Raw genomic sequence first — 64,626 nt, 5'->3', positions numbered from 1 at the left:
AGTGTCTCATGAATTTTCTGGCAAGCACCCCTACCAGAAGGGGAAGAGCTGCCAGCACCTGTACTAGCACTTGATCTGGGACACATGGATGCAGACAGGCCTCACTTCAGAGGTCTGGACCATGAAAGCCATGAAAGACCAGATCTGATATCTTCATACTCCCAAGACAAAAAAAAAAAAAAAAAAACCCACAAAAAAAAACAAACAACCAAAAACAAACCACACAAAAACCCCCCAACTCCCCAAAAAAGCTAAACAGAAAAAATACCCAAAGCCCTCTGCCAGAAATGGGATTTCGGAAGTGTGTCACAGACCAGTGACAGCACCTGAGAAGGAGCAAGGCAAGAGTTTTGCAACCTAAGCCAGCTCCACTTTCACCTCAGCAGCCAAATACAATGGCATTATAACACAAGCATGGTGTCATCTTGTTGTTTCACAACTGACATGGATGGGATGGTCCTTAATAGTCATAAAAGGAAGCTTCCTTGTACCAAGAGGACGTGAGTTGCCTTGCCTGTGGGTAATGGGGTGACATTGGAAGCTGTCATAGCCCCCAGGAGAAAGAGGCAGAGATTAGGGTGGGGTGGAGATGGGAAGAGGAGATGCCCTGATTCACAGTTATCAATTGGTAAGCAAAGCAACAGCAGATGGTTGTGGATAGAGGAGCATAAAGAAGCCATGAGGCAATGTTAGTCATTGTGATTAAGCCCCAAGAGTGTCTACATTGGCAGTTCTTTAGTTTACTTGTTTGTAGACACAAATGACAGGAACTTAGAGGAGATGTGAAAAGGGATGATAACAGATGATTGTGGATGTCCTCAGCGGGCTCCTCCCTGGCAAGGACGGTCCTACAGGTACAGCCCAACAATGGCTGTCTGAGCAACTGTGAAGGGAAGGCTGGCACAGGCCTCCATGCCTCGCACGTCACTTGGAACAGGGAAACTCGGGAACTGCTGAAGAGCTGTGAAGGCACGGGAAGTCAAGGCAAATGAGAGGAAGCCAAAAAGCCAAGCATGAGGAGGATGACCAGTCCAGCATCGTTTTGAGGGGTTTCTTCAAAGCTTTCCTGTGAAGGATGGAGGAAAGGGCATGGGCCAGTATGAGATGTCAGGTGTCTGGATGAGACAGGACTGCACATCAGCAGCACAGGACAAGGTTGTGGGGATGGAATGACAGCTAGGCAGCCAGGGTGGAAGGACCAGGTGCCTGGTAGCCCTGAGTGCAGGCCATGTGGGGAGACCAAAATCCCCCACAATCAATGGGGATTGTGGGCAAGAACAGGCTGGGGTTAGCATTGCTGAGCTTGAGCTTTTGGGAGCCGTCCATAAAGAAACAACACAGAAACAAAATTAAATTTTAATTTGGACTAGAGAACATGGATGTAAAGGTGAGACACAGGTTGATTTGTGTTCAGCATAAAGGTAGTGGTTGGACTTTTGTTGGCAGATGAGGCTGGGGACCTCAGAGAGGCCCTGTTCTACCCTCTGAAAGAGGCAAGAGAATTGTTGAGGAAGGAAAGCAGCAACCTGAAGGATAGCAGGTTTACTTAATCTCCACAACCATATTTCCACCTGAGGTGCTCTGAAGGGCCTATGCTGAGAGAGAGAAGGAGAAACTAAGAGTGGGATCTGTGGCTCCGTATTTTGTGGATCTTTCCCTCTATTTCAGGGCAGTCAGGAGCAGCCCTGCAGCAGACACATCCTGAAAAGAACAGCAGCTAACCATCACCTTCAGCAGTCCTACACCTGCTTGGTGAAACTACCAGCCCCCTTGCAGGGTAGCACACGCATAGAGCTTTGCAGGATGGGGCTTGGAACAGGATGTAGTGGGATACATGTTAGGATACATCACACTGAGCTATCCCATTTCCAGCATGGATCTCACAGTCCTGCCAGACAGAAAGCAGCATAACTAGGTAGAGCTTCCCAGAAGGGAAATTACAGTCCAAATACGTTTTCTGTATAGGAAATCCAAAAGAAGAAGGAAAAAAAAGAAGCCCTTATCTATATTTATAAGATGAAGCTTTTCTTACACGAATAAACCTCTTAACACATTTTTCTGGGCACTGAGGTTATATATTTAATAGATTTTTCTGGTATCACTTGAAAGTAGATCACCACCATGCAATGACGCCTGCTGCACTCTTTTTCTGGCATCCTCACTAGCTCCCTTCACCCATGCCCCCAGTAACTAGAGCACCGTGTGTTATTCTCACCAGACTGAGAGAGAGGATTTTTCCTTTGCTTAGGAACTTCTCCTACAGAACTGCTCGGTCAACACCCTTTTTTTGGCCCTCCATGCTTTCTTCTTTCCAACTTAACGAAGAATAGAGGAGGCACTCTCCAGAAGAGGAAGGAAAGCACATACCCAACTGAAATCCTCCTCCTAGCTCTTCATTAGCATCCTGGGGGTGCAGACCATGGATAGCAGAAACACGCACAGGCCTCCAGTCAGCCTCTCTGCAAATGAGAACCTGGCCTCTTATGCCGTGGGCAGTGTGGCTAGTACCTGTATTGAACCTTTATAGAAGTTTATAGAGCAATGAAAAAAGAAGCAGCTGCCTTATCAGCATTCCCAGGTTCCTTTGACTACCTCCTTATGCAGAGAATAGCTCTGAAGGCCTGAGGAGCCTCTCCTGTGCATTGCTTTGGTGTCCTGGTGCCCTGGAGAGCTGCAGCACAAGCTTCCTTTCGAGCCAGGCGCTATAAATTAGTGATGGACATATTAAAGTACACAAACCAGTCCTTAAGAACTAAACCCTGCAGGGCTGTCTCACCCCTCAGCCAAAGCTACTTTGGTTTCCTTCTTCCTAGTGCCTGCAGTTCTGCACTGCAATGCAAAGAGCACAGCTCTTCTGCCATGGCAGAAAATGTTGATGGGAGCGATGTTAGCTGTAGGCAACCAAAAAGAGAGTGCATCCATCGTGTTCAGGGCCAGCTCTGTGGAGTAAGTGTTTTGTAACCAGTACACCCCTGCTTTCCACTTTTCAGACTTGGCATTTGGACTTTTGTCTAACCTCTTTCCCCTTCTTGCTACGTGATGGGCAGAAGTTTCATTTTGTTGCTTTATTGTCTCTCAGCTCCTTATTAAATACAAGAAGTTAAAACCACTGCCTTTACAGCCATCCCTCAAGAGGGAAGAAGTGAGTTACTGTGGTGTTGCTCCTGTGTTCCTGACCTAGGAGAAGAAAAATTGTGGGACTCTTCTGTTGTAATCACTAGATGCCTCTGCAGAAAATAAATATCTTGAACTGATTCTTGAGCTGTAGCTCTCTGTAGTCTTCTCGCTGTTTCCTCCATTCACTTCCCACTCTTTAGGACAAAATAACTGCCTCTTCATCTAAAGAGATTTAGCTATTCACTTCTGTGCATGGACAGAAAAAAACTATTTCTTCCCCCGCAACAATGCAGCTAACTCTGGGGTAGAGCTTGACAACTATTTCACAGCACAGAAGGAGTGGCAGGGAAAATGCAGTTGTTTTTGCCTGCAGAGATGGAACAGTGGATTGGAATGGCAAAAACTGCAATTTAACTGGAACCTTGAGAAATCCTTCACAGTTTTCATAACCTAGCCCAAAGAAAAAAAAAAAAAAAAGAGCTGCCTGTAAAGGCTGAATCTCCAAAGCAGAGGCTGATTCAAAGGGAAGGGCTCTGTTCAGTGAAGTGCAACACTACCTACCAGAGCACCCACATATTCCTTAGAAGTCCTTTCATCTACCTAGTGAGTAAGCCCATTTCTGCTTACTTGTGAAAATGGGCAATCTCAGGGGCAGGAGCACCAGGGTTGTAGGTGAAATAGGAAAGGTGTGGGTCACTGCTCCTTCACAGGACCCAGATGCACCTCACACAGCAGCCATCTCGTCTTACCTGATTAGAGGGTGTGATACTCATGTGAGAACTGATCACAAGCACTTTTTCTCCGGGTATCATATCTAACATATGCATTAACCAACATTTCCCCTTCCCCCCTCCCACCATTTCCCTGCCCAAACCTGCTCCAAAAAAATGAAAGCTTCAGCAGAACTGGATCTCCACCAGAGCTGGTTCAGGGACTGCGCCTCACTGAGGGCACAGTAAGGTGAAAGTGCCGAGGAATCACAGAGATAAGCTCAATATAATTATGTGCTCAAGACATTACAGATAATTTGGGGTTTCTGAGCTTCTGACTATGCAAAAACAAATCATCTCTACACTGTTAAGAGTGGAAGGTCAGAAGACGGGAGAGGTAGGCAAGTTAAGCAAAAATCAGCCTTCAGTGGGACCTCATATATCAATGTCATTCACATATAAAGTAGTAAACAGAGTAGATGTTCTATGCATATCCTCAAGGAGAAATCCAGCTAACAGCCCTGTGTCATCCCTGTCTGCCAGCCTCCTTCTCTGCTCCTTTCAGTAGGAGGCACACCAGGAATTACACACACAAACATCCCTGCATGATGCTGTGAGTCAGAAGGGGAGATATTCTCAATTTCTCAAAACACCAGGAATCCCAGCCCCTCTGAGTGCTGGATGTCCTTGCTCTTGCTGATAATATCTCTGTGGTCCCAGCCTCCTCCAGAGGCCTCCAGGAGCAGGGTTTGGCTGGAAGTATTTGGCAGCAAGGTCCCTGAGCAAAAGAGGGTGGATCAGAAGTGAGAGAGTGACTGTTGCATTATGCAGCATCCAGTCACAACAAGGGAGTTAGTTAGATTTTGATCTGCTTGCTGAAGTTTGCTATTTCTACTCTGGTACCTCGTGGTCAGCTTGGTGCCAACATCTGTATAACATCAAACATTTGCATCCATATGGAGGATGTATAATTAAAGCTTTCTGCAGACAACTGTGAAAACTTCCTCATATTCTCCCTAAATTGCATTGCAACCCCCAGATGAGGGCTGGGAGCCAAAATGTAAAAAGTCTGGCATAAATATTTAACTAACTTCAGATACGTATTCTTCAACTATTAGCTAATTATTTTGTGCCAGCCGTAAATGGCATCTGGTTCGTTAGCACAGGACACACAAGGATGCTGCAGGTTGGGCACATAAGTGGGAAATGAAACGCGACTTCATGCTAATTAATATTAATGAATGGATGGAGAACCAACATCTCTTTGAAAATATGATCTCAACAGGAGCCCAAGTGTGATTCATTATGATTATTGCTGGGGTGACAGCCATTACCAATCTCAGAAAAGCCTCTGTTTCATGTAGCATCTCTTGGGGAAGGACTTAATTGGCTTCCAGAAGAAGTGAGGATGAGCAGGGGAGGTGGTTTCAGACCAACCTGAAGGTATGTGTTTTATTACTGCCCTGGAATAGGAATAATATTAACCATTCCTTTAGTGTGTGTGCTGTGGTTACCTTTCTTTGGTTGGTTTGCTGAGGTAAGAGCTGTAGCCTGCTGTCAAAATCCTGCCATATTTACTCCCATCCCTAAAAATTAAGTCCTTTCTTTCATCTCTCAGTCCCTCTCCCACCAAACTCAGTCCTTTATCCTCTAGACACCACCCACTTTGCTGCTCTTCCAGACTGCCTTGGCAACCAGCTAGCTCAGCTCTGAAGCCTTGTACCTGAAGTGTGTTTTGCCTGGGAAGGAGGAAGTTTGTTCTCTTATTCCACACACCACGTCTCGGGGATGCACTCACCATGATGCCAAGAAAAAGCCTGGATGGTTACCAGGGCAGTTTTCTTCCTTAGCTAATACACAGCCATGTGATGGGAATTGCCAAACATTTCTGGTCTCTTCTTTCAAGCCTATGTGGGTTGCTCTCCATTCCTGAAGCACACTCAGTTCTCACCTGGGAATGTTTGCCCTCATATGGAGATCTTGGACAATTATCAGTTGGTAGCCAGTGGCTTTGCTTAGCTGTCGTGTTTGTACACCACACGGAGCACCTGTGCTGATAGATCTGCCGCTTTAAGTAGGGCTCAAAAGGAAATGCGGGACTCTCTTCCTTTGTTTAAGCCTGTTCAATCGAGGAAAAGGTCTCCAAGTTGGTTTCTGCCCTTGAAGCAGCTCTTGAACTTCCATTATTATATACATTTAGGAAGTATGTTGGGTTTTTGGATCGCATCAATCTTTCTGCTACCTAGGAATTACCACTCATCCCATTATTCGCCAACTGTTTCTCTGCTGTGTTCTCTATTTCTCAGTCAATTTTCTACTAACAGCTGACTAGTCCACCAGCTAATTTCCCTCTGGTCTTGAACAAACATCAGCAAAAATCAGCTGAAGCTGAAAGCCTAGTGCAGCTTTACACTATAATTTTCCTGAATCAGGCAAGTACAAAGACGCAGTAGGACCAAACACAGATCTCCAGAAAGGGTAGGAGACCACCACATCGGAATCATTGCTGCAATTCCCACTTGTGCAGCTTTAACACTGCCACTCCTGCATTATCTTCACCACTCCCTTAAGTCTTTGTAGAATCAGTCATGTCACTGATGACTAACAGATGAAGAGAGGACAATTGGTGTGCAGCTCGTGCTATGGGCTTATGACAGGAATTGGAAACTGGATCAAGAAATTCTTCCCCAAGATAGTTCATCATGTCTTGTGATTTCATGTAAACCCCTTATATTTCCTCCCATCTTGCTTAAGACTGGATGGGAAATTGGGTTAACAAAAATGTAAGGAATCTCTCAATGCAGCAGAGACTGCTTCAGAGCCAAGTTTCCCAGGGGAAATAAATGATGAACAAAAACAAACAACAGCACAGCTCAAATGATTCCTCCCCTCACCACAGTCCTGAGATTTCATAATTGCTCCCTTCATGGCCATTTTGGTTTGTAATATGCAGAGTAAAGATTTCCATTATAGCTGTGTTTACTTAATCACTATAATTTTTTTAAGTGAAGTTCAGGCTGTTGAAAGCACCAGGCTGCCAGCCCCAAGCCAATTAGCCATCAGCTAGTTGCACTAGAAGCTGTTCTGCTGTGATCCTGAGCAAAGGGTTTGCTCCCCAGCAGTCTTGTCATTCTCAGACGGATCACCCACCTCTGGGAGTGAGAAGGATATTTAGCATGTTACACCCTTTGCCTTATCAGGCAAAAAAAGGGAGGTTTTTTGTGTTTGTGTGCAAAAAAATCAGTCTCTTGGAATGGGATGATCATGTGGACATTTGGGACTAGTCTGACATCCATCAGAGAGAAGCTAGAGCATGGACAAATGCAGAATTCATTTCAGAAAGCAGCAGGGCATTGACTACATCTGCAGCATAGTTTTTCCAGTGAGGTTACATTGAATATTCTGATCGTGCATGGCACAATATCCCAGCATGAATATTTAATCATGCAGGGCAAATACAAGTAAACTGAAACTCTAAGTGATGACAACTTTCAGATGACCTAGGCCCAGACTAGAATTTGTGATTTCAGATGGGAAGGTTCCCCCTCCCATTCCTGTCCTCCCAAGACATTGATCTCCTTTCACGGGAGCTGGGAAACACCTTAGCCTTTATAAAAGCACAGAGGGCTTCAGCCAAATGAGACAAACACATGGAAACAGTCAGGACCTGCAGCTGCTGGAATGGAGGCACTTCCCTAGCCAGCATGTATGAGATTTGCTGTCATCTGAAGCAGTCAGCAACACCAACATTTTCTTGGCACTCTCATGGTTTCCAGTGCCCCAAATCAAAACCAGGCACAAAACCAAACCAGATTTCCATTGCCATTGTCAAGCTGGATTGGCCTGAGCTGCTGGGCAAAGCCACCCCACTCAGTGTGCTTGTAAGGCTTTGGAAATAAAAGATCCAGCTTCTGAAACAAAACTCAGGAGTGCAGTAGATGCTCTTCCTTGGCCCTAGTGGATCTCCAGCAGAGATCTCAGATTATTCTAGTAGGTGCTCCTGTAGGTGCTCCATCCTCACCTGCCACACCTCCTAAAGTCTTCCCAGACGACAAAGATCAGAGAAAAAAAAAAGAAGTGGATGCACACAGAATCATAGAATCAGGGTTGGAAAAACCCCCCAAGATCATAAAGTCCAGCCTTTGACCGATCAACACCTAAAGCACCTAGACTCAACTACACCATGGCACTAAGTGGCATGTCCAGTCATTTCTTGTACACTTCTAGGGATGGTAACTTTCCCATCTTCCCAGGCAGCCCATTCCAATGGTTAACCACTGTTTCCATTAATAAATTCTTCCTGATGTCCAACCTGAACCTCCTCTGGCACAGCTTGAGGCCATGTCCTCTTGTCCTGTCACTTGTGGTCTGGGAGAAGAGGACAAACCCCACCTGGCTACAACCTCCTTTCAGGCAGTAGAGAGTGAAAATGTCACCCCTGAGCCACCTCCTCTCCAGGCTGAACACCCCCAGATCACTCAGCCGCTCCTTAGACTTGTCCTCCAGATCCTTCCACAGCTCCATCACTCTTCTCTGGACTCACTCCAACACTTCAATGTTTTTCTTGAAGTGAGGGGCTCACTGGTTTTGGGAGAGACCACAGATCAGCTCTATCAGGTGCACAGATCCCATAGAAACAACAGAAAGGAGAAAGTTCAGTTCTCCTGGCCAGAAGTTACCACAGCACTGGGACTCAGTGCATGATCAGACCAAAAATATACATATTATAAAGAAATAAGTTAACAAGCTTACTCCTTTCTGTAGTTAGAAGGTCAAATTTCTCTAGTCCCATGTTTAAAATCACTGTAACTCATTTCCTACTTTCTGCTGATAGGAATATAATTCAGTCACTTCAGCAAAGTTGTCAGGCACTGGTGAATGGTCCTTGCACTGATAGCTCCAAGCATTATCCCCATTTCATAGTGGGAGAGATCCAGAAAGTTCAGTATCACCTCTCTTTGCAGAAGCAAATCCACATGAAGTGAAGCTATCATAGCAAATTTTAGTACACATGTTTGCATCACGGAGAGGGATACAGGAGAAATTTCACTGTACAGGCAACAGGCAGAAATTAAAAGAGCACCAAGTGGCCAGGTGGTGAGGGAACTCACTTCTGATTTACAATTGCAATGATTGGGATGAATAGGGAGAGGCTGTGATTAAAGACATGTCTGAAAATAACAGTAATGATTTCCACTTGTATGCCTTTGATCAGGCAATCTCACAGTATTGTATAAATGAAACCTCCCAATATCTCTGTGAGCTTGGAAAGCCTTCTACTGACACAAGCATGTCAGAAATAAATACCAGCTGAATGATGTTAGACAGGTGATGGCTTAGATATTTCATCCTCTCTCGGAAGAAGAGCTTCTAGAGATGGAATTTGTCCCAATGATAAAAGAGGAATAGATCCTCTGTATGAGCTGTATTGGACTACATGCATAAATTACGGTGCAAAATGATCAGTCGGCCCATTCAGTTCTCATTTCTGCAGGTGAAAATGCCAGTAAGGGAACTAATCACCTGTCTGTGAGGATTATTTTAAAAGATGGAGACATTGCCCATCAAGAACACCACTGGGAGTCATCAGCTCTGTTCAAACAGGCTGCTGGTAACCACCAGGAGGTAAGAACTGTACTTCCAGTCTCTGTGTCCGGAGGATTAATTGGAGTTAGCCATCTGGAGTGGAAAAAATGTATATTCGTTACCATGCCCTTGTGCACTACATTCCCCAGCACAAAATTGTGCAGGACCATCACATCCAGCCATAAGCCTGATGTGGTGTGTCCTGGACACATCACCCCACCTGGCTCCCTGTAAACCAGGAAGCATCTAGACAGCTTTTCCAGCTAAATCCCATCCAAGGGCAGGAAACATCACTGAATATTTCCCTCTCAATAGCAGAGTGGACCCAAAACTGAACAGAACGTGTAGTTTTCCATGGTCAGGCAATTTTCTGATGTTTGGAAAGATTGACATAGTTACGTTTGGTCTTGATGGGGTGTTGAGAGGGTTAAATATGGCTCAGCACTTACTGCACTTATAATGATGTTCATCCTCCTGCCATCCAGAAAAAAACCAAAATATACTCTGATATTCAGATCTGGCTATTTTAGTTTGCACTCTTCTCTGTTATTCAGTGAATATGAAATTACTTTTCACCAGTTCAGAAGATATTTGTATAGTATTTTTCAAGGATAAGTTGTAGAGCCAGACACCCCAAATTCCCTGTTATGGTTGATAACCATAATTCCTGGCCTTCCTCAAGAGCCAGTAATAAGCTGCCTGCATTAATCCTATTTAGATGTTTGATTTGGCTATATCTGTCAGCAGACAGATTATATAAATACAAGATTTGAAGGAAAAAAATCCTCATGTTGCGTATAACTAAGAGCAGTTTTACCTTGGTCAGGAGAAGGAAAACATTACCCAGCTATTCAAATGCCAGAGATGATCTCCAGGTGGCCAGAGGAACCTCCCTCCAAAAGATAAGGCAGTCCTTAACCGCCACCCTTAAAAACTGAGAATTTAAATATGTTTTGTGAGGAAAGATGAAATCTGCCTGAACTCCCCAAAAGCCTTCACAAAGGAGACCAGGTCTAAAGCCAGTGTGTTGTTCTGCCCTCACTGCTGCTGTCCCCTGCCCTGGGGACACTCTCCTCCGAAGAGGCACAACGACACAGATAAAGCCCAAAGCTGTTCTCACTCACATGCCACCAGCTGCAGTTTTTAGCATTCACACACGAAACAGTTCAAGCCCCAGGTCCCCCAACCCTGCCTGGCACGTCGTTGTCACCTTCCTTGACTTGTTTCACTACAAGGAACCCCAGGAACACATGGACTTGCTTTTGGAGGGGTGTTTATCAGCTATATTAAAGCCCCAAGCAGGTCAGACGTGAGCCAGGTGGTTTAGGCAGCAGGTGAGCCTCTGCCTGGAGCTCTGCTCTTGGTGGCCTTTGGGAGAGGAGGGCTGGTGGGTGCATAACCCTGTCCCCCAGGGACAGGGAGGGACAGAGAAGATGGTGGCACTGGCCACAGGTAGGGCTGTTTGAAGAAGCAGGTGTTGGTTTGGCCACAGCAGTGGAAGTGCTGAGACATTGCAGAGCCCAGAGCACGGTCAGGGCTGCAAGGACCAGGCTGAGCCACGAGGGGAGAGAGGGATGGGCCACATAGCCCTAAACCCACTGCCACCCTGCATCTGCAGAAGAAGGACATGCAGGCAGGCCCAGAATTTTGGGGGCTGTGTGGGCTGGCTGGACACGGCACCCCTGTGCACACAGAAGGAATGAGCTCAGAGCAAGCTGCTCCCTGCTCAACTGAAGCAAGGGCTCTCCACCAACAGCAGCAAGGTATCAGCTGTGTGAGCCCTCCAGCCACCCAGCCCAGAGCATCCAAACACCCTTGAGTTCTTCTCTGCCAGCCTCCCTCCCTGCCCAGCTTCCCACGCTCCTGCTTGAGCCTAGCCAGGGTTTGTTAGAAAGAGTAAGGTCGTGCAGGTATTGCTCTGTCTGCCTGTTCCCCTAACTGGTGCTCTGTTAAGTGGATCCTGCTGTGTTTAACAGCCTCCCCCACCCCCCTGTAACCTACTTACATATTTTCTGTGAGTCTGCTGGCCTGGTGATCTTGGACTAGCACAGCCTCTGGCAGCTGCTCCAGGAACGGTGATATGGCTCCTGTAATTAAAACAGGGTGGGAAAAGGCAATTTCTCTGCTTACTCAAAGGAAAAAAAATATGGGGATCGGGGCAAGGATACCCTTAGCTGCTGACATGAGGGATAACAACACAAGGCTTGAAGATAAGTTGCCTCAAAGCTCCTTTTTGGTTGTTAATACAGAGTTTCACCAGAAGCCATCAGGCCCTGTGCTATCAGCAGATCACTCAAGTAACATTAACAATTATGGTCACATGTGGAAAAAGTGTGGTCACATTTGATTTCTTCTGGCCTTCTTCCTTCTCCTTCTCTTCCCTGGAATAACTCACCAAGGCACACCAAGTAGAGACCTCAATTACACGCGTCATTGGCACCCCCAGTTCTGCAACCAGCAGAAGCAGTACTCCTTAGAAACATCATTAAGCACAAAACTCAGTTGAGTTTGTCCAGTCAATTCATTATCTGTGATTTTTATATCTATGTGTATACGAATATGTACGTGGTACTACCAACCCTCTGCACTTCTTCTAGTGTACAACCACGCCTGATCCTGGTGTATTTCAAGTGGAAACTTCTCAAGGCAGATACTCCTGGGTAGCACATGCACACAAGAAAGGGGCTGTGAGCTGAAATTTCAGTCCAGGCTGATGCTGACAGCTGGGCCAATGTGAGGGAAATATGTTCCTTATAACCTGGCAGTGGGGAAGACAGTTCTATGCCAGGGGCTGAATCAGTGAGAGGCATCGTTAATACATCTGATACAGCCTCCGTGGGAGTGCTATAGGGTAATTCAGGTTGTGGGTGTCAGAAATAGTGCATTAGTTATGGGGAGGTGGGGGTTGTAATCAGAAAAAAAGTACAGGATTTTTTCTGCAGGTTGTTATGAAATCACTTAAGAGAGCATGTTGCAAGTCATTCTGCTGAGAAACAGAGCATCCAAAAGAGAAACTGCTGTAGGATGCTGAGGAACCCATACACTCAGTAATTTGGAGACTGGTGCAATGGAAGTTTAACAACTGACTGAGATGGAAGCAGAGGCTGGAGAATAAGGATTATGGAGTCCTTCTCCTCAGCAGAGCTCTCTGTTTTCAAATCAGCTTGCAAGCACTGCATGAGTAGTGTCACAAACGCTGGGTGGCTGAAGCCACAGCCCTCTATAAAGAGAGACCCTGTATTAGCATAAAATAAGGGGATTCTGGAGACCTGCACTGAAACATCACAAGCTGGATGTGATGTTCAGTGATGCCCTTCAGCAATCTATTTTCACTCTTCAACTCACCTGAAAAGATAGGGACATAAATAATGGACTGTAAGGAAAGGAGGGGTGGCTTCTTGAGACTTCCCTTTGCAGGGAGAGTGTTCCTCAGTTTGGGCACTGAATGAAAGAAATCTGGATCTGGTGGGCAGGATGGTGTTAAGGTTGCAGGCAGATGCTGGTGGAGCCTTCTGCTGTTTCCTCTCTCCCTAACATTGTTTCCAGAGACAGTAATTGGACATTTAACTTTTATGTTGGTGCAGTAAACTAACCTTGCTGTTAACTCTGTCTGGTAATAAAATATGGTCTCTCTATAAAGAAGATTTTCAAGACCATTTTTTTTTTACATGGCTTGGAGATTTTTTTTTTCAGAAAGAGTAAAGCGTTTTCAAAGTCTTTCCCAGCCACAGCTAATTGTGTCATTACCAAGAGCTGGGACACAAGTTTCACATTTTCCCCACAGGGGTTGTGGCCCAGTAACACTCTCTGCTTCACCATGAGAAAGGAATTTCCATTCAGTGTGTAGCAGGAGAGGCAGGATCATGGATTCTCATGCTGAGAATAATCTGTTCACAGAAAGGGGCTGTAAAGGATCCTCCAGGCTGGTGGAGCTGAAGGTACTGTAAGTGCTGGAACAGGCTGGCCCCTATACGTTAGTCCAATGGGCCATGAGGCTCGGCAGGAAATTTGGCCATTATTTCTTCTGACAGGGATGGAGGTAGCATGAGGCCCTAGACACTGAGTTACCCATCCTGCCACAATAATTCTTCCCTGAATGTCATCATTCCTGAGACCATTTAGCATTTCGGTGGTTGCTCTGATCTACTCTAGGCTAACACTTGCTCAATAAACTATAATAAACCTATTAGATAGGTTTGCTGGAGTGTACTGCCAGACTGGGACAGAGTCATTTTTCACTGCATTCAGTTACACCCAAAGTAATGGACCAACAGGAATTAATGTTGATGTGATGGAGTGGTGCAGTCTGAAAACGACCTTTTCCTTTTATCCTCACACTCTTTTTTAAAAGCCCTTCTTCTGTGGGGCAGAGCAGGTCTGTGTGCCACTGCAGAGGGGTCTCCTCCCCACATGTAGCATGTGGCTGCTGTCATCTAGGTCTAGGGAACCATGCTCTGGCAGTCTATAAATTATGGGCAAAAGAGATTTTTTCTCCTCAGTATCTGAGGGCTTTTAGTATCTACAGCATACCCTTTTCTTTATTAATTAATGTTATGTTTAAAACATAAGTAGGTTCTTATTTCTGCTCAGTACTTATTATAATGCCTCGTCAGCCCTTCAGTGCCTTTCCTTTCCCATCAGCCTCGGAGCTGGGTTCAACCCCTGATGTGTCACCCTAGTCAGAACTGTGGTTTGCAACACCAGCACCTGTAACACAAGGGTGGGGGTAACTCACAACCTGGAAAGGGAAGCCCTGCATTTACCTGCAGGAGTACAGATGAGGAGTGCCAGGCCATGCCCCCTTACCTGGTCCCATGGCTGCTGCAGGGCCCCTGTCCCAGGCTGGGAGGTGCCCACCCAAGCCGTCCCCACTGGGGTGCTCCACAGCCTGTCCCTGTGTCTGCAGCAGGTGGCCTGGGCCACGCTGTGCTCCCTGGCGAGGCTGGCACCTGCAGCAGGGGGATAAACAAGGGCATATTTGGTTTTAGCATGCGAACTAGCTGAGGTGATGTCCACAGGCAATCTTTTACTCCAATCTTGGTGTTACAGCTCTGTTAGGATTAATGCAATTACTGCACTTTTTGCTAAAAGCAAAAAAAAAAAAAAGCACGGAGAGAAACCCTTCCATGAGAGCTCATTCTCTGGGAAGTGGTCGGGCGCAGCGCACCCAGGCAAGCCGCCAGTCTCAGCTGGGCAGGACGCTGTCGCCAGACTGGGCTGGCGTTTAACCACCAGCCCAAGACATTTGTGTCTCATCACTGCCCTTTTCCAGTGAGGCAGGGCGTGTGTGGGATGGAGAAGGTGCCACATGGGCGATGCCCCATCTCCCCTTGGTGCGGAGAGACCCCTCATTAGCGAGGAGGAGACGCGGGCAGACAGCGGGCAGGAGCTCGCCTTCCTCTCTTAGAACACGGCTATATTTAGAGGCAAATTGCAAACAAAGTGACGGTGAGCTGCTGCTGCTGCTGCTGCTGCCCATAAATTATCCAGCTGCGTGGGATGCGAATGGGCTCACCGACACCTCCCGCCGCTCCTCCGCCAGTGGGGGCAGGAGAGGCACCCGGAGGGAGGAGATGTTGCCTTCCCAATACTTGCAAGGTTCCCCCCACACTGCTCCTGGCCCCCATCTCACCCCCACTGCCTCTCCCCAGCCAGCAGGAACGCCACTTCCACAGATGGTTGCCATGGGTTACACCGGCACCGTAGATAGTCCCTTCCGAAATAGCAGCGCTAATTGAAAACAGGGGCTCCGCGCTGTCACGTCAAGGTCTGCTCCAGCAGGCTCACGGTGCCTGGGGCAAGGCACAGCTGGAGCTCACTCACCAGCACCACTGGGACCTGTGGGCCCCAAAACCTCCCCACGGCTCGGGTGGCCTCACAGCATCCGCGCAGCTGCTGTGCTGGGCACCAGGGCTGCTTGCTCACAACTTGGCTCAACAGAGAGGCCCATCCTAGTGCAAAGCCTGGGAAATAGTGCCAAAAGATGGGGAAGATGATGGAGCGACAGTGACCCTTGGCAGGCAGCAGCCCCACTGCACAGGATGCACGAGTTGCAATATCCAAAATACAGAGGTGAAGGCCACCCAGTGGGTGACCCATGTGGTCAGCAGCAGAGTTGGGAGTACATCCCAGCTCTCCTGGGCAAGGCTCTGTACTCGTGTTCCCTCTGGTGAAACAGTGCTTTCAAGATGAATTTAGTGGGGCTTTTCCAGATGCTTTGCCACACCGACAGAAAGCCAGTGGGATGACTGCAGCATGAGGGGATGGTAATTGGAGAGGCGGGGTACTGAGGAGGTGCGTGGTGGGGCCCTTCAGAGATCAGTGGCAGGCCTCGTTGTAACCTATTCCTTTTTAAAGATGATTAGAGCACGATCAATAGGCTTGCAAAACTTAGATAGCATAACCTGCTGCCACCAATTAAGCGAGGTATTTCGGTCCTGCAGAGGACTCAACACGTAGCACAGACTGTCAGTACAGTTACAGCTTCTGCAGGCAAGAAGGAAAGCTGGGCTCCTGCCCGGGGGAGACTGCTTCAGTGCCATTCCCCATCCCACCCTCAGGGACTTCCTGGCTCTTTTTCAGGCTATCTTTCCCCTGCACTGCCCGGGGCTGCTCTGAAAATGAACTCACCTCTGCTTGGGAGACACGGGGTACAGTGGGGGCGAGCACAGGAGGGTCTGTGCAGTGCTGTTCTTGCAGCCTGAGCGTTAGCAGTGCTGTTTCTGCGTTGTTACACATCTGATCTGTTCAACTCCTACACCAGCAGTGTTTCACCCAGGGCTGCACCACTTTGCATACAGATAAGACTCTCATAAGATTGCCTCTCAGGTGGCAGAGAGCCCGTTCAGCATATCTCTCCTTTTGTGATCCCTTCCAAAGGTTCAGCTCTGCCTTCCTTGATGCCAAAACAAACGATGTCACCTCCCACTGGTTCAGTCCAAAGCACCTCTGGGTTTGGTCATCAGTGCTGCAGGCTTCTCCAAGGTCTTGTCAGGGTTTCTTGGTGTTTTATGCGAGCTTAGAGGGACATTTGTGAAACTCTGCTGCCAAAATCAGGGCCTCAAGGCTACCTTGCATCCCTTCTTGCCACATACCTAAAATCCGAAAGTATAAAGGAGGTAACCTCAGTATTTTTAATTTATCAATCATTTTGCTGTTGCACAATCTTGTTGGGAGATTGGTGTCCTTCCAGCACCACTCCTTTCATTTAATTACCCCAACTCTGCAGGCTCCACATTGCCCTTACTCCATAGACTCCTTACAAGATTTGCAAGAAGTTCTGCTTCAAAACATGAAAAAAACTCCACCAACAAAAAAGTGCTGCTCAAATTACTCCTGTGCAATCTTAACCAGTCTCTTAGCTCCTGAAGGGTTTGTTTTGCCCTCCACTTGCCCAGACAAACTTTGGAGGTCAACACTGTTCACATTACAGAAACCCATCAACAGACAGAAAGGTATAGCACAAACGGGTTATGTTATCAGATTTGTTCTGCATAAGGCAACAATGACATCAGGAATGTGACATCATCTGTGACATCTGGAAGGCATCAGGGTGTCTGCAGTGCAGAGGGAAGTATCTTGGCAGCACTGCAGGGGAATTAACACTGATGGCAGTGTGATCAGAACAGGCGACAGCGTGCCGGCTCCTAGAGGCATAGTGTGAGGCACTGGAGGTTGACCAGTCTGTATCACACAGGCTCCTAAATACCATCCCACATGCTAAACCGTCAAAAAAGTATTATGCAGCTAGGAAAGCTCAGAGGAGGCTTGACTTAGCAAAAACTGAAAGAGTTTTAGATGTCTTTCCTGGCCAAGCGTCAGCTAAAAAAAAAAAAAAAAAAAAAAATCCTCTTCTATCAGTATCCTAGGAGGTATAATGACCACAGTGGGAGAGTAATTGCATCCAGGAACCAAAAGGAGAATTGATAAGTGGAGCAAGATGAAATTGAGGTTAAAAAAAAAAAAAAAAAAAAAAAAAAGAAAAAAAAAAGGGTAAAGATTTTCCTAACATGAGAATCTGTTGAACCAGAGAAGAAGGAAGCTCCCCTGGCTGAGCCATTTAAGAATAGACTAGAGAATATGGCCTACATTGCTCTCTAGAGCAGAGCAGAGAGTACACACCAAGACACAGGTCTTTTTCTTTAGTCACAAGCCCATGGGGATTGCAGCCTTTTACCTTGCTTTTCACAGCCACCAAAGAGCCAACACTGATTTCCGTGTCTACCTAGCTCAAGTCTGGCAGGACATGTGCAAATTTTAGGGAAAGTAGCCAAATCTTACAGCACAGCCTCACCAATTGCTCCCCAGAGCAATCATCTCTTGCTCTCAAAGGCACAGGCTGCAGTGGGGAGCTGAGAGCAGCATGGCCGCGGCCTCGTGGCTGGCTGGCTGTGCGAGCACGTCTCATTAACAGGGATTCATCAGCACCGTTGTTAATAATGCAGGAGCTGTCTGTCTCTGGGGGAGTTCCTCAGCAAAAACCGCACTGCTTCTGTATTTCAGACACAGCCTCTGCTGGTGTGATGGGCTGCCACGCTGACAAAGCATTTTGGTTATTTGTTATTCTCAGGAGGCATCTCGGTGCTGAGCAGTGGCCGAGCCAAGTGGTGCATCCAGAGCAGAGGAGAGCACAGCCATTCCTGTGCCTGTCTGGGACCCTGCCTTGTCTCAGCATCAGCAGGGACCAGTATGATTGCTGATGAGAGTGCTCTGGTCCCGAGGTCATCTTTGGAGAAGGCAGGATAGGAGGTCAGCCTGTCCTGGCATTATCCTCTGTCCAGTCACTTCACTGTAGGGAGAGGGGATTAGCACACAGTGGTCCTGCTATCTCCAATCTCCTGCCCTTTTAGGATGAACTCCCTGAAGGCTTCATCGTGGCCTTCACATCTCTGTCAGCACAGGAGTAACTGCAGCTGGGGTCAGACTCACATGAAATCACTTCATCCTTCCAGTATTGCAGCCCCTATAATGGATGGAGCAGATGTTGTAATTCCCCGTTAAAGTCACTCGCAAGCATTATTTTGTCAATGCCCACCCGTGTGTGGCAGCACGTGGGATAAGGGATAATTTCATGATGCATCACGGGGATGCAGTACCATGCTGTCTCTAGGGACGGGCTGCCCACTGCCAGCCTGTGAGCTCTGGAGTCTCCTGATAGAAGAGGTGCCCTTTAACATTCACCCTGAGAAAAAGCCTAATAAGAAGAGACTTCAAGTGAGTGACCTTGCAAAACAGCCTTTAACATCCCCCCCCCCCCCCAACCCTAAGAGAAACTCCCCCCAAACTGGCCTTTGGCAGCTGTTCTCCAGCCAGGCATCTTTGGGCACGCATAGAAGTAGCAATCTCAAAGAAGTAACAGCCAGGGCCTGTACAGAGGTGTTCTCCAGGAAAGCGTGAACCTCCAGCCAGGACAGCATGCCCATCAAAAGCAAATGATTGAGGTGAGATCAAACCCACCAGCATCCCATGGGAGGAGCGAGCATCTCCAGGCCTCTCGCATCCAGGCCTGGAAGGTGGAAACAGCTACACTTGCCTGCTCATCTGCGTGGACATCGCATGCTGGGGTGGGTCTGGGGGAGGACAGCTTTCCTGTCCAAGGTGGGCAGGTGCTCCACCTGAATTACCAGGGGCACCCAGCACAGCATTCAACTCACATGCAGGAGGTGAGTTGCTCTGCTCAAGCTCTGGCACCAGCACAGAGGTGACATCTCCATGCCCTGAGCCATGACACAGAGCGATGATGGCTGCACGGATCAGCCTGCTGTCTGGGACTTTGTCATACCTCCCACCCTGCCACAGACAGATCCTTGCTGGTGGCACCAGTGGGGCAAAGCCAAGAAACATATGCAGCTTCAGGGTCAGCTTGGCCTCTTTGTGCAGTACAAGTTCTTGGGACCACCCTCATTTCAAAGCACGATTTACAGGTCATGCATAGAATGATGAGACCTCCCTTTCCAATACACAGTGCACATAGATGGGCAGCCCTAGTCAGAAGTGGTGTGATCCCCTGCCTCAAGAGTAAAGGCTGGGCCATCCTGGTCACACACAGATGAGCATCTCTCTCCTTTTTGCAGTTAGACCAGCAAAAGAAGGGGGAAGCATTGCTCACAGCTGTCTCTGAAAGCTCTGGGGAAACTAACAATGTGATTGTGAAGCCCTGCAAAAATTCAAAATATTGTGATGACTTCAGTGGGAAAGGAAAAAAGCCCTTACCTCTAAGTCTGGTAAACGCCCAGCCAGCTGCTGAGAGGGACAATGGCCCTGAGGCACATCTTGGAGGACACAGGGAGGATGTCAGAACAACTGTGGGGCTAAGCTGACCCAGCTGCCTGGGAGGAGATTCATCAGCTGATTGAGTATTTCTGTAAGGAGCCAAGAGCAGTGTGGATGGGAGCTTTGTGCACCATTTGTCTGAGGAGCTGGGAAGTTCACCCTCTTCTATCCCAGGGCCCCACCACTGGTTGGGGCAGGGAACAGTCTCGGGCTGCCTCAGCAGGCATTGTTGGTGCCTGAAAACCCTCAGCTCTCCACTCGAGCAGCGCTGCTAAGTAAACCGTATCTAAACATAGAAAACTGGCTAGCTTGGGTTTGGGAAAGCACCCAAGAACTCAGATCGTTTCCATTCCCTCATCACACCCACAGAAAACTCACAAGCTCTCCTTCCCAGTGCACCAGGCACTTTACATTGCCAGGCTTTGAGAAATTGCCATGCGTTCTCATTTTGGCTAGGTGATAGCACAACAGTGCTAGCCTTTCACCAATGGAAAAAGAGAAATACAAGGAAACCACAAAAAAGAGTGATGTGAAAAAAAAATCAGAATCTTCCTAAAAAGGTTCAAACATAGGCACCAGTCTCAGCAGATCTTATTTTCTAACCTCTACCCACTAATGTAGCAACTTAGACTCCTTGAACTCTTTATCTGTGCCTGGCAGCCCACAAGAGTCGTGCCTTGTTCCCACAGGGACTTTCCAGTTCAGTGCTTGGAAGAGCATCCATTAAAACCCTCAATTTCTGTGGAACCTATGAATTTGCATGCTCCCAGATGTCGGGCTCTCGTCCCGCCGCCATGGCGCAGCCCCGGGCGCGGGGCCGTGAGGGCGGCACGGGGTTTCCCCAGCCCCTGCTCAGCCTCGCTCCCATTGGCTGCTCTGTGCTCCCTGCGCGGGAAGGGCCCTCGGGCCGGCACTGGGAGAGTTCCTGGGCAGAGCCCCGGCCGCGGCTGGGGAAATGAGCAGCGCTCAAACACCTACCAACAGCCCCTCCCTAGAGACTGCCTTCCCACCGGACTCCTGGTTTGGTATAGGCGTGTTACAGTATCCCCGCTGTAACACCCAGGCACTGCCTGAGGCTCCCTGGGAATGCTTGTGGGTCAGTGGCGGCAGAAGGACTCGGCTGATCCCATTTCTCAGGCGGAGGTGGTGCAGGAAGACAATGAACAATTGTTCTTTCCCCATCAAAGCTGTGAAAGCCAGGACTTCATAAAGGAACAGTGAAAGCAGTAAAAGATCTTCCTAGGCACTTAGGAGAACACTTGCCAGGTGCCCACCGTTGATTCAAGCTCTGGAAAGACCCGTTTTCTCTAGTAGTTTCCTGAAACAGGAAGAGGGAGAGCAAGGCTCATCCTGCCAGAGGTTAAAGTTGGGAGAAAGGAGGCAGAGAACAAGCCCTCGCTATCAGCCCTGCTGCTGGGACTGTACGTGCCTGCTTTCAGAGGCCAGATGCTGCCAGGCAAATGAAGATCTCCTTATGTTTGTTTTAAAGCTGGAAGAATCTCTTGAGATAAACATTCTAAATTAAAGATAAAAGTGCTGTGGGTTTGCTGGCAGCCTCTGTCCCCCTCCCCAGGGATAAGCTCTTGCGGGAGGCTCACATGCATCTTTCAGCCACGTGCCCTGACCAAGGGTTGCACACAAGGTTCCCTCTCTTTCGGGGGCCTGGGAGGTAACAAAATCCCTCTGCCCCGCTGCCTCGGCTCCCTCTCATGGCAGGTTCACCCAGAGCAGCACAGTGTCCCAGTTTTCATTTTCAGGATCTCCTGGGAGGATGTTAAATCCCAGCTAGTCCTGGCTGTATTTAAAATGATTGTAATTCACATGGATTGGGCTGTGGTTATAAGCTGAATTACATTCTGATTTAGCAGCAGGGATTAGGGCTCTGCATTTTAACTTATTAACCCAATCCAAGTTAGGAGATTCCCTCTTGCCGCCCTGCTAAGCTCCTGCATGAGGAAAGGCGAGGCTACAGAGGGGATGGAGCAGTGTGGGAGGGCTGTGCCCAGGCTGTGTCACAGCTCCTGGGGCAGGGGAAAAGAAAGAACCAAAAAAAGAAGCTACAGCAGTTGCTTAGTATTCCCTACGCACGGGGAATTCACTCTGTGTTAAACCTGGTGGAAAGGGGGTACGTGAGCGGTGAATTCCCCATCCCCAGCCAGCCACCAGCAGGTGTCTGCTGCTTGCCATTGCTGCCCCAGCCTGGGCCAGCTCTGCTCCAGTTGTCTTCCTCCCCTGACCTCTTGCTGGAGACACCTGCAAGAGTTAACTCCTCTCTCTGGGCCGTACCAGTGGTGGGACAACTGGAGGAGATTTGCTGCTCTGGTTGAAAGGAGCTGCTGGGGCAGCCTGCACACAAATGCTTCCCATCACTGTGGCTCCTGAGCAGGAAACCCTGCACCTCCAGACCCACGGTTCACCCACTTGGCTTCTCTCTCATGCCATCAGACAGACAATTGAAAACAGCCCAGGCACACTCTAGAAAACTTCACTCCATTTAATATTTAATGAAAACCCAGTGTAACTGTCATGTCCTTTTCTGTTTTCTCTCACTAACACTGCTGGCTGCACAGGTATCTGTGTGTAAACAGAGCCTGTCTCCTTTCCACTCCATTGCATCTCTCCAGCTTGGGGCACAGCTTGTGATACCCGTACTCACCTTCAGAGGAACTCCTGGAGCAGCCCTGCCATACACACACAGCACAACTCACTGCACGGTCACCTCACCAGTTCAGGCATCTGAGGGCATCCCAGTGCAGCCCAGAGAGACCAAGGGATGGTAGGCTCTGGAAATCCCACCCACTGCCAGGGAATTGCAGGATTGCAGTGATGATGTGGCATCCCACTTACCCCTGTGCCGCGAGCCTGATGCTGCACCTCCTGAGTGCTTTCACCTCCAGGTCCTGCAGTTACTGGCAAGGAGGGAGGGAAGGCATTGCACTTTCATTCCCTGCCTGTGCTGAACCACTGGGTTGTAACACATCCTAGTTGTTCCCAAGAGTGAGTTGCAGCCAGAGCTGAGTAGATGATAACAGAAGAAAAAAGTGGGATGTGTTTTTATGAAAGAGTTTTTCATCATGCAGCAAATAGCAGGGGGAGACCACATCCAGAGGGTGGTGGTCAATGGCCCAGAGTCCAGATGGACACCAGTGACCTGTGGTGTCCCTAAGGGGTCCATACTGGGACAGGTACTGTTTAATATCTTCATCAATGACATAGACAAAGTGATCGAGTGCACCCTCAGCAAGTTCGCAAGTGACACCAAGCTGACCTGAAGATGTGTGTCAAAGATGCCATCCAGAGGGACCTGGACAAGCTTGAGAAGTGGCCCCATGGGAATCTCATGATCTTCAACGAGGCCAAGTGCTGGTGCTGTACCTGGGTTGGGCTGACTCCCGGTATCAGCACAGGTTGGGGCATGAAGGAGTCAACAACAGCCCCACTGAGGATGACTTGGGGGTGCTGGTGGCTGAGAGGCTGGACATGAGCCAGCCACATGCTCTGGCAGCCCAGAAAGCCAAACACATCCTGGGCTGCATGCAGAGCAGTGTGGGCAGGGGGTTGAGGGAGGGGATTCTGCCCCTTTGCTCTCATGATCCCACCTGAAGTCCTGCATGCAGCTCTGGGGTCCCCAACACAAGATGGACAGGGACCTGTTGGAGTGAGTCCAGAGGAGGTCACAAAGATGATCAGAGTGCTGGAGCACCTCTCCTGGAGAACCTGGATGGTTCAGCCTGGAGAAGAGAAGGCTCTGGAGAGACCTTATTGCAGCCTGTCAGCACTTAAAGGGCACCTCCAAGAAAGATGGGGACAAAATTTAGCAGGGCCTGTAGTGATAGGACAAGGGGTTTTAAACTGAAGGAGTGTCAATTTAGGTTGGATAAAAGGAAGAAGGCTTTTACAAGAGGGTAGTGAAACACAGGAACAGGTTGCCCAAAGAGCTAGATGCCTTATCCCTGGAAACATCCATGGTCATGTTGGACAGGGCTCTGAGAAACCTGATCAAGTTGAAGCTGTCCCTGCTGATGGCAGGGGGGTTGGAGTAGATGACCTTTAAAGGTCCTTTCCAACCCAAACTACTCTATGATTCTAGTAATACAAAAGTTTGATGTTTGTCACAACTTTCAATTTTGTTTAAAATAATTTTCCTTTCAAAAAACCCACCAACACCCAAACCCCCAGCATGTACAGAGAATGTTAAAAAAGCAGTTTCCTTCCATCCTTGCAGCTGCTGCACAGAGACATCTCTGAACGATTGCTCTGAGACAAGGAGAGACCTTTGGAGCAGGGCTTACCCTGTAATTTGGAAGCTGGCACCAGACTGAGGCCCAAGAGCGGAATTGCTGTTCTTCATATGAATGCAAGGCTGAGTTACTGGGCTCTGTGAGGAGCAGGGGGCTCTGTGGGGAACTGAGGGCACGCCCAGGAAGGCAGGAGAGGATGTGTTTTCCTCTGCACTAAGGTTTTCTCTGCCCAGCATACAGCAGCGAACTCAGTCCAGGACAGGGAATACACTTAATTGCTCACCAACAAAACCTGCTTTTGTCCACTCCCCACGCACAAGGGCAGGGCTTCAGAAACTCTAAGGCTCGGTCTAGAAATCCTAAATCTGTTCTTTGCTCCTTGAACTCAGTGCTTTGGGGGTAACTCCTGGCATTAGGGAAGAAAGAGAAGACTTCATTTCACGCCACCCTTCCTTTTTTCCCTGGCCCCAGAAGAACTGAATGCATGAATCCTAGTGTGGGATGCTCCTGCCAGCATCCCCCTCTGCAGGGCAAGCAGGAGCTGTGGGAAGGAGCCTCTGCCACGCAGTGTATAACCCTCTCAGGGGAAGCAGACCTGACAATCACAACTGCCAGGGAAAAGCAGAAGGGAAATCCACACCTGGGAAGTGCTTTAAAAGGACAGGGCTACACCCTGTGGCCCCCATCCTCTTGAACTCAGTGGCAGAACATCCCCATCCCAAAGCATTAAAAAATGCCAGGAAACCATGCTCAACCCAAGCCCTAATGGGTAGGGGTGGCCACAGACCAGGAGAGGGGCTCTTCCCCACAGAGGCAGCTGCCACTGATGGAATGCCAAGGCATGGTGCTGGATCTGCTGGCTGGCAAGCACTCCCTGCTGAGGTCTAGCACGCCTCAACAACAGCAAATTTACTTAAAGAAGAAGAAAATGGCTTAACTAATCTTTGGTCACCCAGCTTTACTTCTGCCGCTGACACAGCAGGAGGTACTCGCAAGCCCAATGGCTTTATTTATTTAAGTGTATTGATTTTAAGCTAGATTGGAAGAAAACAGGCGGATAAAGGGCAGGAAATTCCTCAGCTGTGAGAACCACACAGAGTACTAGAAATCAGATTTAAACTAGCAGATGAAAATACATTTGCCAGAACAAGGTAATGAATCATTCTGCCAGGAGCACAGAGATCTGGCCAGAAGCCAAACCCTGCCCACTTAAAAGCAGCAATTTGGGGTATTAAGAGATGACTGCATTCCTGTCACTGACCATCATTTAATATAGCAGCAGTGCTCAGTGGCTCCCACCCAGAACTCAAAGCCTGCTGCACAAAACCAGAGCAAAACCCTCAGACCTTCCCCCAAGACCTTATTTAAAATCAATGGCCCCAGAGTCAATCAGATGCAATGAAGGAGGGCTGAGCAAGAAGAATGGAGGAGGACAAACCACACCAGAAGATGTGCACTCAGCTATCAGGGCTGCTGTGCATGAGCCGTGCATGATGGCAGAAAACCACAAAATGCACAGAGACGTGCAGGAAAATGACAAGGGGAAGATTATTGGAGGGCAATATTTTGTTCTTGTGTCAGCTCTGATTATCTCATTAACTTCTTCTCAATAGCCCAGTATCTGGGACTCTACAAGAGAGGTCTCCGGCTCTGTTGCCACGGATCTTGCTGTAGCTGCTGGTGCAGTGTGACACTGGCCTGGGCAGGCAAAGCCAGGCACCTGAAGGGAATCCTAAAGTTAAATCTCAGGGTTAGTCTCTGAAACCAGTTCCTACCTTCTCCACCAGCAAGAAGACCTTGAGCAGTCCAAAATGAGAACCCAGGCTCCAGGTGCAAACCCTTTCCTTCCACAGAAACCTCCCAAGAGGCTCTGAAGGTGCGCTAATGTACCCACCCTGTGAACAGAAAGGTGCTGTAGAAGCTCACCCCATGGTGGAGAGTCTGTCCCCAAAAGCTGAGGGCCTCAAGTTTCCTGCTTGCAGGGATGACAAGAGGCTCACCAAAGCCAGGAGAGGGGCAGCATTCAGCAGGAAAAGGGAGCAGAAGGAGCGTCGAGACAGGCACCAACGAGGGGAATGTTTGAAAGCAGGTAGCTTGGGTAGTGTTGCAACAGAACAGAGCGTTTTCCCAGCTGTACAGGGAAATTTCTCTGTTTTAAGGTAAAGTTTTGCATGGCTGTGGACTGTTCATGCACACACTCAGAGCTGTATGTGAGCAGCTAGCAAGCCCACCAGAGCCTGCAATTCTGCACGCTCAGAGGGCACCGAGGCAGGCAGGGAGAGCCTCCCCCATCCAACACCATCTCCCTGGGCCCTCTGCTGTGAAATGCCCTGAAGGCAGGTGACTCCCAGCTACAGAGGGAGACTCACTTCTGTCTCACAAGGGCAGAAGGGATTCTCCCCAGCAAGGTCGGGCAGGTTATTAGCCCAGCTCACCGATATTCCCGCAAACACTCATTACTCACCGCTCTGCAGGCACTGCAAAGGGCAAAGTTTGTCCCTTTGTAGAAAACAGAGATAGCCACATCCGATCTGATTTTTGCAATCTGAAGCCCCAGTGACCAATCTAAGCCCGAGGCAAACACACAGCAGGAAGCAGCTCTGGGAAAACCATATAATGTCTGTGGAGCCAGAATTCAAGCCGAGATATGCAAAACCAAGGCATCTTTCAAGCACCTATTTGTTACATATTTGATAATTGATGTGAATTGTAAAGATGTTTTCTTAAGCGAATTGTTGATTTGCCTCCCTGGTAAGCCACAGGTGAAAGACACCCAGTCTGCAGTTTGCAAGAGCCTCCACTTACCCCAGAGCTGCAGGACTAGGTGTTTTCACAGGAGCTCCAGCTTCCCCACGCATCTGAGCGTGGCTGGGGAGGAAAGCTCCGTTCTCAGAGCCAGGGGGAGCTGCCTTATCACTTGGCAGGGGTTTGCACAAACCTTATTCTCAGTCAACACAGGTTTCAGGCTCTCAAGCTTTGTTTTGAATTCTGTATTCAGGACAGGTCCAAAACTTCAGAGCAGCTGCAATATAAAGGGGCAGATTGATCTACTCTTGCATCACAGTTGCACTCAAGCAGTAGTTTCTCCTAAGGAAAGGCACTCTGATGCAGTTCATCCAGCACGGTGGGAACTTGGTTAAAATGCTAATCTGCAGGCAGGGTTAAGGTTGAGCTGTATTTTAATCTGCCATTTTTCAGATGTCACCAGACGTGATAAAAATCCCCCAAACTGTGGATCTAACCTGTCAAACCCACGGCTTGCCCACAAAGAAGTCAGTGGGAATTGTACATGCTCAGCACTTCTGGAGAAAGACAGACAGGCCATGCAAGTCCCTGAGCAGGCAGCAGGTCAGCCTGTGTTGAAATGGGCAGCTGTTTTCTTTACACAGAGGGACCACCCCATTGCAAATGGTGCCCCTGAAATGGATGCCCTGGTGGCATGGGGAGGATTTTTATCCTGCCAGCACCGCTTGGATTGGGGCCCAGGTTGTGCACCTTAACAAATCCTCAAAATTAACCATGGGCAAATTTCACTTTGTTACAAAGCCTAATGCTGGCAGAGTTTTGCTTCATTTTGAATGCTGCTGATTTCACTCTTCAAGGCCTGACCAATTGGGAGAAATTGGCAAAGGGCTCCATTTAGCACTGCACACAGAACTGTGCTCAGCAAGGATGTGACGCAATGACCACGAATGGAGAAAAGCACTTTTTAATTATTTAAATGCACCCTCTCACCCAGTACCTTTGCCTAAGAGGACATAAGGGTCTTATTTGCAACAAAAGTGCTGTGAAAAGGGCCACCAGAGATGAGTACCATGCCCAGCACTCAAAGCCTGGAAGAGAAAGTCCTTTCAGGATGCTGCTAAACAGCACGTTACTGGAGCATTTCACTGGTGTACCTCCTGCTCTGCATTTCACAGCTGGGTTTTTTAGAGTTGCTGGATAACCAGAGCACCCCAAACTCCTCTGCCTCTGAGTGGTATTCCCAGATTTCTGCAAATCTGGCCTCTTTTCCTAAGTACTTTATATATTTCTGGACTCTTGGGAGGCTCTGAAGTGCTGCTGAGAGAAAGCTCCTTTAACAAAAAGCATGGCACACAACTGAGAGCCTGCATGGCTTCCAGAGGTGTAGGAAAGGCACTTCCAAACTGTCCAACACCAGCAGTGTCTCAAAACCAAGCAACATCTGAAAAATACAGGAAAATCGCAAGTTCTTGCCAACTTACTTATCAGTGTTGCTGAGCTGCCCCGGAACAGCCTCTTCAGACACCTTGCAAGGGCTCCTGAGAAGAACCCTCCTTGCTGCTGATGTACACAGCTGGTTGTTCCCACACCAGCAGGCAGCAGTTCTGCCACGGGGTCTCAGGTCAATGTGGGCTCTGCCGTCCTGCCCCAGAGCGTTCCTGCCGGCTGCAGGTGCTGGGGAGGCTCGAGCACCTCCAGAGGTGGGAGGATTGGGAACAAGTACAGCAGCCTGCATGAAAAAAGATTGTGGGACTGAATCCAAAACTTGAGGAGGGTGGTCTGTACCCACCTTTGCTTTAAGTAGCCTGGAAGTGAGCAAAGAATGGGGTTTTGCTAAATGCTGAGGTGGCTGGCAGCAGAGAAACAAATTCTGGCAGGGGAGAATTTATCCTCTAAGCTTGTTATCCTGTCAAAAGAAGAAATGAGGTTAGTTGAGGCTCATTTGTTTGCAACGAACTCCTGTCTCTTACTATTTATCACCGCATGCGATTACCAGCTGACTTAAACCAAGTGCATTGGAGTTACAACAGCAGTGCAGAGAGGGGATAGAGCATCACCTGTCCCCTGCCCACTTCTGCACCTCCAGAGCCCCCAGAACATGGTCTCTCCAGTCTCCACCAAGGGCTGTGGAAGCACATGGCATCACTGGTCTTTTCAGAGGGGAAATGTTTGGTTGGGCCCACCAGTCTCAGGTTTGGCTCTGGCATGAGTGAACACCTCCTGCAAGACTGAGTCCTCTTCAGCATCCTCTCTGCTTCTGCAGAGCCCGGGTTTCTAGCCTGTGCACACCAGAAGGAGCAGGGGGATTAGATGAATAATTACACCTTCAACTGCCTTTGGAGAATGAGGTTATTGAGGACCACAGGTCACACATCCCGTTTTCCTTGGGGGCTGCCCAGTGCTAGCATCAGGTACACTCCCTGACCAAGGAGAGGCCCACACTAATGCTGTGTGGAAGAAGGATGCAGCAAAACTCCTGCTCCAAAGGATGTGGGGGCACACAGTGAGACAGCAATAAGCTCGGAGAGACTGGAACGAAATTCCCAAGAGTTTCACAGTGGTAAGCAAGGGCAGAGGATGGGAATATATTTAACAACTGGCTCAGCTAGTTTTGTGGGCCTTCCCTGATGAGATGACACAATTATTTGACACATATCACACCTACCACTTGACTCCAAGGCTGGCTCCAAGTCAGCTTTAGGGAGGACTGTTGTAAGGCATTTGACATTCGACTGTACAACACTCTGATTAAAAAATCAGCAGTATATAATATCAACAAACCACACGTTAACTACATTAAGAGCTGGCTGACAGATCTCAACAAGTAATTGTCAGTGGTGAATCATCTACAGATGGGAGTGTTTCAAGCAGGGTTCTTTGGGGAGCTGCTTGAGGCCTGACACTTTCCAGCATTTTCATCGCTGGGAAGCAGATGCAAATCTCAGTGCTGTTACAGTGCATAAATGACAAAGAGATTCAAAGTGATGAATAATGAGGAGCACAGGGCAGCCATGCAAAGCAGTTCTCTACAGTTCAGTGAGCAAAGCCCGCTTAAACGGCATTTTACTACAAAAAGTTGTTCCTGGAATAAGAAATTCCAAGCGGGCTCCCAGGGTGCTATAACTGGAAAGCAGAGGCTCTGGAAGGGGTTTTGGAGCTCATGACAGCACATGAACTAACAGCATAAAGCTGTGGCAAGAGGTAATGGGCATTCCACTGGGAATAATGAGGAAGCAAGTCGTAGACACCTGTGATCCGTGCTGGTAACATGAATCCCAGCTCACTGCCTCCAGTGTGGTAACGACACTCTGAAGGTGTTGCTGGAAGAAGAGGATGTAGAAAGGAGCCAAATTATCTCAGTGCTCCAGGGGGAAAACCCCCAAAGCTTCCCAGCAGGCACATAAAGGACTCAAATTATTTTGTTTGCCAAAAGGAGAATTGAGAGTTGACCTTAAAGGACAGAGACAGCAGGTCGAGCTCTTAGTGAGGAGGAGGATCAGGAATGAAAGAGGAAAGGTACAAAGGTTGATAGGGAGGAGGACTTGGATATGGACATTTCAAACAAAAGATTGATGTGCTTTAACGGGGTGAAGGAGGCAGTGAGACAAACTCCAAATCCAAGCTCAGAAGGAGACACCAGAGTAAAGCAAAGGGCTGGTAGCAGGGGTTTCTCAAGGATCTAGAAAGCAGGGGAGTAAGAAGAAATGTGGGACTAGAAGACTGAAGAACAGCATATGATGGATACACAGATGTGAGCACACAGGCAAGACATAAGCCTTGCATACCTCCTGAGGAGGGAAGGGCTAGATGGAAGGCAAAGGTAAATAAAACGCAGAGGCAAGGTGGGTTTTACAACAGGTAAGTCATGTTCTTACACAGATGGCACTGGTGAAATACATCCCTAGACAAAGGCATGGCAGCAGCTCTCATCTGTCTGGACTCCACAGAAAATGCCTGCTAGTGGAAAATTAACAGTTAAGCCAACAAAGCTGAGGATTAGTGCAAGCACTGGAAGATGAGTAGCAACCTGACTAGAAAGGAGCTGGTAGCAGGCAGCATTGAAAGGAGGATGGGATGAAACTCCTTTCAGTCTGCTGGTTTTCTTGTTTCTTGGTTTTTTAAACAAACTCAGTGCAGAAAAAACAGATGAATACTAATGCAATATTTTGGTGACAAAGGGGAAATCATTGCCCATAGGGTGGAATACACAGGAAGAAATAGATCACTGCGAGGAGCCAGGCAACTAAAAACAAATAAGAGGCAACAGCCTAGAAGCTAAGGTCTGACAGCCAGGAACAAATAGCTTGAATTCCTCTCACTCACTACAAGAAAAACAGCTGAAACTGGAGGTAGAAAAAAAGATTCAGGTTCTTTAGCATGCTTTTCCCTGCTGGTTTCCTACCTGACTTAGTGCTGGGCTAGATGGGACTGCCTGACAAGAACAGGTATGATCTTGCATGGGTTTAGCCTTGCTCTTCAGAGTGAGGCTGTGTCCCTTGCCATCTGTGTGCTGCCCAGCAGTCTCCCCAGTGACAGCTCTCTTCCCAGGCTCTTCTCCTGAGGTCATGCTTACAGCGCCAGGGTTCATGTCACATGCTAAAAGGAGTTGATTTTTCACTGCAGCCCTGTGGAGCAGAGGGAAAGAGGAGTGAGACCAAGACACAGAGATACCCATTAGTCCTGGTAGTACAAAATGCAGAAGTAGTGAGTTTTGTTACCTTGATGTTCTCACACAGCTCTGTACCCCTCCAAAGGAGACCCCAGTATCCAGAACATGAGGAACAGCACGTGGAGCAGAGGTGGCCAACTGGGCATCACTTCATGAATCTGTGTGGGAAGTAAGCAGAGTGCAGACTGCAGGTGTCCACTGAGGCCAGAGGCGTTGCATTTCTCCAGCATAGAAAGACTTTTTTATGAACATATTTTTCCTTAGTCTCACTCTAAGAAACAACAGATCCAATTATTGCTGAAGCTTCTGTTTAAAGGAAAAAAGATAAATCAGCCTGGGGCAGACACTTGGCATTGAAATATTCAGCTGCAATGCTTGGGGTCTGGCAGTACAATAAGCAGCTGAGAGGAAGGCCTCAGTCAGCAGTGTCTGACTGGTGTTAGCGGAGGCACCCCCAGACCTGCCCAGAGGAGCAGCTTGGTGCCACCAGGACTGTGTGGACACCACAAGCCCAGAGGCTCACTGGCTCTTCCATGCCCCTTGGCTGAAACCAGAGCTCTAAGAGTCAGTGTTGCCTTCCAGAATAATGGCATTTCCAGCAACAGGGCTGGGAGGGGGCAGAGGTCTGGCATTGATTGGGAGGTAAGAGCTGCTTATTGAATTAAGGCTGTTTCCTGGAGTAGTTCGCTCCAGCGATCCCTGCCCATGAGCTAGCTCTCCATAATGGACCTGTCCTACGGCAAGGGCCTCCCACCAAGAACCTCTCAGCTCCAGGCACAGCCACCAGGATCTGAATTTCCAGAGTGTGAACTGAGCTAAAATAGGGAAGCCTGCCCAGAACAGACTTTAGAGCAGCACAGCAGAGCACGCTGCCCCAGCATACCGGGGTCAAGGATGCTGCGCACAGCTGTGGCAGCCCGGGAGCACTGCTCTCATCCCTGTCTCCTGGGTATGCAGGAGCTGGGGGAGAGCCAGGAGGGTGCTTGTGCATGCCCAGAAGCAGCCAAGCTCAGCAGCCTCTGCTGCTGGGGGCAGGAATGGCTGAGCCCTTTTGGAAAGATTTCTGAGGCAGGATGCTGCTTTGTTTTTTTCATAATCCACATGTGGTTGTGACTCAGAGTCATGCCTGGTCTCCCTTTCGGCAGGTGTGTGGTCAAAGCTTGGAGATCAAGAGCTTCACTCAGCCACTGCTGTGTTTGGGGGAGTTCTTCCTCTACTCAGCAGAGGTGGCAAAGCCAGGAGGGCAGTACATGCCCAGGAACTCACCTGGATTGCTGCCTCCTGAGCCAAAGCCTCCAACCACATGTCTACAACACAATTGTCTCTCTACACATGCTGCATCTGGATGAGGCAGGATGTCAAGGAGGTCAAGTGAGACAACAGGCAAAGCCAGCCCTGGTGCTTCCTTTTTTTCCCCCTTTTGGAAGCAGGATCAGGACCTTTCCCTCCAAATCTAGCCTGCACAAGTGTGACAAATCTCCCTCTTTCACCCAAACTTCAAAAAAAGGAAAAAAATAAAGCAAAAAAAAATAGCCCTCCATACCAACTGTAACACTTTGTTTTGGTAGAAATCAAAATAATTTGCAGCTGAAGTTGCAATTTTCTGTGAATAAATACATTCTACTTCCCTGCATCCTACCAAAGATCTGTTATGATCTATCCAGGACTTCTGATGTGAGGATTTGCAGACGTGTTTCCCTGTTGAAAAGCAAATGAAAGTCATGAGTTCTGGCCACAGAGTTTCACACTCTTATGAGCAGTGTACACCTCAGGTCTCCAGGTTTTGAAAAGCTGAAGGCAAAAGCTCAAAACCTCTGTAAAAGCAAGGCTGTCTAGACTAGGTGAGTAGAAGAAGGAGGCTGGAGCCTTTAGGGAGAGAGAAAGAGTTGATGGAGAGCTTTCCAGCTCTCCTCACAGATGGAGAGGAGTAGAGCAAAGAATAGAAGCTGTAGGTAGGTGATTAGGATCTGACACCAGCCCATGTCCTCTCCACTTCAGCTGGACAACAAATAAGGTGCACCAGCAAAGCAGGGCTGCCCAAAACATCAGTACAAGGCTTGCTGCCAACAGTGGGACAAGCCAGCTGTGCCAGGTCCTTGCCTCTCTCCTTGGAAGGACACGGGAGAGGACAAAGACAGCACTGGAGAAAGCGCAGGCAGGAGCAGCTGTTTAACCATGTGCTTTGATATTGTGTCACCAAGGAGATGTCTGCCTCCAAGCCCTGGGCTTGCTGTCAGGAATGCCCTGGGGAGGAAGGTAGCCAGACCTTGTCCAGACGTCCTGAGGTGCAGGGCAGGTGAGAATGTTGCCAAGTCATGACAGGGTGTTAATTAACAGTAGTAATGAAGGTGGCAGCACTAACACCCACTGCTCAGAGCGGATGGCATCACTCAGCTCGTGGGACAGCTCCCTCAGTCCACCCAGAGTGCTCCCATCTGAGCAGAGGGACAGGTAATGTCCCCTTCGACCATGGTAAAGGAGTGCATGAAAGATCCACAGAGGTCTCACAGCCAGCAGAGCTGCCAATTCTCCACATTTCCTAAGACCTTTCATATGAGCCAAAATTCACCTCTATAATCTGACCCCAAAAACTGTTGTTCCCTCTCTTCCTTCACACAGCTATGCAGCTGCCTGCCCTCCTGGAGGCAAGCAGGTTTCTGTGCCAGAGCTGCCTCCTGCTCCTTCTGGACCTTGCATGATGGAGTGAGAGTTCAGGGCTGGAAAACCTGTGCTCGAACCAACCATTTGTGCTGTACCTCTGTTTCTCCATGCAGGGGTAATATTTACATCCCTTTGTGAAACATGCAGACCCTCTAGAAGAAGTCGTGCTGCACAGGGCTGAGACATTAAAATAAATAGGTAAGGAGAACAGTGAACTAGCCTGGAGAAATGTTGACATTCCCAAGTGCTCATTCAGACAAAGAAACACCTCCTGCCAACAGCTAGCACAGCCCTTCTCCCAGGTGAGGGAAGTGCCAACCAGCCAGGCGGCTGCACAGAGCAAAACCGAGGCAGATGCTCCAGCTGTGGGCTCCAGGGACCACCTGCATGTGCCCACTGCAAGTGTGGCTGGCTATTTTGGGGAGATACAACCCTTCCCTTGCTGGGTGACCCTCACTGCGGGCCAGGCAGGCGCTGCAGCAGCAGCCTGTGTGCACAGACATGCACAGCCTGCTCTCCAGCTGTGAGGGATCACCCTGGGCTCCTCGTTACCTCCACAGGCCAGGCTCTCCCAGCATGGATGCTGTCACTATCTGTTTCCCTACCAAGATGGACAGGAGCTGCATGGCTCTGATGTGGCAGCTCTTGGACCTGCTTCCCCACAGAACTGAGCCGGGAATGAGGTGTAGGGAGCCCCACAATGCCAGGGGCTGATGCTGGTGAAATGCTTGGTGCTGTGGGAACAGCCTCTTTATTAATGAGGGAGTGAGCTGCCCCACGCAAACCTGTCTGCATCACATGGACACCCCTCCCTGCAGAGACAGCTGCCTGTGCATCCCCTTGCCATGTCATTGTCCTCCTCTTCTCTGGGCCCATGGCAGCCCACAAAGAATCTGTCAGACAGCTGGGGCCAGCACCCACCTCAACTCATTACTCATTTTCCCATCAAAACCAAGAGGACCAGCTTGGTAACTGGAAAGGCCAAGTTTCCCAGTCCACACTGGTTTTTCCATGTGACCTGCCCTGCTTTTTCTCACAGGGATGGAGGTCCCACATCCAGCCCTTTTTGAACAGCTCATCTCTCATCAGGTTCTGGGTGGTGCAGCCAGCAGCCACCAGGTGCCACTCTGGCAGTGGGGCAGCTCCCCGTGGCTCTCCTCAGGCAGACACTGCTGGAGACGCAGGGACCCGCTGTCCCCAGAGTGGATCAGCCCCGCTAGTCCTTCAGCATGGATGTGCTTCCCTGCTCAGTGCCGGGCCAGCTGTGTGCCCTCCAGATCAGGGAGCAGCAGGTTCCCACTGCTCTTATCCCTGCACGACTCCAACTCTACACTTCAGCGCTAGGACCCTCCACAACCCTCCCTGACAAAGAAACACAGCTCTTGGCAGGCCCTTGTTATTTCAGCTAAGGCTCATCAACCATCCTTCTGTCACTAAATGCCTTATTATGTGCAATTAATGGACTGACTGAGAGCAGCTACAAAGTCCTTCTCCCTGCGAACCCACGGAGGCAGCTGGGTTACTTCTAGTGACTTTCTAATGCTGCCAGCTTCATTACTAAATGCAGCTGTGCAAGGGGAGAGAGGGAGGGAAGATGAAGCAAACGAGAGAGCTCCAATCCAGCAGTCCTGCCTTTCAAACACCCGCAGGCAGCGTGGCAAAGAGCTGCCTGCCATCCCCGGGGCCGGCACGTCCCTTTGAGGGGCACTCAAACGCTGGTCACCATCCACAATTACTCAGAGGCAGTCGCTGGCTCCAGCCCTGCCCCACGCAGATAGGTCTTTACTGCCGTCTTTAACTTTTTTTCATTATTATTAATAATACAACAAGAGGAAAGGGAGATAAGAGCAAACTGACAGTGTAGGCTGAAACAGCTAATTTGACGGTAGCCAAACTGCACTCAGATGTGCAAAGCAAGAGAATAATTTCCACTCTCTGATCTCTCAAAGATCATCCTCTTAGATGTCACGATTACATTGGAAAACAGTCTGATGGTACTTGAAGTCGGTTTCCCTTGACAATTAACCTATATGTGCACACCCTTCAAGACTTCTTGCTGCAATAACAGATGTGTGTTTTGAACCACTACTACAGTCCCCACATACACGGCTGAAAGCAAAAACCAGGTAGCAGAGGGCTCCAAAGCCAGTCCCAGACAAAAGGACACTGGTCTCATTGGAGCGTGGCACTGAATTAATCTGCCTTTCTGCCTTTAGTAATGCCTTGCTACCAAAAATAAGAGAGTTACAGCTGGCATTTATGCAATCAATTCTTCCACTGTGCTAAGGCAGTTCCTAAGGACTGGGTGATAAGGAATTTGATGTAGCTTATTTAAGACAACAACAACAAAAAAAAAGGCAAAAATCAGCATTTCATGAGTTTCACATCCCTCTGCCTTATTTGCTCTGTGCAGAAACTATGGTGCCCTTTTACCAAAGGATATCTGATTGTTTTAGGGTTTTTTTGAGGATGGGAAGTACAAAAGAAGTAGATACTTAAATTCTGGGGCCAAATTCATCATGGAGTGAAACGGGCCTAAGCGCTTTGAAGCAAAGGGCGAGGCAATTGCTTAGATTAATCCTAATGACCCAAGCCAGAACTCATGGACAAACCCTTGCAGGGTTTTCAGCTCTCGAGCAAATGTAGCCCAAGCAGCTGTTACACTTTGGAAAGCAAAATGAAACCCCAAGGATTTGCCTTAAAACAAATTACATCCATCCTAAAACACCCTGCTTTGAATACTAAGAGAGGACTGAGCAGCCTGTCATGGTTACAGCTCTGGGGGACACGAGCAGGCTGAGCTTAGACTAAAGACCTCAAAGTAGGGAAAGCCGCTTCTGAAAACCCTTATTGAAGCCTGACAGGAGTTAGGATGGCAAAGACGGGCTCTTAGAGTAAAAGTTTCTAACAAAATCAAATCATGGAGACTTTCCTTAGAGAGGAAAAAGAGTGCATGACAGCAGGAGCCCTGCAGCCACACGTCGAATCCAGCAGCAGGTGATGAGAAGCACCAGCTGCACTGCACAAAGCCGGTGAGAAGCTGCAGCCTTCTTGCTCCTTCCCTCACCCTGTGCTCCCAGGAAATCTACTCCTGTTTATGGGAGTGAGGAGAGAAACCACCAATGAACCACAGTCAACCACCTAAGGAAAATGCCTGGGGCAAACAGGAGGTGTCAGTGGTAATTACAACATCAAGGGCCAGGCTTCACTCTCGTGCCCAAGTGCACAGCAGCTCTCCAGCACTGTCAGTCCCACTCCCAGGTTTGCCCACAGTTATTTTGGCATGACTCAGGGCACGAGCTGTCTGCCTGAGAGGTAGTTTTATAACCAGAGCCCTCTTCTCCCTCCTCCACCTGCAGTTTACCTTTCCTCATCAGAGAGGACTTTTCACAGCACCAGCTAACAGAACAGCAGAGGGGCTTTCTGCACATGCAACCCAAAGAAAAAACATGAGATGCTATTTTCCATTTCAGCCACCATGTCTTTTTAATCCCATGCAAGCTGGGAGCATCTTCAAGGCTTTGTTGTTCCTTTAGCAGAGGGGGAAGAACTAAAGTTTGAACACTAAAAACATTTCTTTGAACCGGCGAGATTTACCGATGTGCACATGGCTCCCAATACAGATGCACACTAGGAAAAAAAAAGTAGAAAGAAAGAAAGAAAACACAGCTATTCCCCCACTGGTTTCTGTCACCATTTGATTCCACCGCACTGCAGTTTTACCAGGGAAATTGTTGGGGGAAAGGGAGTTAGACAACATTTCCCTGACAGCAGCTTGTCAACTGGCTCTTTGAGTGTCAGGAAAAAGAGCTGCATCTCACATCTTTAAAGTGCCATTCTGCCACACCAGAAAGGGACGGCACACATCAGGCTTCCCTGGGGCCACGTGCCCAACCCCTCTTCTCCCTCACCAGAGCTGCTGCCGGCACACGTGGCACACCCATGGCCTGTGTCCCCCCCAGCCCCAACCCAGAGCTCACCACCATCTGTGTCTAGGGGTGCTGCACCCTCTTCAGGGGATGGAGGAACAGGCAGAGATGCTTGGGGCTATCATCACTTACAAGGTGGGATGTGGTTCTGCCTTCCCGACTGGCTTGGCCCTGCCTGGCACAGAGGGAAAATCGGAGTAGATTCCCTGACATCCCACCTCCACCTGACAGCACACAGCACCATATATCAGGGGAGAACAGTAACGTTTCTGATGAGAACAGCTCAAGGTTCCCTCCCTGCAAGAGGCACTCGGTGCCTGACAGCCTCTGGGACAGCTCAGCACAGCCCTTTTTATGCCAGGTCATAGACAGGAGACTCCATCCATCTTACCTGGAGCTCCAGCACTGACTCCAGCCTGCAATTCTCTGATAGCTCCAGGGAGGCCGAGTTTTTCAAACCCCAGGGTGGCACTGTGCAACCTCCCATTGACTCTATGCCACATTATCTGAACAGGGCTGTGGCTGTACCAGCAGACACCGATATTATCGGAGCGCAACAAACCCCTCTGCTGCTGAGCCATTACCCCACACGTGCTTTGAGCCCAAGGAGCAAGTCCTCCAGAGAGCTCCATTTCAGAAGGAAATACCTTCTGGACTGCAAATAACCTTATTTTTCAAGCCTCTGCTTTCTAAAGATGAAATACCCCAAGACAAGAGCGGGCATTTCTGAAAGTGCGGGTTTCACACCAGGAAAGGAAAGGATGCAGTTCACAGCTGCGATCAGGTTATCTCCCATGATGTTTCCTTGGCAACCACAAAGCTCAATGTCTGGGTGATATTTGCAAAGTGTAATAGTTTTTGAAAGCCAAAATATACATATTTTGTCAGTTAGTGTTGTATTTCCCTTGAGACAGGCCAAAGGATCAAACGAAATTCCATGGAGAGCTGATTAGTCTCTGTGTAAATAGGGCAGACAAGCAACTCAACAACACACCCCAGCACCTGGCACTGTTTCCATACTGCTTTCACACTCAGCCACTGCTTTTTGAGGACCTCCAGGTATCATTTAAAAAGTGCAATTAGGGGAAACAAAATACATCCCAGTGCTTGGGAACTACTGTACAAACACCAGGCTAGAAAGCCAGGAAGAGTGCAAGATGCAGTGGGGGAGAAAAGAGGGGAGAGAAAAGACTTGCCTGCAGCAATGGAGAGAGTGAGCAGCAGCTTCTTGGTTACGACTGCAGGTTTCTTCAACTCCTCCCACCCTGCAGCCAGTCCAACCAGTTAATGTCATGTTTTTACCAAAAGAATTCAGTGCTCACCCCCAAGTGCTCTTGCAGGACCACACCAGAAACCCCAGCAAGGCATTTATACACAACCTTTACCTTGCCCTTCTCTATCCTACCTTGTGACTGGTTACAGCTGCTGTGGGAGGGGGATCAAGGAGGGCACAAGCCAAATCAACTTATGTTCCCACCCCTTCCCTTTGCTGCAAGGGATTCATTAAGTTATAGGAAAGATATTGCTTTTCTTTTTTCTTCCTTCTCTTAGTCTTTCTGCTGGGATTGTGTGTAAGTCAGCAGCTCCAAGTGGTTTCTACCTTGTTTGTACAGGCACTAAGAGCCACCACGCTTTAGGTCTTCTGCATCAGGGCTAGGTCAGCTTTTCTTCACATGATCATTTCTCTCTGTTTTTATGCCTCATATTCCACTGGAGCTGCTGTCCTTTGAAAATTATTTTGCAGTACAAAGTTTCCCATCTATTTCTGAAGAGTGGCAGGTGTGTGAAGAATCACCCTCCAGGTAATGCTGCCCACAGCTTAATAACAGGGTTACTCATATCTCCTCAGATGAGGTACTGAGGTGTGAGTTGTAGCTTTCAATACAAGAAGGCTTTGTGAAAACAAACTTCTGGTGGTGGTTACATCAAGGGCAAGAAGCTCAAAGCTCTCCTGCAGCGTGGGCAGAAGTTGGCTGCAGCAACCTAAACATCTGAGCATGTGTTTCTTTCCCCTCCCCTCCCTGCCCCTCTTGCCTGGCTCCTTTTTGTTCTGGAGGATCTGTGAACAGGAGCTCCCAGATGCTCAACAACCTGATCAGGTGTTGTTCTGCCCCACAAACATTTGCCTCTGGGAGGATAAACAAGCACACGTCTGGCTCCACACTTCAAGCCGGTGTCTGTGGCAGTGCTGGGTGAGGCCTCAGGTTGGGAGATGCTGAGGATGTGCAGATAAGGGATGCTATGCCCGCCTGCCTCCTTGGCTTTGAGCAGCTGCTCACCAGCAAAGTGGAGACCACGCTCCTCCCCAGCAGTACGCTGGGGTTGAACGGCAGAGTGACGGGCCTGACACCAGGGCTGCGCAGCTCCCGGTGCTCGCGACAGGAGAAAGCAAAGCAGATGGTGCTGGCTTCCTCCTCAGGCACGTGGCTCAGGTGCCAGCCACGCAGTCTGGAGAGGACAGCGGTGCCTCGGGAGAAGGGCTCTGCACGTGCATGGGAGAGGCTGTGTGGCCCCTTTAAGGCAGTTTTGCTGCTGTGGAAATATTTATAGGGAAGCTCATCACCATGGTATCTGAGCACTACTGACTAATGGGGCGGATGGAATGTGCCTGCTTGTATTTGTTATTAATTTCTTTAAGGGTGGCTTTGCTGACATTTTGTTTTTGTTCTCTGCTTCGATTTGGATGTAGTGCTTGTGTGTGTAGAGAACCTTTCACAGTGGTGTCCCTTGAAGGCACCATGGAAGAGATGAGTGTTGGGAGCGAGGATAATTAAAGGAATCCTGTCAGCCAGTTCCATCCCCAAGGTTTTGAGGTGGTTTAAAAAGGGAAGGAGGCAGGGAGGCAGGGAGTTATTACAGCCATCAGGAATTAAATTGTTTTTAACATTTAAAAATAAGAATTCAATGAAATGGTGTAAGTCACCATTTCTCTCCATTTCTGGGCTGAAAGAAAGTGGCATTGCAAAGGCATTGACCACTTGGATCAAAAAGAGCATAGATGGGAATCAGAAGTGGTATCAGCCAGGATGAGGGATGCTTTCTAAGTGTATGGCCTCAACATGCCAGGATTTTTATTATTTTTATTTTTTAGCTAAAAAAAAATGATATTGGCAGTGGTCCTGGAGTAATAAACCCTGATGAAAAAAACAGTGTCAAAACTATGACTTTTCTTTGAATAGACAATTTTGCTGGCATTAACTGTGTAGAGCTGAATACTTTTGTTAGCCCCTTGGCCAGATCTGGCCAGCTGGCAGCTCCCTTTTGCCAAGGAAGCCTTTTGTGAAGACAAAAAAAGCACATTGCAAAAGGGAAGTGGTATAGAGCAAATCCTTGCTGCAAGATCACAGTCACCGAGAAGTGTTTTATGGTTTTGGCCTTTCCATAAAGGGACTGCTAGAAAAGACTCTCGATAGGCATCTGTGTTCTGGGCTATTTTGTGTGATGGTCCCCGAGGGCTGTTCCACTAAGGGCCTGGATCAAAGCATCCCAGCCATGTCCACGGTTCTGGTCTTTCCAGCTTTTCCCAAACACATCCACCTTGCCCCTTCCAGCATTTCCCATGACCCTGACCCACCCACGCCACACGCACTTCTGGATGCAATGTGGCTGTCACTGGAGTGACTGTCACTGGAGTGACAGTGCTCCTGTCAAGAAGCAATGGAGTCAGAAATCCTTGGGACTGCCCCACGATTTTGACATATTCTATCTGCAGTAGGACGTAGTAGACAACAGAGGGGTAAATGCCTGCTGTCCTAAGCTTGCTTGAAAGCTGCAGGGCTGGAGCACAAATCCCACGCTGCTCCTGGTGAATGATGTAGGGAAGAGGCACCTTCTTTCCAGACTGCCTGCCCTCTTCCTTGCCTGGACTCAGCAGATCCCACAAGTCTCCACTGTTAACAGCAGCCCACATTTTGCAAGCCTCACTCCCTTTGGGTTTGTCTCTCCTGGTGAGAAAACAAGGGGGCCAAGCACCCAGAAGTTTGGGGATGGAAGAACCTGTGTGAGCATGGCAGCCTGCAGCAGAGAGCAGCTTATTTCACTCATCCCTTCTCCATCCTTGAACTGCCTAAACCCCAGCTCTGCTTGTTTCTTCCTCTGCCTGTGAGCACAGGCCTGACTCTGGCTTGGCTTTACTTTGCAGGTGCTACCAAAGTCACAAACTTATCAGATCCTGGGGAAATGCCAAGCAATTCCACCTTACTGCAACTGTGGGAGACCTGCAGATTTGCCTCTGCTGAGAGCCATCTTCCAAGCTTTCCATAATGGAGTCTTTGATGTTGTGTCTGAAAGGTGCACGAAAGTCAGTCCAGATTGTGAGAAAAGCCTGATGAGTCTCTTGCTGAGCCATGTGAACATCCACACTCCCTTAGCTTTTAACAGCAGAAATCAGATCCTGAAATAGACAGGATGAACATAATCCATCGTTTTCGCAGGTCTATCTAAGCCACAGGACTCCTTGCACAAATCTTTACAGAGAGGTCAGGTTGCTGCCAGAGTCAAAAACTGCCTTGCAAAAGGGTACAGTTCCAGAAATAAGGATACAGTGGCACACCTGCAACACCGACACTTTTGGAAGAAACCAGTGTGGTCTCCTTGCCCTGGAACAACCATGTCTGGGGCTCCTGCTTACAACACCGACCTGAAGTATGCCCTCAGCTCATCACTGCTCACCTGGAGGACCTGCTGGCCAGCAGGACCCCTCAGGTAGCTCCAGGACAGCCAGGTGACAGGGACATGGCAGAGCACTTGCAGAAGCAGTGACTGCTGAGGACTGGTGAGAGCATTCGAGGTGGGAAACCAGTAGGTGAACGTGGGTTACCCCATCTTTTCCTGGCTCCTCAGCGTGCAATGAAGCAGCTGAAATGAGAGGAGACAGCTCTGACCTGGAGCAGCTGAGGAGCACATGGGCATGGGGGAGGCTGCCGGGTCGCAGCTGCCGGCACTGTGGGCAGTGCCCCCGCTGGGCAGTGCCCACGCCACAAGAGTGCCCAGAGCACGCAGTGCCCACAATGACCTGCTGCCCAGTGCCGGGGGGCTGAACCCTGCAAAGGCAGGCACCAAGGAGCTTCTCCCATCTCCAGCATCACCCCAAAGATTGGCACTCACAGCTTCAGGGGAAAGGAGACTGATGACGATCTCTGCCCAAGCAAAGGTGTTGGGATGATTTCCATGCTCCTGGGACCAGGGATTACACCCCACTTTTTTGCCCTGTAAGAAGTCATCATTGACTGTGGTCTGATCCTCCACCAGCTCCTTCTTGCATGTTTCCCCTGCTCTTATCTTTATAATCCTCGGCTGCCGGTCTTCACCAGTTACAGTTTGAGATTGTGAGCCTTGCAAGGCTCAAACTTGTTTTAACTCTTTCTTCCTTCAACAGAAGGCTCATTTTAAGTTGTCTGTGTGACAGTGCTAAAGACATCCAATCTCTCCTAGAAGGTACGCAGCCTCTCCTGCCCTCTGTTAGCTTGGCTCCTCCAGCACTTCCAGATTCCTTTTCCATTCTCCCTGTCCTTTCAATTTGGTTTAATCTTCAGACCTACAGTCCTCCTTTCCCTCACTTTTCCCCCCTCTCCCAACTGTCTACACCCCAGACCCCCACCAGGGGCCAGCTCACGCCCCCTCCCAGCAGCCACACGCCCCATGGAGAGCAGGGCTGACACCAGGCAGATCGGAGTGCCAGAGGGTCCTGCCAGCCCCATAGGGATGACAGCAGGCAGGCCCACCAGCCCCAGAGAGAAAGCCTGCCACATTTTCTCCCAGCTCCCTGCTGAGCCCCTGCCTCCCTGTCCCCTCCTGGAGCCAGGGAGGAGGGCAGTGGTTGTGCCACAGGGGGCTGAGGTCTCACTCTCCATCTAATCAAATTCATGTTTTCTTTTCTAACACACAATTCTCCAAGGAGCTCATAACCTGGGAAGGGCTACATTCCTCAGGCAGATGGGTTATTCCATTTGGAGAGGGTGGGGGAGGCAATAAAATTCCATTTTGCAGCAACTATTCTAATGCAGCAGGTTATTGGTAAAATATTTTCAGATTTGTTTAGTTGTTTCCTGAACATCTTGAAGTGGTGGTTCAAGATGAAGTTATGTTCTGAAAGAGAGAGTCATCCAAAGAATGCAAACAAAATGTTATTTTAAAACTCAGATATCCGTTTTTCTTCGTTCCAAATTTTTCATTTTGTCGCCAAGCAGAAAAAAATAGCCCACAGATTTTCACACAGCCTTATTCTGTGAAAGGTAAGATATTAACAGGAGCAAGAAAATTCTGTGCAACTCACATCCTCACCTTAGTGCAATTGTTTCTAAAAGCACCCGGGACAGATTAAACATGTGAATGCTCACAGCACCTCAAACTAGGAACGCAATTAGTAATTGATTTATGTCTTCTGGTAGCAGGGGCAAAAGCAACTTAAGCAGCAAATAAAAGCAGATAAAATTCTGTTTCCTAGCTTTGTTATCTGCTCTTCTTCAAACACACTTAGCAAGATCTAATAGCAGAGAATTTTAACAATCTCGTGTTCATTAAAATAATCATTTTCCTACCATTTGTTACACGTAATTTCACAATGCTTTTAGTCCAGCCACACGGAGAGGGGACACTGGTGACTCCACTACTGCTTTTATTGGGGATGACATCTTGCTTGGCTCTGCTCCCCATCCGGCTACCTTGTTTGGTGAGAGAAAAGTCCTTCTGTGGAGGCACATGCCTGAAATCACTTTCAGTGCCTGGATATGGACTTCTCCTATTCCTCCCAAGGTCTGAGGTAATACCTAGAGTTCAGCGCCTGTGGGAAAAAAAGAGAAGGTGCCACATCCAGCACAGGCTAACCTGACAACCTTTCCTATTGTTAAATGCATGAAAATGTTTTCACCACCCTTTTTCAAGCCTCTTCCTGAAGCACCCACTCTGCTGCATGGATTTTGCCTGCACAAGCATACCCACCTGAATAGGAGAGACTTAGTTACAGGAGGACAATTGCTGTGTGGATGTGATTTGAATTCCTTTGCTGCCAATCATCACAGGCAAAACAACAGGAACAGCGTTTGCGTATTGACATCAGGGATTTTGCAGCATAATGCATAATTCAGTCGCTGAGGTGTGTGATATTTCCCTCCTGACACTGCTAATTCTCACCAGCAAGACTCACCTTCTCACCCTGTGATTTGCTTTTAGCTGCTGCTTCCATCAGACTGTGTCCACGAGGACACAAAGAACATATTAAAGAGCTTACAGTTAAATCGGATCCCACAGAAACAGGCGTGCCCCACCCCAAAGGTGTATTTCATAAGAGGGAATGGTATTTATAAGGATTTTTTACATTTACTGCTCCCCATTAGGAACCCCTTTAGGTTTCTTTGAAGCATTTTCGGGGGGGTTTGAATCCCAGCACACCAGCAGGAGCACATGCCCTGCCAATTCAGTGGCCCCTCTTTCTGAAGCATTTGGTTGCTTAACAGGGAAGGATGTTCAGATGACCTGGGAGCCCACTCTGGTGTGAACTCACCTGAAAGGAGAGTTTATCTGTCTCCTAAGCTGTGTTTGCCTAGCTCCAGACATTAGTTATCAAAAGTGGCTTCTTTGCTGTGGAAGGAGGGAGAGGAGGAAAGGAGGAGGAGGAGGGAAATCAATATGGATATCATTTGTCAAAACATTAGTCCAGCTGATGCAGTCTGAAGCACTTGGGAATGCAGGCAGGCAATTGAAAGGTGTAGTTTTGCAGGACTTGATGATTTCAATCTGAACAAGACACAGCTATGAAATGTGGCAAACCACAAGCTTATGCCTAGACAAGCACAACCCTCCCTAGATGGGTGACATTCCTCCTCAGCAACCTCGCTGGCACCCAGAGCACACAAGAAATCCAAGAGATACTTGCCTGACAAGCCTCAGGCTCCACTAAGCTCCACCAAAACACAAAGATAAGAGGCACAGGATGCCCTTTTGTGATGGAATGCCACCAGTAATACCTGTCTTGCCCTCTGCTCCCCACCAGCCAAGGCTCAGGGGCATTGGGGTGTATCACCCCTATATCTGCAGCTATCTCTGCTCGCCGGTGATGCGGGGAGGGCAGGTGACCCATTCACCCTCAGGTGCCAACTTGATCCCTCAGTTATGACTTGCTCCTGATGCTTTGCCTTCACTCTGGCTGCAAGAAGCTTTACACAAGGCCAAGTTTGTCCCCAGGGCCTGTGAAGGACAAGCTGTCCTCTCCCCCCTGCCCCAGCATGGTGAGCCCTTGCCATGCCCACCCCGTGCAGCTCGGCTCTGCCCCTCTGATTTCGGGGAGACAGCTCCTGCTCTGCCTGCTTCAGTCACCAGGTAGCATCCTGTGGCTGACATGAGCAATAACAGCCCAGCCTGAAAGCTGGTGCATTATAAATGATTTATTGGTCTAATAAAGAGCCTCAAATTATCCGCCGCCTCCTTCCTTTCTCCCCTCGCCCCAAGGACCGATACAGCTACCGTGCAAACATTTTCTACCTCGCATTATGTAATGTCACAGGGAAGAAAAACAAGTATACAGGCCCCCAGAGAGCCACATGGCTGGCAGCCCCCCCATCCCCTCCAGCAGCCTCTGCACAGGCATCACTGCAGGCAGCTGGGGCAGAAACTGAGGGCTCCATGCTCTGTCAGAGGATCCATTATGCTCCTCTTCCCATCCACAGCACCTCTTGCCTCCAGCATCCCAGAGGAAATATGAGCGACCTGCCCTCTTCCCACAGCCTCGCCATTCCCTTCAGGCTGACAGCAGCCAGGGGCATCCTCTCCTGCCTGATCCCTGCCTCTCTACCCCACACAGAGATGGGGCTCTTCGGGTCTAAGGGTTGCAGCCAACACGAGCTGGGCTGCACTGGAGGGGTGTCCAGGGCAGCAACTGGAAGATGGCATTAATTTTAGGAATGGAGGATTTTGCCCCCCCCCCAGTATATGAGCCCTGGTAGCCCACCCAGCCTCCCACTTACCATCCTCATCTCTAATCCATATACTACTGCTCCATCACCATCCTTCTTGCAGCAGTCGATACAAATCTCCAGTTGATAAAGTCTGGGAGCTTGTTATCTACTGTTACACACGTAGCTTTTTTGTTCAGCTCCTCAGGGACCTTTCCTCCTCCCCAGTTAGCCTCACCTCCCACATGCCCTCATGCCAATGGCTCCAGGAAGAGCCCTTCCTCGGGACACGGAGCTGTGCGAGCCACGCTACGTACTGAGAGCACACAGGGTCGTTCCTGCCCCTCGGTTCAAGCCTGCAAGTCCTTCCAGCTCACTTGAAGAGGTCACAACTTCTCACGATACACAGAGCAGGACTAATAAATTAACCTACTTTAGACAGCTTGCAGGCCTTAACAAGAAAATGTTGCTGAAGGGCTCGTGGAGTCTCAGGAAGTGGCACTGTGAAACCGCGGAGTATTATCCTCCTCCTCATCATCTGCTATTACCCTGAAGATCGTGAGGTCAGATGAGGTGAACTGAAGACAACAAAACAATCTTAAATATTCAACATCAAATTATTTGAAGTGTGGCAAAGGGAAAAAAAAAAAAAAAGGATAAAGAAAAGGTACAGCTAAGTTGTCCTTCCAGGCATTTTAGCTTCAGCGTGTGACAGGAGCCCCACGACTGCGAGGCTGCCCACTCCTCTCTGCATTTGGCAAGGAGCACAGGAATTCTCCTGGGCATCCCCCAGTCTCCATAACTCCCATCAGGACCCTCACCAGGGTTGACAGATTTCCAGGCACAAAGCTGCTGTACCTGAACCCACGAGGTCTCCACGCATTGTGCTGGTCCGGTGGGACCCAAAAATGCTGTTTCACCAGACAGAAAAAATAGGACCGGGGGAGAGATGCAAAGATGTGGGAATGGAGTGGCACCTATCTGGGGCCTGAACTGTTTGGCCAAGGTAAATAAGAGAACAAAAATTCTGGGAATGATGTTATAAAAGGTGTATTTTGAGTGCTTGCATTCCTTGCAAGGCTGACCTATTTTAGCAGAGGGACTTTAGCCCTTAGGAAGAATTAAATAATACTGTTAGGAAAGAGGGACCATGGGGACTAAGAGCCCCAAGGTCTTTGCTGCTCTGTGGGTGCCCAGACAGCCCCAGGCTACCACACTCAACCACCCCAGCAGCTGACAGTCTTCTCTTACCTTACCCCAAAGGCACAGCTACACCTCAGCCCATGCTAGAGCCAAGCTCAGTAAGTGGGACTGCCCTTAGGGATGAGACACAGTCAAAGAGGAGGCTTCAAAGCCTCCTCCCCAGTGCCTCCAGCAGACCCAGCCCTCCCCATCTGGATTACACTCGGTTAGTGCAAAGGCACCTTGTTCCCAGACTCTGGGTAACAGCAGGTCTCTATGGAGAGATTTTGTGTCTCCATGTGTTTTCTCTATTTAAATGCGAAGATGCCTGAGATACATTTTACCCATCACGATACTTTATGGCTCCTGATGGCACCGATAGGCAGGTCCCAGGACTGAAATCCCCAGCCTGGGGGCAAGCGAAGACCTCAAATGAAGCTGTGCCTGAGCAGCAGGGGCTGAGTCAGAGCAGCCCCACCGGGAGCGGGAGTCAGCTGAATCCCAGAAGGAGCACCCAGCTCACACCTCTCCCTGCCTTCCCAGACATCCAGCCTGGACCCGCCACCACACTGCTCCAGTGCCTCGGCCCTGCCATGTGGTTGCTCCAAATGAGATGCTTCCTTCGTGATTTATCTAAATGAGCTTCACACCTCAACCTGGTTTCAGACGTAAAGGGTCCCGTTTAATTGTGTACAACGAAATACAAAGGAAGCCTACTTACCTTTGCTGGGAGGCCTCAGGGTGTGGGGTTGGGTGCTGGTGGAAGGAGAAGCAACTTGATGTTGTAGTTCTCTCCTATCCACTCCCCAAAGCACTTGATTCTTTCCCAGGAGGGATAAATGCTTACATCCACACAGTTGCCAAAAAACTCTCCCCTGGGTGTCTGAGATAAGAGGGAATCTACACCTCCTCTGCTCCTATGTCTCATCTCTTTCACCAGAGAAGTGCCAACTCCTACAGCTCACGTGTTGCATTTTCAGACACGCTCACTGGTGCTTTCTGCCTTGTTGTCCCTCACACTGGAGAAGACTTCCCATAAACAGCTGAAACACCGCCTCCCCCTTCTCCTCTAAACCCCTACTACAGCATATCTGAGGACTGCAGAATACTTCACAAGCCCCAGGCTGCTGCTGTGACAAGGCTACCACAGTCTGGTGGTGACCACTACAGTCCCCTTGCCCTCTTGTGCTCCTCCTTCTCTGCCTGGAGTCATCCCCTACCTCTCCTATGTATTGTGAGGGCACCGTGTGGCAGAAACACCTCAGGTTTTGAGTACCTTGCAGAAATAATCCAGTTTCACATTCTGAAACACAAATGGGCTCAAAGGCACTGGACAAATGCACAGAAGCTGGGCCAGGGTGTAGCTGTTCCAGCAGGGAGTCTAGGCACGTCCATTTGCTCCGGAAGCCTTTGAACTGGCTATTGCCTGGAGACGGGAAGGTTTGCCCAAGGACACATCAGCCTGCTTTAACCCTCTCAATATGTTCCTTCCCTGAGCAATTCCTATCATTCCCTGACACTACACCACACCTAGTGCAGGATAATGGTTCTGTGCGTCCCACGCTGCCCATTTGCATGCTCTTTTAAGTGGGGCTGTAACAAACTGCAAGCAGGAAGGAGAAGTCTGATTATTAATAATTGTCTGTGCCCGCCTGCTCCCTTCTGCTGCCCTCCACTGGATAGGTGGAAGAAGGCTGACCAAAGCTGTAGCAGCAGATTTCAGTGGCCAAAGGGCAAAATTTTAGAACGCTAATCTCTCTTAGTCTAACCATTTCTCTCAAGGAGAGAAACTCCTATGGGAAGCACCCAGACAGCAGAGCATGATTTCTTATTACTTTATACCTGACAGGCAAGACAGAGTAACTGCTAAAAGCAACAGAGATAAGGAGAATAGAACAACGCTACCAAATAAAAACACTTACCTCTGTACACTCATCAGCTCAGTGTGAAGGACTGGGTCTGAAGAGCACAGGATCAGGGCCTGTGACTCCAGGGAAGGAAAGGCACCACAGAGGGATGCTTCCACCGACAGCCATGAACTCCTGAATACCTGGGAGGTGGCTCTTGCAGCACCTCTAACCTCAGTCAGCTGCTGCACTGACCTTCCTTCTCCAGGTGCAGCCAGCCCAACAAAGAGCCCAAGGCATGGTAGCAGTGCTTGTGCAAAGCCCAGGGACAGCCTGGGTGTGCAGCACAGGTCACAGCACCCATAGCTCCTGTGCCAGTCTGCCTGCTGACTCCAACCTCCACATCAGCACCAGGGAGGCCCTCCTGCTCTCCCACACGCTCCAGCCACTGCTGCCAGCCCTTGCTGCACTCAGCAGCCCCCTTCACATTGCTCATGGAGAGATGGCTGTCAAAAAAATACCCCCCAGGCTGTCCCCAGACTCCCCTCCCCGTGGTGGTTGGGGGCAACCACTTGAACACAATCCCAAGCACTGGGCAGAGCAGCCCTGGGAGCCAGTGCAGGAGCCCTGTGCCTGAACACATCCCGGCCTCAGCGGCCACCCACACGCCACAGGCAGATTTGCTGCCCGCAGGAGGCAGCTACATGGGCTAATTGGTCACCTCCCTGACAGCTCCAGTCATATTGCTCATGCTCCTTTACATAACCTGGCTGATATGGAGCTTGCTATGGCTGGTTTGGGATTGCTAGGGAGCTGGTGCAAGTGCTGGTGGAGTTTTATTATTGCTGTTATTTATCATTATTTGCATTACAATAGTGCCCTGGGGCCTCTGTTAGGATTAGGATGCAGTTGTCCGGGGTGTGGGGAATATTTAGCTGGAGACTCACAGCCGGGAACAAGGTGTGTGCTTAAACTCCCTTGGAAAAGCATTGTTGTGCATACAAAAGAGTCTCTAGCCCAGTGGGTTTTAGTCTTTCCTAGTGCCTGAACGCTACCACTTCTGAACACTGCTCCTTCTGAGATCCACCAGCCTCTGGAAAGGCTTGGAGGCATAGCAGGGCTGCTTTTATTTCTGATTAATGGAGGATTCTGGCCATTCCCTCACTGCCCACAAGATCAAAAGGCAATCCAGAAACGAAGGAGACACACCATAAAGTCCACCAGGACCCCCAGCACAAAGAAGAGCCTCACCTGTGTTTGGTTTGCAGCCCCCCTCTGCCCTGGCATCCCTGAAGGGAGGTGGTGGGTATGGCTGGTGAGGAACAGCTCTCCTCTTGCAGGACAGCCTGAGCTCCTGCCCAAGCTGCTCAGCTCTCAGCAAGGCCATGGGGAGGGAGAACAGTGTGGCTGAACACGATCTGTGTTGGCTGCTGCCCATCTCCTGAGCCTCTGCGTGAGTTGCGCAGACAAAACTGAAGCCAGGAGAGCTTGGCAATTGTTCTCATTTCTGCAAAGCAAACACCCCAAAGACCCAGGAGCTCCTAGGACATAATTTAGCAAACACCTAATGGCACACAGCAGCACCAGGCAACAGCTTAAGAAATGCAGTAATGAGTGCCCTGTTACATTATGACCGCTTTTTGCTATTTATTTAGCCCCATTAGCATTTGTCAGAGCAAATGAAAACCGGCTACTGTCCCAAGGAATTCAGCCTCTTTCAATTGTCAAAGCCATAAAAATTCAACGCGTGGGATGTGGGGATAAGAGCTGAAATCTCAGCCGAGGGGGTGAGGAGATTCAGTGTAACACAAATGTCACTACACACAGAATGATTGTCATTCCATCTGACCAGGACATCAGGCTGGACACCACTGTGCTTTGGACATCGACAAGACCGGCTCAGGTGACCAGGTCTCATTCAGCTCATCGCTTCTCTACACCACTACACCCTTCATTTGGTCAGCAGCACTGCCACTCCTCACAGGGGACAGGACCTCAGCTGGACAGAGCAGCAAAAAGAACCCTTTGTGGGACAACTACAGCAACAAGGAACTCAGGGTCTGCCTCCCACCCAAACGCTGTGCCTGGCCAACCCCTGTGAGCTATTAAAAAACCTGCCAAAATTATGCCTACAGGACGTAAGAAGCCAAACCAGGCAAAGACTGGTCCCAAGTTACAGTCAGATCAACATCTGCACTGTGAACATCCTGCAGCTGCCCTCGAGCAGAACGAAGCAGTCAGGGGTCTAGCTAGAGGGGCTGGATACCTCACTCCCCTCTGCACAGAAGCACTCTGTCCCCTGGCTCTGAAAGTAATCTTCCACGATATCTGCCATGGGCAATGCTTTCAGATTCTGGTTTTTCCCCTTCCACATGTAGATTTCCTCCCTGCCTTTGGGACCAGCAAGGGAACACTCTCCACACAAGAGAAGCTGCACCCAGATACCCCACACTGCACTCCCAGACACATGGTACCAGGTCTGACGTGCCTGTATGCCTCTGGATAAAAAGATCATTTAACATGCTCAGGGCAGATGGGCAGTCAAGTAAAAAGCTTCTCCACTAGGCTCACTCTGCAGTAAATTTATTAGCAATGGGACTTCCTAAATAACACAGGTGGAAGAGGGCAGCTTGGTGGTATACTGGGAGAGACAGATTTCCACTGCTCCATCAGCTGGCAAACCTCAGTGGGACTGTGCCTCCAGCATTCAACAAGCCTGGCTCAGCGTGGAGTAAGTGAATCTTGCTGTATTTAAAGAGAGAGTCTCAAGGGTTCCCTTTTAATCTCATCTCTGTTTGCAATTCCCCCTTCTGAGCCTATGAGCAACACTTCTTTCCCCTTCAAGTGCTACTCTGCTCTGTTCAATTTTCTCTTCATCCCTCCCTGCCCTCTCCTTCCCTCTGCTATCCCCATGTTTCTTTAATGGAGCTTGAAATTATAATATGGTGATTCAGCTTCCTTTCATGTCTGCCAAGAGTCAGTGGCACAACCCTGGAAGTAGGGTTTGCTGGTCTCCTCAGCCTGGGCTGCAGCAACCTCTGCACCTTGAGACTTGGGGGTCTTCTTCCTGTCACAGGTGGCAAGGAGAGGAACTTCTCCAGGACCTCCAGAGTTGGCCATGGACCACTGTGCAACCACAGGACACCATGCACAATGTCCAGAGCATGTTATTCCTTGCCAGGCATATACATCTGGATTTGCTGGGTGTGTTTGAAATGAAGGGCCTGGGAGATGCCAGGCAATGTGCCATGGCCTATGGAAGAAATGTCTGCCAAACACCCTCTCTGCCACCAGCCCAGTCTTGCTCTACACTTTTTTATTTCCTTCCTCCCTTCCAAGCAATGTTCCTCCTCCTGAACAGACAAATTCTTGTGCCACCAAAGAAATTCTTGTGCCACCACCTCTTTGGTCCTTTCGTTCACCAGCTTCCAGGTATTCTAGCTTTGGAGCCACAGTGTTGACACTCTCCCGGATAAAGCATGTGCAGGCAGTCCAGCTCCTACCAGTAATCCCTGCTTGTCTTCATGCTTTCTAGATGACCATTTTGTCTTGGCTTCATTTTGGCCCCTTCTATCCCACCTGCTTCTCTCCTCAGTCCTTCCTCTTGCCTTTCCACAGCCATGCTCTGAAAGCTTCCTTTGTACTTCATAACACCCACCAGTCTATTTTCTCTCTTGCATATTCTTCATTTGCAGTCTGTTGGCATTTCTCAACCCCTTCCACCACAGCACCCATGCTCTCTCACCCCCTCCCAGGAGGTGCAGGGGCCTGAGGGGAGAAATGTCCTGCCCCACTTCTTCCCGAAGCGCAGTTGTTGTGCTGGCCCTGCCTGTGCTCGGTGCTGGAGACTCTCCTGGCTTGCTGAGGGCAGCACTGTGGTCAGGTGTGCTCCCCTGCAGTCCAACGCCCGTCTCACCCCAGGATGAATGCCAACAATTAGCATTAATGACTTCTGCCAAATTCCCCTCTACTTTCCCTGCCAGTGACGCCTGTCAGCAGGCAGGCAGCCTTTTCCTGCATGCAGCGAGCAGGAACAAAGAGGCTTTACACGGATACGTGTGCACACGAGGTGACTGTTACCTTGAGGACTTCTAGAGTCAAACAACACAGAGTTTTTATGGCTCGAGCCTGAGAGCTGGGCTGCCTGCTAGAGAACAGGCACACGTCCCCTGTGGGTCAGCAGCAGGCAGGGGACCAGCAGCTGCTGAGCCGCGAGTTACGAGCGCACGTGCAGCAGCAGGGATGTGTGGAATGAGTGTTTATGTAGCAATATACATTTCTGAGCAGGAAATGTCATTCAGCAGACTGCCAGCGTGGCTGGGACCACACGGGGAGCAGTGAGTGTGTCTGTGGGTACCGTGCCACCGCCACAGCACAGACCACTGCGGTGTGTGAACGTGAGCATGGGGAGAGCAGCCTGACGTGTCTTCTGGCCTTTTGGGCTAATTGATTTAGGAAGTAGTTAGGCTTTTCCTCCATTAGTGAGGCAACTGTGCCTCCCTAGAGCTTACCCAGGAACACTTTCCAGTAACTGTTCAGATACCAATAAATGATGCATAAGCTAAAGATGCTACGTCAATAAGGAGAGGTTGTGTAATAAACAAGAATTATATGAAGGGAAGGGAAAATAAAATCCCTAGTTCAAGTCAAAAAGGGGAAATCCTCTGTATGAAAGCTAGAAAACTGGACTCTTTCAAAGAACCAGCCATTTTTTAAAATCACCAGTAATCCATCCCTTCCATCATTTCTTAAAAATCCTATGTAGTGGTAGCTCAGCTAAGGCAAGACTGCTCTTGGTCCCCTGTGTGTGCCCTGAAGGGGTGAGTCCTCTGTGTGCACTCGGGATTTCCAGGCCTATAACAGCTGCATCAGGTCTGGGTTGTAGCTGAAACCAACCCCAAACTAACACACAACTGCAGGACATGTCCCCAGGACATACCAAAGCCATGGCATGGAAAGCACAGCCATGTCTGTAATTACCACCTCTGTGCCTCCCTGGCTCCCCTTTACTACACAACACAGGGAGCAAGGACTATGGCAGTACACAGAAATCCAGAGATGGGGATTAATGGTTATGATACAATAGAAACAGAAAGGTAACACTATCTAAAAGTGCATTTCTTCTCCTCCTTCAGTCTCATGCAGAATCCTTCTTTATAGGGGACACAAAAGGCAGCAAGAAGGGGAAACCATATACATTTATTAGTCCCTCTGGAGCTGCAGTCTTGGTGCCAGCAGTTCAAAGCCCTCGTTTCAGATGATTTTAGTTGGAGGTAGAGTTGTTTTAGCAGAGAGTGTCAAATGAATGCTGGACATAAAGGTCATGTTTACACAAGATAGGTGCTCTGATTTAGTTTAGTTTCTTTGCTGCAATGCACAAGTTGCTTTATATTAAAGTGTCAGCTTCAGCAACGTTGGTGCAATCCAGGGCTGGAGTGACAGTGTCAGAAACGGGAGTCATTGTCCCTCAGATAGTCTGCAGGACCAGAGATGGAAGAATCCATTCAGCCTCATTTCTCATGCAAGCCCAGCTAGCCGGCAAAACAAAAGGAACCCTCCCTGCCACTTACTTCTTACTCCACTTCTTTGCAGCTGCTGAGAAGAGAGCCCTGCTCCTGCAGACCTGTGGACATCTGCCAGAGCAATGTCAAAAAGGAATTAATTATGATGACAACAATTCTTACCACCATATGGCTGTCAGACTCGCTCAGGGAGGGAGAACACCTCTGTTTTCCCACCTTTCTTTCGCCCCAGGAGAAGTTTCATTTCTGGATAGTTCATGACAGCCTGTCCTTTCACACAGCCTCTCCTCTTCACCCCTTAACATCAGGCTGCTGCTTTCCAGCCCTCTAGGTGCTAAAATTCCTCAACACCTCACTCAGGAGAAGACTCAGATCATGGGTTGGCCAGAGGTTCATTCCTGCTTGCAGTCCCTGCCTAGGAGGACTTTCCCTTACCATTGCACTGGTTGCTTTCCTCTTCCTCTCTCCTCCACTGTTGTGTCAATGCTCTCTCCTGCGGTCCTCTCCCAGTAGGAAGTGGGGGAGTCTGGATGGATTGAACCTCATCTCCTCCTCAGCAAACCTGCAAGAAGTCTTGGCTGTGGCCAGAAATGCTCTCGCAGGTCCGCGGGGTGTCGGGCTCCCGTCCCCCCGCCATGGCGCAGCCCCGGGCGCGGGGCCGTGAGGGCGGCACGGGGTTTCCCCAGCCCCTGCTCAGCCTCGCTCCCATTGGCTGCTCTGTGCTCCCTGCGCGGGAAGGGCCCTCGGGCCGGCACTGGGAGAGTTCCTGGGCAGAGCCCCGGCCGCGGCTGGGGAAATGAGCAGCGCTCAAACACCTACCAACAGCCCCTCCCTAGAGATTGCCTTCCCACCGGACTCCTGGTTTGGTATAGGTGTGTTACAGTATCCCCACTGTAACAGTGGTGATGGACCAGCCCCTGATGACATGGCTGGTCTTTGCCTGAGCAACCCATCTCAAGGAGTGGGAGAGAAATTCATGTCTGCTTTAGTTGTGCAGTGCTATAAGTGTCTCCCTAAAATCAGCCTAAAATTTAGATGAGCAGGGAGGTCATGCTCCTACATCACCTTCTGTCACACACTAAAAGGCCCTCACTGGTTTTTCTAACCTGCTTTTCTGAGCTCTAGCTAGCCCAAGAAGCTCCCTTTAACGCATTCCTCCCTGGTTTCTCACAACCTGCAGCTCAGAAAGCCCTGAGCTGAAATACCTCTCGGAGCAAGAAGGTATGTTCTTGGTTTTAATAGCCCTAGGAGATTTTTACCCATGAATTTGTCCAAATGCTTTTTGAACCATGTAAACACAAGCCCATAGCATACTGTGGCAAGGAGTCCCCAGACGAACAGTGCCCTGTATTGGGAATTTCTCCCTGTTGTTTTGAGCAATCCAGCATGCCAGCTGTGGCTGGTGCCCCTATATTCTTCTAGAGCATCAACTAGGCAATGGTGTTCCTTGCTTGCCCTCTGGCTGATGCTGTTTCTGATTTTAAAGACCCCTAGCAAAAACAAAGCAAATTCTCAGCTGAAGAATTCAGCTCTTCTCAGGCAGACTACGCTGATTTACACCAAGGGCCTGGCCCTCTACCCTTTCTCAAAATGCAGGATGACCCCTAAAGTTTATGTTTGTAAAGCTTTATAAAAACACTTTATGTAGTGAAGGTCAGTGTGCATCTCAGGCATTTTCTGCTCCTGCAACACACACACAGCTACAGTTTTTAGCATAAAAATTTCCTTTCAAGACAAGAACGGCAAGACGAAGCAGGCATGAATCCACTGACCAAGAGCTTCTTACAGAAGCTCTTGTTCCATGGCATTCAAGGGATGTTTTGAATGAGGTGATCAGAGTAGCTCAAGCTTAATACAGCTTGACATCAATTAACTGTTAGTGTTGAACCAGAACAGTAGAGTAAGCTGTACTTATTGCTAGCCAGATAGTCTCCAATGGCCAAGGAGAAAATAATCACTAAAGGCAAGGGGAGATTAAAGTGAGGTGACAATGTCAGAGTGCTCTTTTTCTACAAATTATAGATTTTCTTGGCAGTGCTCACAGCCTGTTCGTTCACTAGTACTCACAAGAAGTCTAACTCTATTTTTTCCTTCACCAACCTGTTTATACCAAACCATCTCCCTTCCTTAACCTCAGCTGGAGTGGCTGTGGTAACAAGAATTGTCGGACACACATCAGGAAGGAACAATCCTTCTACTTCACAGGTGACACCAGAGGCCCAGGACACAGAGGTTCATTTCCCTCGAGGGTACAACTTCCCAATCTTCTGCAACCCAGAGGAAGAGAGGATGAGCCACAGTGAAAACATAAGAAGAGCAAGGAAGCAGCAGTGTTGTGGCTCCCTCCCACTGCTGCAAGCTCATTGGACATGCTGCCACAAACCCCTGTCCAAGGGAGACCCTTGCCAGGCCACCGACAGGGCATTCGTGAGAAATGGTGTCCCCACAGTCCCCCCAGGGCACTGCTCCCCACACAAACCTGCACACAGATGGTGTCATTTGGCCCTGAGGCATCTTGGTAGGAATAAGAGATGCTGTGTTATGGTGCTGCAGCTTGTCTTTGTTCTCCAAGGCCAGACTCTGCCCTCATCATGCCCCAAGACCACAGCAGAGAAAATCAAGCCACTGAGACTGTTGCCTTATGCAAGAGAAACCAAGTCTGCTTCCCCTGCTCCTGGCTGCTCTGCCACGTGAATCTCTGTTCTGCTGGAGAGCAGCTTACCTGGGGGGCAGGCTGGAGTTAATTTGCAGTGCTGGTAGCAGATGGAGGGTCCCTAACCCTCAGGTGAAACCTGACATGGTTTTCCATGAAAGTGGTCTCTGAGCACGGCAGGGTTTTGTGCTAATGATGACAGCCACACACCTGAACAACTGCCACCCCCTTTTCTTGCAACAATCCTTATTTAGAAAATAAAAAGGAGACCCAAAGAGCTCAAAGCCTGCTGATTGTTGGTGCCTGTGCTCCTCGCCCACATCCGTGTCTGACCTCCACAGTGCCTGGCTGTACCACATGTGGTCAGGCAGCACTTTTTTGTGCCAGGAGAACGATTCAGAACGGGAATCAGCCCTTCTGCTGCATTTGCAAGCAGAGCTTAGCCAACAAACTACACAAACCTGGGGCTGAGAAATAGCAATGCCCCCCGGCTGCATGGCTAACAGCAGGGAATACAGCCAGAGCATGCAGAATGCAGCTGGGGTTTTATCCCTCCAAGCTGGTGAACTCTGGGCTGTTCTGCAACCAGAGAAGCTGCTTACAGCAGAGAGCAGAAACAAAAATCCTGCTTGCAAGAGTATTTGGGGAGGGAGATGAGACATGGACTGCCTCCACTTGGCTCTGTTCACAGTGAGGGATCTGTGTTCCCAAGTCCTCTGCACAGGGCTGAGATCCTTGCTTAAAAACTACAGGCTGTTCACAACATTTCCTGACACTGCCCAGTGCTTCCAAAGGCAGTCTCTGGGTTGGGGCAACTCATCTGCAAAGGATGCAGATGAATTTTCTGAGAGCTATGAAATAGCTCTCTCCTGCCTGAGGAACTAAAACAACTTCAATCCATAGAGTGGCCCTAGAAAGACAGAGCTCACTTTTGCAAATTTGGGCTGTATTGCCAAAAAAGACTGAGGCTCTTCACAGGGATGCAAGGAGACACACTCTCTCCTAGGCAGGAGGATATTTGGGCTTAATTGGCACCATCCGATTGGCACCAGAAATAGAAACTCTTGCTTAGTGCCTGCAGTCAAAACATCTGCTTCACACCTCTTGGCCCGGGGACCTTGAGCCAAAATTCAAGTGCAGCTCTCAAGGGCAACATAGACCCAAGTACCTCTAAAAGTAGTAGACTGAATTAGGATTTCTGCGTGCACAGTGCCTACACCATGATGATTTTTAATTCCAAAGCACAAGCCTTGCAAAGTATCTTACAGGTGAGATATCCAGCAACATGACATTTGTATGTTCATGCTTCTGTGACAGTAGTTTGCTCTCCAGCTCTACCCATTAGGTGATCCTCACATGTAACACACCACTGGGCTATGAAGTTCACACATAAGAGATCTCCTTTATACATAAAGAGTTATGTTGAGGCCCCTTTACTCCTTCACCAGTGGAAGTGGTGAAACTAAAGCACTGCTTTTATGTCTTTCAGCTTTTATCCCTTACTAAGAACCTGAAGAGACACTAATTCTGGTATTAGAGTGCCTTTTTTGTTGTTGTTTATCTTATGCAGCTTGTGAAGATATTTTTGCTAAACTGAAGAAACCCAAGCCCTCAGTCACTGGCACCCCAGGATGGAAGAGCTCAGGGCAGGAGGTGGGTTGCAGCAGGCAGACTTACCTCCTCCAACCCGCCTTCCCCTCTCTCTTTTCCTGTGCCTCCTTCACGCAGAGTCCTCTGATCTGGCCCTTGCTGCTGTGACAGGCTGCTCGGTGTCTGCTGCTGCTCACAAGAGCCTCTGGACTGTTTCACCAAGTGTCCTGTAACTTCAACCACCCCAAAGCATATTTCTCACATGAATCTTTTCTTCCTTTTCCCTTCCTTACCCAGGGACTTTAACCTACCAGAGACAGAGGGGAAACGAGAGGTGCCACACGAGCTGGAATACTGGGAAGCCCACAGTGCCCTTGAGGGGTTGGAGAACCAGGAATTCCTGGGCTCTGGCCCCCTACTCACCTTTGGGTTTTTGTACCTTTGGGCTGAACACTCGGATCCCCCATCAGATGGCATCACAGCGATTGAAAGCTGCTTGGCATCACTGCTGTTATTGTTTCACATTGCCCTCTTTGCTGGTGCATCAGACCTCACGCAGAACAAACGCCTCGGCGCCTGCCGAAGCCGCTGCCCCTCCCCACAGCCCCCTGCCAGCGCTGGCTTTCAGGGTGCCAGCTGTCACCCGCTCCGCATCCTTCCTGCCGGGATGCAGGCGCAGCAGCCAGCGCAGGCACATGGGCAGAGAGACGGGGAAAGGCATTCGGAGAGCTGGAGCGGCACCAAGGGAGCGCGGAATAGCAAGCGAGGAGAGCTCTTCAAAGAGGAACATCAAAGCGTCAGAGACGGGGAGAGAGCTGGGAATGACAGATCTGGTTTAAAGAGCCATCTATCTCCCAGCTCTTACTATGTAAATTACTCCTGCTCGCTGGCAGCCGCTGCTGCGGAGGTAATTGCTGATATTTTTTGGAAGCACCTCCTCCACGCCAAGACACCAGGCCTCGTGCCCTGCTCTCGCAGAGGTCTTGGTGGCAGAGATGTTCCCCACTGCGTGCCAGGGCAGTGAGCCCTCCTCGCAATGGGACAACTGTGCTGGTAAGGGTGGAAGGCTGGCAGCCTGCTCTTTGGTTGGCCCATTCTCCATCTGCCCTCCCTGGCTTCCACAGCCTTCTCCACAGCCTTCTCCACAGCCTTCTCACTGTGCTGTTACCCTCAGACCTCTCATCCCATCTGCCCACATTATTGCATTCACTCCTTCCCATCCTACTCCTCCTTGACTTCCTGCTCCTCATTGTCTTCTTCTGGGGCTCCTCCCAGCCTGGCCCCTTTCTGCCTGCCCAGCTGGGTACAGGGCTGCCAGGAAGGCACCTTCCTCCACAGCCTGACCAGCACAGTGGGGGAAAGCGGATGCTGGAGCCAGAATCATTAGAATGGAGCAGCTGAGGAAACCCTCCCTGCTGTCCCTTGTCAGGTGTACAGCACTTGAATCTCCCAGTTGAAATGGGGTTAGAACACAGCACCCAGCTCCAGACCAAGGAGGTGAATATTGCATTCTGGAGTCTCTCAGGCAGCCTGTTTACCAGAGTCAGAGCTTCTTTCTTTGGAGAAACAGAACTGAGCACTTTGCCAATGTCACTGCTTTGAAGTGAGCCAAGCCCAAGCTGTTCAACAGACCTCCCCTTTTCCTCTCAAGATCTGACTCCAAGGCCAACCACACTGGCCCTTAATGATTCCTTCCTTTCTCTCCACACACCCATTTACCCTCTTTCAGCTCCAGTGCCTTTAATGAAAACTAGATAACTTCCACCTCTTCACAAGGGCATGTTCCTGTGGTCACTTTGCCCCCTTCCACATCTCAAGTGCCCCCAGGCTCAGCATGAACTATGGGGTTAGAGGGGAAAAGCAGAAGAATCTCTGGGGAGGGTGGAAGGCAGGGGGTTCCTGCAGGAGGAGGTGGAAGGACACACGTCTACTCGTCTCTGGCAGTCTTCCTCCCCCTTGATAAAAAATCAGGGATAATGGCTCACCCCAACCCCTACGGAGAGTGGTGAGTTTGGATGCACAGCTCTCCCAAGGGTTAAGATGTAACACATTTCCTTCCCTAACTTCATCTAGCTCCATGGAGGGAACGAGGTCCTGAAATTCACCTTATGGGCTGAAAATGAGCATGAGAAATTGCAGCCCAAAGGGTCAATTTTCCAGAAATATCTAAGTACCCAGGAACAGGGGCTCGAAATGAAAGTGTCTCTTGAGCCATCTCTTTCCTCCACTGCTGTGGTGTGATAATAAGGTGCTTTTTATGTAAGTGACCTATTTTCCAGGGAAGCCAGTTTTCCAAGTGGGGAATTGGAAAATGACTAGTGCAGCAGTTTTGTACTTTAATACGTTTTCATTCTCTGTGAGCAACAAGCAGCTACTGTACCCAGAGGACAGGGGAACTGTCTGCTCTCATCAGGGATGCTCCCTGGTGCCCAGCCCAGACAGGAGGTGGGAGGAGGCCCATGCCATGTGCCGTGCAAGCCTCTGGCAGGCAGAGCTTTGCCCTCATACCTGCTGACAGAAAAGCCTTTCCTCCCTTCCCAGGTGTTTTTCTGTGAAAGCCATGAGGCTTTCACAGAACATGAGGCTGGGGGAAGAAACTGAGGAGACAAAGTTGCACGGAAGGGGAGTGGGTTGCTGGCTGTGGGCTTTGGGCTGAGCTGGGGAGGAAGGGGTCGTGGCTGGTGGTGAGCCCTGGCCGTCCACCAACAGTAGAGTCACTGTCAGGGAGGGGGCCAGGAATGCTGAATGGAAACAGGGGGGCTGAGAAAGGGAGGGAGGTATGGACACCTCAGTAGCAAGCTGAGCACCAAACAGACACAGCCTGCTGGGAGACAGGTAGGTGTGCTTCCAATTTGGTATAAGCCCAGAGCATGGCTTTAGGGCACAGAAAGGGTTACTTTCCCATATCTCCCAGGAACCAAACCCAACTCACTGCCCTCATCTCCCAGCATTCCTGTGTGATGTGAGGGCCACGGAACACCAGAAATCGGCACTCTCATGTCCCATCTCCTAACTAAAAACTTCTATAGTCAGAACACTGCCCATGAACCAGCCAGGTGGCACAACCAGATGATGCTCACCGGGAAGATGAAGCCAAATTTCCAGGACATGAGAAGCCCTGTTAAGGCTTGGGGCCATCCCATAACTGCTGGCAAGAAGGGAAGCGTAAAGTGGAGGGATTGGCACAAATCCTCCCTGCTGAACACCTGTAGTTCTGGCTGGGGTATGGCTGTGTTCTCACACTTCCCCATGTGGTGCCTCTGCTTCCAATGCTTTGGCAAACACAGCAGAGTCCCTCTGCTTAGGAGGGGCCTCACACGAAGGAAGAGGCATTGGCGGTTCCCCAGCACCATCCACCACCCCAGCAGCATTCCTTATGGATTTTGGAGAGGTGTGAAGCCCCCTGGGAGGAGCCTTGACCTTCCTTGCCCTGCACAACCCCTGTGGTTCGTGCCCACTTCTGTCAGGTCGGCATGGGAGCTGCAGGATTCGTGGCACTGTCCTCTTCCCCTCCACGCCAGCCAGGCAGGAAAGTGCAATTAGATTTTGCCCAGCAGTGAAGTAGTGCCAGAATTATAATTCAGTGCACCCCAAGGAGAAGGGGGAGAAGCATGAGTCTCTCTCCCAGGGGAGCTCCCTTCGTATCCAGGCACGCGGCACTCATGCCCCGCTCACATGCTAAGGGTTCTCCCTTTGCTAAAAACTTACATTTTTAAAAATTAAAAGCCGTGATTCTGGCATGAGAGATGCATTCACCAGGGACAAGTTTCAGCTCACCAAGCTGCTGTGAATCAGTAGACCCCTTCGCCCCTAGGCATCAAGAGAGATTAAAAACCATTAGTACACTAGAAAGACAACTGTGGTTTAATCAAAACATCTTGGGAGCAGCTTATGAATACTGTTAGCAGGCAATATTTTCTAGTGTATTTGTCTCTCATTAAGAAGAGCCTAACTTAAGCAGCTTCCTTTTGAGTTTCTGCTTTCTTAGACTTGAATTTGTTTTAATTGCTAGCACACAGGCCTGGCTGACCACTCACCACCTTCTGTTCCTCCTGTATCCATCACTGCCATCCAGCATTCCAGAATTTTAGCCCCGATGCCGATTGTGGCCTCTTTTGTTTACTGGTTTCCTTCCCCTGGTATTTGCAATTCTAAATAAATTGAATATTTATTACCAGCTCATCACTTTATCCCGAGGACTGAGCTTCCCCCAACATGCACACCCAGCCAGGCTTCCTGGGGTGAGGGGCACCTTCCTCTGCTCTGCTGTGGCCCCACAGGCAGCCCCTGGGATGGTACCTTTGGATTCACAGGGAGGAAAAAAGCATTTGTCCAAAAGAGAGGGACAAAACTGCACTGGCTGTGCATGCCCTGTCAGACTCTGCAGGGCTGGCCCCTTCCTGACCAGCTGCCACTGCACAGGTCTCAGGTACCACCACTGATGCAAACAGGCATGTAGGGCCAGGGGCTGGTCCCTGCAGCCCACAGAGGGCACAGTGCCATTGCTGGGTTTGGTAGAGCTGGCTGCTGTGGCAGGGTGACCAAAAATACAGGGGCTTGCTGCTGTTACACAGGAGAGGAGAATCAGGAACTGGCTGTGGGCTGAAGGAGGCTGTTGCTGGAGAGAAAGACCCTTCATTTCCAGCACTGGAGTAAGGGCTGCCTTTGCTCACTGGCCAAATGCTTCCTGCTGGCCTCTCCTCCTGGCCGAGCTGACACCAGCTGGCAGCACCATGCACAGGCTGGGAAAAGCCATGCTGGGACTATCTGAGAAACAGGGACAGGCAGGAAGGGTAAAGATGTGCTCAGGGATGGCTTCACAAGGGAACAGGGCTGGGAGATCACTGGGTTGTTGCTTCCCTTGTCCGCCGTGCTGCAGCTTTGCTGTACGTCCATGCACGGAGAAAACCGAGCAGCCCAAAAGGAAGCTGCCACGGAGCAGCATCCAGCAAAGGGGCACCACACTTGTGCTGTGCACCAGCTGATGGGAATCCAACCTGGGCCAGTCTCCCCC

The 64,626-nt window shown here is 49.5% G+C and overlaps 2 long non-coding RNA genes across 2 annotated transcripts; both read right to left on the bottom strand.

The window, feature by feature from the left end:
* Positions 1–27,274: 27,274 nt before the first annotated feature.
* LOC116438004 lies at positions 27,275–50,367 on the bottom strand. The gene is made up of 4 exons (XR_004237559.1): positions 48,722–50,367; positions 31,390–31,498; positions 31,074–31,296; positions 27,275–28,577 (listed from the first exon to the last, which is right to left on the bottom strand). It is a non-coding gene; the product is annotated as an uncharacterized LOC116438004 (long non-coding RNA).
* A 4,660-nt stretch (positions 50,368–55,027) lies between these two features.
* LOC116438005 lies at positions 55,028–56,262 on the bottom strand. Its single transcript, XR_004237560.1, has 2 exons — positions 55,805–56,262; positions 55,028–55,480 (listed from the first exon to the last, which is right to left on the bottom strand). It is a non-coding gene; the product is annotated as an uncharacterized LOC116438005 (long non-coding RNA).
* Positions 56,263–64,626: the final 8,364 nt, after the last annotated feature.

Source organism: Corvus moneduloides, chromosome 2, assembly GCF_009650955.1.
Source record: "Corvus moneduloides isolate bCorMon1 chromosome 2, bCorMon1.pri, whole genome shotgun sequence".
In the NCBI taxonomy this organism is placed as follows: domain Eukaryota; kingdom Metazoa; phylum Chordata; class Aves; order Passeriformes; family Corvidae; genus Corvus; species Corvus moneduloides.
Note: the sequence above shows the minus strand (reverse complement) of the source record. Positions and strands in the feature narration are given on the sequence as shown.